General features: G+C 42.0%; 1 protein-coding gene across 1 annotated transcript; it reads left to right on the forward strand.

Moving 5' to 3' along the window:
* Positions 1-23,910: 23,910 nt before the first annotated feature.
* Positions 23,911-53,880, forward strand: LPL (lipoprotein lipase). The gene is made up of 10 exons (XM_007664483.2): positions 23,911-24,198; positions 34,752-34,918; positions 37,466-37,645; positions 38,380-38,491; positions 39,621-39,854; positions 41,340-41,582; positions 44,616-44,736; positions 45,999-46,181; positions 48,065-48,187; positions 51,934-53,880. Coding segments are annotated over exons 1-10 (1,449 nt in total). The 5' UTR covers positions 23,911-24,113; the 3' UTR covers positions 51,935-53,880.
* The last annotated feature ends 18,209 nt before the right edge of the window (positions 53,881-72,089 follow it).

Genomic DNA, 72,089 nt, shown 5'->3' on the forward strand with positions numbered 1-72,089 from the left:
TCTGGGCTCTGCCATGGTGGATTATCTCACCTTCCTCCAACACCTTAGCCCTTCTGGGTAACCAGACTACTGGGTAGAGGCAAAGGAAGGAGAATCCTGGCAGTTTGGTCCTGAATGATCTGTGGCCTTTCCACTGGGCTCTAAGGTTGCTCCACTAAAAAACAAACATGTATTAAGGTTAGTTCCCCCATCCCAGTTTTCAACAAAGCAAGAGCCAGCCTACTCTTAATGAAACACTCTTTCTTATGGTATTTGTTAAGCGCTTACCATTTGCCAGGCACTATACTCTGGGGTAGATATAAGCCAATTAGCTTGGACCCAGTCCATATCTCACAGGACACTCACGATTTTAATCCCCATTTTACAGATGACTTAACTGAGGCACAAATAAGCTAAGTGACTTGCCCAAGGTCTTGCAGAAGAGAAGTGGCAGAGCTGGGATTAGAACTCAAGTCCTTCTGACTCCCAGGGCCATGCTCTTTCCACTAGGCCATGCTGCTTCTATTTGAGAATCTTTTGGATTTGTGCCATGATTATGTTCAACTCCATTCCCTTTTAAAATTGAGATCAAGTTATTTTTCAATCAAGCATCCCACTACTGTAGTTATTTATGACTAAGCAGCATGGCCTAGTTGAAAGAACATAGGCCTAAGAGTAAGAGGACCTGGTTTCTAAACCCAGCTCTGCCACTTACCTGCTGGGTGACCTTGAACAAGTCATTTAATTTCTCTGTGCCTCAGTTTCTTTATATGCAAAATGGGGGTGGAGCCCTGTTGTAGAACTTAATTATCTTGTATTTATCCCAGCACTTAGTACAGTGCTTAGCACAAAGTAAGTGTTTACAATACAATGCAATTATTACCTTTAAATGAAGACAAATAATGATTTAGGGCAATTTAAAGACAAAGCTAATACCTACCTATTAGAGCTGAAAGCATTATGTTCTTATGGTAAATCTTTCAGCAAGTGCTCATCTACTCTTTTAGTGAGAGGAACCAGTCAGCCATCAATCAATCAATTCATAGTGGTATTTATTGAGCACTTACCATGTGCAGAGCACTGTACTAAGAGCTTGGGAGAGTTCAAAACAACAGAGTAAGAAGACACATTCCCTGCCCACATGAACTTACAGTCTAGAGAGGGAGACAGATATTAATATAAATTATGTATATCTAATAGGTAGATAGGTACATAGGGATAATTAGACATGGAAAGAAGTTGTGGTGTGACTTTCTAAGAATGAGTTTCCCTGCTTTATTCTCTAGCTGGGGTTGTTCTCAGAATATAGGTTTTAGGTTATCATCTATACACCATCAACAATTATTTACTGCATGAGTGTGCACAGGGTGCATAGTGTTGTACTAGGCACTAGGTCTATTTTCTGTTTGTTTGGAACAGAACCAAGAAAAGGGGCAGAGAAGCCGCTCTGGGACCATCACAGCTGGTCCTGACCTGTGGTCCCCCTGCCTCACTGTAACCCTGAAATAGAGGTCAGCCCATGGAGCGTCACCTCTCACTCCGATCCAGACCATCACACTTCAGTAGAAGGACTCGCGAAGGGTAAAGGCAAAGAGTTCAACAGCCCCTGGATCCAACAGCCATGCTGTCAAGGGCTTACCCAGTGCTGCAAGATAGTCAAAGCATACTGCTTCCCCTTTCACCAATCCCTTTTCTTTCTCCTACCATATTCCAATCATGTTTGTTGCTCCCCTCCAGGTGAAGCTTCAAATGCTAGGAGGAGGAGAGTTGTCCAGAAGTTCAATAATGCTAAGTATTTTGCTGATAACTCTCACAACTCCAAAACTTTCCCTCTCATGGTAGTCTTTCCTGTCTCAAGTCTACCATTAGATTGTCAGCTTCCCCTTGCGGACAAGGATTGTGTCTACCAATTCTACTGTAGCGTCCTATGCACTTAGTATAGTGCTCTGCACAGAGTAGGAATTCAGTAAATTGACCTGCCAAATCTCATCCCTCCCTCCTTTCAAAGTAAAAAGTTACTTCCTTCAAGTGGCATTCACTGATTTATCCCTCTCCTTCCTTGTAAGGCCACTAAATCAGCCACCTTACTATTTTTATATGTATCGGGTTTTTTTTAATCCCTGTTGCTCATCTATATCCTCTTGCCCCTTCCATTTGACTGCAATCTCCTTGAAGGCAAAACATATCTTTCACTTCACACAGTGCTGTATATAGAATATTTTCTGTTTTCCCATATTGAGTGTTTTCACTGAATGGCTTGGATAGAATGCTTCTGGGGACTCAGGGAAAGTTCTTCTGACAATGCAAGTCTATCTGGATAGAGCACATTATTATTTAGCTAATTGTGGTATTTATTAACAGCTCACCAGTCACTGTGCTTAGGCGTTGGAGTAAATGCAAGATGAACAATTCAGAAACAAAACTGGTCCCACATGGGACTCTCAAGAAATATCTGTGCACATACATGCAGTGTTGGTGTGCCTACCACACAAAAGATTTCCTTAGTGCAGGATTAGTCAATAATGAAATTCTGAACTATCAGAAAACTGTCATGTTTAACAAATGTTGTTGATGGTTATGATGAAAGCAAGTAACAAGGAGTAAGGAGGATTTTAAAGTAAACTAAAATGTAAAAATTTGTGGATGATATACTTTTCATTCATTCATTTGTATTTATTGAGTGCTTACTGTGTGGAGACCACCATAGTAAGTGCTTGGGAGAGTACAATATGACAATAAACAGACACATTCCCTGCCCACAGTGAGCTTATAGACTTAGAGGGGGAAACAGATTAATATAAATAAATTACAGATATATACGTAAGTGTTGTGGGGATGGGAGGGGGAATGAATAAAGGAAGCAAGTCAGGGCAATGCATAAGGGAATGGGAGAAGAGGAAAGGAGGGTTTTGTCAGGGAAGGCCTCTTGGAGGAGATGTGCCTTCAATGAGCCTTTGAATTTGCAGCAGGATTTGTTAAAAAAAATCTTATGGCAACAAGTACATTATGGTAAAACACAGTTAAATTTTCAAGTATACAGTTCTGACTTTGGGAATAGTCAAAAAAAAATCTTATCAGAGAATAAAAATGTGATCTTACAGAAATATTGTTGGGCCTATGGCCTTCCAGAGAGAATTAAAGGTAAATCATGAATTCACACACTGCTGCCTAAACATCCTTGTTTTCCCCATATTTCCCTGAGCAAATCCCTGAGGCTTCTTACTCCAAAGCCATTTTCTGGTGCAAGTCCCAGAACGATGACTATTCACTGATGGAATTCTGAGGATAAGGAAAGAATCCTAAGAGTTGCCATAGAACAATCTGTGAGCAACTGCAATTCAGCTCATGTCTCTTTCAGACGTCAGCACAGAATTTTAGGAACACCACCATGTGAGAAATGAAACAAACTGTGACTGCACTTGGCTAGGAATGGGTGTTCTGTATTTGGAAATAGCTTTGTGAATATTAGTCTTCACTTTCTACTATGACTTTAAGAATTGATATCTTAAATTAATGTTGTCACATATTTCCCCTATCTTTAATTTATTTTAATGTCTGTCTCGTTCTGTAGATTGTAAAATCCTTGTGGGAAGGGAATGTGTCTACCAGGTCTATTTTATAGTACTTTGCAAAGTGCTTAGTACAGTGCTCTGTAAATAGTAAATGCTCAGTAAATACCCTGGTTGATTGATCAATTTTATGACAAGGGGGTTTTGTCAAACAAATGGTAATGAAGACAAGTTTCACCAAATTATTCAGATTGAAAAGAAACCAATCCAAAGGACTGGGAGTCAAAAGGACCTGGCTTCTAATTTTGGCTCCCCCACTTGTCTGCTGTGTTACCTTGGGGAAGTCACTTAATTTCTCTGGGCCTAAGTTCCCTTAAGTGTAAAATGGGGATGAAGATTATGTGGGACATAGACTGCGTCTGATATACTGCTTAGGTTGTGTCTACCCCAGTGCTTAGTACAGTGTCTGGCACATAGTAAGCACTTTATAAATACCATTTTAAAAAAAGTTTTACTATCATAATTGCTATATTATTCATACTTAAGTTGTTATTCCAATGGCTATCATAATTAATTATGTGCATCTTGAAAATATGGTATTTAATCTTAGACATGCTAAGAGTGGGATGGGCATCACACTCAAAATGTTCTTACTACTGAACTAGAGGAAAGACGACCGGATTTGGATCAGTTGATCAATTAGTCAATCAACACAATCATTGAATGGTTCCTATGTAAGAGGCCTGAACTAAGTGCTTGGAAAAGTACAATGCAACACAGCTGGTAGATGTAATCCTGGCCCAAAAGGAGCTAACACTCTACAGGGGGAGACAAATAATAAAATAAATTGTGGATAGGGGAACTGTGCAATAACATTAATTTAAGCTGCCAATCCATAAAGACACAGTCAATCTCTAGGACTTCAATATTTATGAAGCTATTTCCAAACACAGAACTTCCTAGTTGGAGGCAGAGAAAGTGAGTACTAACCACGACTCAACTCCTTACTCTTTATGAACCACTGGGCAAAATTTTTAAACTCTTATCCCTCTACTTCTGTGAACCTAAGAGATAGATAATACCTGCCCTTATTCATTATGGAAAACATAATGATTATTGAAAACAAATTGAATTGGACTGAAACATATTTTAAAGGGCTCATAAAATCAGGCTCATAACGTTGTGGGGGGTAAAGTGGATAGAACATACATGTGTTCTTTCAATACCTTTGGCAGATGTAATATCACAGAGATGAATTTAAAATCCTAACCAAATATGGGAGAAGCAAACTGGGGTATAATAAATGAACTGGGTGTACAATTGAATGTTATATACACAGAGAAAAGTATACCCAAAAAGGGAGTTCAAAGATTAAGGGACATGAGATGTGGAGGAAATTTAGGGGAATTGGAGTTAAGATATAATTTGTCCAATGTGAGGAACTACTGGAAAGTGAAAATTCAAAGGTTCAAGGGAAGGAAGGGAAAGGGGGTGGATTTTCCCCATGTCACATGTGGAAAGAAAATGGAGTTGTAGAAACACCCAAGCAAAAGCAAGAGCTTTTGAGGAACAGCTTGTGTGGGGTCTAGGAATCACAGAATTAGGTGAGGAATTCCTTCTGGAAAAGAAAAGTTAAAATTAATTAGGAAGACAGGTCTGGACTGACTGCATGTGAGCAGTGTGACAGTAATTGAATCAGGAGACAGCTATAACAGTAAATGTTGGAAGAGCAAGAGAGACACTATAAAAAAGCTATCGGGGAACTCAAAGTATAGGTTATGTTATTAAACTGGACAAGTGGATAGAGTGCCTATTTAGGTAAAAGTACTCAGTTGTATATAAGCATGATGATAGACAATATAATTTTCTAAAGTGCCTAATTTGGCAGTAAAGGAGATTCTGGCTCATTAATTATAATTCTGCAAAAGATTGTTACATGAGGGAAGTGGTAATTATTTCTCTCCAGACATATATTCTAAGCATTGAAGTTCTCTCTTCTTTAATCACCTCCCTAGTAATAAAAAGATATTTTTATAATGCTGCAAGCTTTATTTTAGTCAAGTTCCACAAAGGACACTATTAAAAGAACTATTTAATTCACCATACACTCAGTGGTTTAACCAAGTCAGAAAAGATCAAACTCCTGTTTTAAAGTATTTCGTGTTAACATCCCAATACTTTATTCTCTTTTCCTTTTATAGATCTGGGTTTCATTCTCTCTATAAGATTTTGAAAAGAGAAGCAGATTGAGTCAAACTGCCATAAGGCTTTCTTAATAATTATGGTATTTGGTAAGTGTTCATTATGTGTCAAGTATTGTTCTAGGTGCTGAGGTAGATGCAAGTTAATCAAGTCAGAGACAGTTCCTTTCCCATATTGGACTTCACAGTGTAAGTAAGAGGGAGAAAAGGTATTAAATCAAGTAGAGAAGCAGTGTGGCTTGATGGACAGAGCATGGACCTGAGAGTAAGAGGACCTGGGTTCTAATTCTGCCTGCTGTGTGACTTTGGACAAGCCCTTTCACTTCTCTATACTTCACTTTCCTCAACTGTAAAAGGAAGGTTCAACACCTGTTCTCCCTCTTACGTAGACTGTGAGACCCATGTGGGACAGGGAGTATGTCCAACCTTACTAATTTATACCTATCTCAGCACTTAGAATGTTGCTTGGCATGTAGTAAGCACTTTAAAAATAACATAGAAAAAAATCACCCTTTTACAGTTAAGGAAACTGAAGCCGAGAGAAATTAAATGACTTGCCCAAGGTCACAAATCATGCAAGTGAAAGAGCTGGGATTAGAACCAACTCCTTGCTCTTTCCATTAGGTTACACTGCTCCTTCTTGCCTTGGATTTGAAAAAATATATCCACCACAATTGTAGACTCTCCCTCCGTCTTGTCAGTGGTCAAGAATTAATAACGAGACTTACTTCCCAAATGTTTGTTATTGTAGGTTAACAGTTGCTAAATGCCAATGCTGATTCTGAGCTTAGGATGTGACTTTACATGGAAAATTAGGGGATTTCACAAATAATAATAATAGTAATAGTAATTATGTTATTTGTTAAGCACTTACTGTTTGCCAGGCACCTTACTAAGCGCTGGGGTACTAAGCCCTACTTAAAAAAAAAATCACATCTCTTTCAAGAAGCCTTCTCAGGCTAATCATCTCTTATCTCCCCACCTTATGTCCATCCCTACTGCACTTTAGTGCTCTCTCTCTAAGCACTTAGGTATTCACCCTCTCCCCTCTTCCCATAGCACTTATGAACAAATCTTTAAGACTGTGAACCCCTTGTGGGATATGGACTGTGTCCAACCTGATTGTATTATATCTACCCCAGGGCTTAGTACAGTGCTTGGCACATTGTAAGCACTTAATAAATACCATTATGAAAGTCTCTAACTGCATTCAGGAATAGTAGTTGTAGTCGTTAATTAATGAATCAATTAATCAATTAAGTTAATTAATGAATGAAATTTATGAGCACTTGCTGTGGGCAGAGCTTTGTACTAAATGCTTAGAAGAATACAACAGAATTGGTAGATGTTTCCTGTCCACAATGAGTAGTAGTGGTATTCATTCATTCAATAGTATTTATTAAGTGTTTACTGTGTGCAGAGCACTTTACTAAACACTTGGGAAAGAACAATATAACAATAAATGGCAACAATCCCTGCCCACAATGAGCTCACTGTCTAGACAAGGGGAGGCAGACATCAATAAATAAAATTACAGATATATACATAAGTACTGTAGGGTTGGGAGGGGCAGGCAAGAGCAAAGGGAGCAAGTCAGGGCAATACAGAAGGGAGTGGGAGATGAGGAAAAGTGGGGCTTAGTCTGGGAAGGCCTCTTGGAGCAGGTGTGCTTTTATGGGGCTTAGTCTGGGAAGGCCTCTTGGAGCAGGTGTGCTTTTAGTAAGGCTTTGAAGGGAGGGAGAGTAATTGTTGGAGTAGCAATGAGGTAGTAGAAATACTAGGATAGTAGTAGTAGAAGCACACACAGTACAATGAGCAACCAGCATCGCTTCCCTTTGTGGTTGTGGGAATAACTTTACAAATCAATTCTTGGCTCTTGCATCTGCCACATAAAATAAATGCACATGTATGCTGGTCTTCTGTTGCTGCCCAGTATCTCTGACTAAAAGATGTGCTTGCCTTTATCTTGGTCTGTCTTTTTGTCTTGAGAATTTTTTTTTGCTTCCATTCATCCACATCAAATGATTAGGAGGTTTTGAATTGGTCTACTCAAATTTTACTTCTCATTAATGTGCCCCAGATCGCTTCAGCTATTATGTCTTTCATTTTGCTAGTGGGGTACTCCTGCTAAGACATCAAATCTTTTTCAGTATTCAAAGCAAGAACAATTACTTGAAGGGAAAACCATCCAAATGGAAGAAAAGTCAGGTCACGATTAGTGAAGGCAATTGAAAAACCCCGTTATTTGGAAGAGAATGTAATTTAAGCCCAATTTAAAAACAAATAGGTGATGAAAGGAGTAAGTATGAAGTATCAGCAAGGTTTCTGGAGACCTGCTAAGGGAATGACTAATAAAGGCAAAAGGAAGGTCTCCTCTGAAAATAATAATTGTGGTATTTGTTAAATGCTTACTATGTATCAATCACTGTAGTAAGCAGTGGGGTGGATAGAAGCAAATCAGGTTGGAGACAGTACCTGTCCCACATGGGCTTCACAGTCTCAATCTCCATAATAATAATGTTGGTATTTGTTAAGCGCTTACTATGTGCAGAGCACTGTTCTAAGCGCTGGGGTAGATACAGGGTATTCAGGTTGTCCCACATGAGGCTCACAGTTAATCCCCATTTGACAGATGGGGTAACTGAGGCACAGAGAAGTGAAGTTACTTGCCCAAGGTCACACAGCAGACATGTTGAGGAGCTGTGAATACAACCTATGACCTTCTGACTCCAAGGTCTGTGTTCTATCCATTACTCCATGCTGCTTCTCGGTTCGAAATGCTATTGATCCAAGTGGAAATCCCAAAATAGCTTGTTTCCAAGAGTTTGGTCTAATTTTTTTCTATTCTTTATGGTTGAATTGTGACAAAAGCACTAGTATTACACACCTAAAGATGTGCTAATAAATCATCATTGCATTTGACACAGGTGAAGTTTGAAGGAGTTTTTTGTTTGTTTGTTTTCTGTTATCTGTGAGTTTAGTGCTGTGCAGCATGGTCTGGCAAAAAGAAAAGGGGGAAAAAATGATTGACTGTAGTGCACTCAGGCAATATCTGATGATATAATGACATGATTCTATGTTCAACAAGGTTTCCGTAAGCTTCTTTCTGGTTAGGTCTAATGGATTTTTGATCCTCCTCAGCCGCTCAGCTGCCTCCCTCACTGTTGACCATTTCTTTCTCCTGCAAACTATCTCTAGCTTTTAAAGACACAGTAGTATCCTACGTTCTCTTCCCAACTCTTGGACCCCACTTTCTCAATATTCTTTGCTGGCTCTTTTTCCTCTCCTTACCTTCTTCCTTTGGGGGTCTTGAAAGGCTCTTCTGTGGCTCCTTTGCTCTTCCAACTCTATACTTTTCCTCTTAGAAAGCTTATTTACTCACATCATTTAAACTATAATCCCTAGAATGGCAATTACCAAATCTACACCCTCAGTCCTGTGCTTTCACCTACTCTATAATCTTGTATCTCCTTCTGCTTTGAGACATATCCACATAAATGATTCACCAGCACCAAAAATTCAATATGTCACACTGAACTCATCTTCCCTTCTAAGTCTTTTCTTCTTCCTAGCTTTTCCATCACTACTGATACCACCACCAGGCTCCCTGACCCAGAAATAAGCACATTTTCTGTCACCTTTGGCTCCTACTATTCATTTATTTCCTACATTCAATCTCTGACTAAATCTTCTGATCCTCTTAAGGCTTCACAGATCCATTTACTCTTCACTTTTTAAGCATAGCCCCGGTTTTCAACGTCCTCAATCATTTCCTGATTCAAAAACCTCCTTAACTGGTCTTCTTCCTTTAGACCTCTTCAGTCTATCCTATATACAGCCGCATGGATCATCTTCCTGTAATGCCATCAGAACACAACACTCCTCTTCTGAAACACCTTCACTGATTTGCCATTTCTCTTTAAATAAAATAAAGCTCTTAAGCATTAGCTTTTAGGCTGTCCACCAACTGCCTTGATCTTTCCTGTCAATATTCTTCTCCTGCTACCACCCAGATAACACTTTTCATTCTCCTCAATTACTCTTCTATAACTACAATTCATCTGTGACTCATTTCTCATGCTTTTGATACTGCTATCCACATCTTCCTAGAAACCACTGTTTTGACTTTAATGACAGAAGTACATGCCTATTTCTCTTCTTATCTCTCTGACCTTTCCTCAATTTCCTTTGCCGGTTTTTCTTACTCTCCTCAGCATAGAATTCTCTCACCACTAAAATCCAAGGTACTTGCCTCTCACCCTTCCTATCCTTCCTAAAGAGCCATCTTTTCCAAAAGGTATTCCTTGATGGATTGTTATGTTCTCGGTCACATCACCTCCTTAGTCATCTTAACATTAATATACATATTTGTTGGACATCTCTCTTACACCTCAAATTTAGCATGTCCAAAACTTCTTCCCATCCAAACTCTGTCCGCCATCTGACTTTCCCATCATGGTAGATAGCACCACCATCCTCCTGTCTTATAAGCCCATAACCTTGGCACGACGCTCAATTCATCTCTCTCATTCAACCTGCATATTCAATTTATCACCAAATCCTATCAGTTCAACTTTCACAACATTGCTAAAATCCAGCTTTTCCTCTCCATCCAACCTGCTTCTTTGATGCTCTAAGCACTTATCCTTCCTGACCTTGACTACTCCATCAGCACCCTTGCTGACCTCCCTGCCTCCTGTCTGTTGCCACTCCAGTCCTTACTTCACTATGCTGCCTGTATCATTTTTCTAAAAAACGTTTGGTTCATGCTTCTCCACTCCTCAAAACCCACCAGTGGTTGCTCATCCACCTCAACATCAAACAGAAACTATCTGCTTTAAAGCACTCAATCAGTTCGCCCTCTCTGATCTTACCTTGCTGATTTCCTACTACAGCCCAGGCTGTACAACTTTGCTTCTCTAACACCAGCCTACTCACTGTACCACAGTCTCATCTGTCTCACCACTGACCCTTTGCGAAATCATGCCTCTGGCCTGGAATTCCCTCCCCCTTCATATCTGACAGACCGCCACTCTCCCCATCTTCAAAGCCTTATTTAGATCACATCTCCTTCAAACAATCTTCCCGTATCCCTCTCCCTTCTGATTCGCCTATGCACTTGGATCTGTATCCTTTAATTTGATATTCACCCCACCCTCAGCTCTACAACCCTTATGTACCTATCTATTACTCATTTTAATGACTGTCTCCCACTCTAGACTGTAAGATCCTGGTGGTCTTTCCCAAGAACTTAGTACATTAGCCCATAGTAAGCACTCAATAAATACCAATGATCGATTGATATAACTTCTTTGACTGAATATAAATATATTAATGTAACTATATTATTCATCTAAAATTCTTTAACTATGCAGTATTGAGTAATTCGGTAAAAATTGAATATCCAATCTTGATTCGGAAAACTATCCCTGTTATTCCTGTGAGAAAATTTGTTCTGACTACAGTATTTCCCTTGAAGACACATTTTTCAGAAACCAACTGGGTCATGAGTTTGAGGAAAGTCTGAATGGGACTTTGTATCTAGTAGGTATTCCATGAACATGGGGATGACGATGGCATGTCCTACTGGCATGAACATTCTTCTAATTTAGAATTAATTATCAGACCTCTGCATACTGAAGTCTAAGATTAATTCAAGAAATAGGGAAATTGCACTATAATAATCAAATGCCTTCCCCAATTACTTAAAATCATTTCTATTAGCAACAATTTTTTAGCAGAGAATTAAATATTTTTTGCAGCTGCTAAAGATTCATGTTAAACTATTATTCCTACTGGTGGAATGGGTGGAGCTTCCATATTAACCTTCAGAAAACAGTTGATTTTCCAGTCCCACTAGACCACTCCTGTGCTACTGGGGCTGAGCACTGCAGTCCTTTGCACTGTCAGAAATGCTATCTGCTCTTAGGGGAGCAGCGTTGCCTAGTGGAAAGAGCATGAGCTTAAGAGTCTTGTTTTTTTTTTTCTAATGGCATTTTTAAAGGCTTAGTATGTGCCAGGAACTGTACTAATTGCTTGGGTAGATATAAGCTAATCAGGTCGGACCCAGTCCATATCTTACATGGGGCTCACAGCATTAATCCCCATTTTTACAGATAAGGTGACTGAGGCACAGAAAAGTGAAGTGACTTACCCAAGATCGGACAGCAGACAAGTATCCAAGCTGGGATTAGAATGCAAGTCTTTCTGACTCCTAGGCCCATGGTCTCTATCCACTAGGTCATGCTGCTTCTTCTTCCTAGTTCTGCCACTTGCCTTTTATGTGACCTTGGGCAAATCCCTTAACTTCTCTGGGCCTCAGTTTCCATCACTGTAAAATGGGAATTCAATACCTGTTCTCACTCCTTCTTAGACTATGAGCCCCATGTGGGACAGTCCTTGTCCCCCTGGAACTCAGTAGTAATGGTGATGGATCCAAACACCGTCTTATGATGACAACCATCTTTCAGCTCCACACACAAAAAAAGTATCCTGTATACATCTGTGATCCAAACATTGGCATCTTAACTGATTAGATCACAGATGGATCTCAAAGGTGCATGGATCTCAGAAGCCATGTGGGCTCACAGTCTTAATCCCCATTTTACAGGTGTGGGAACTGAAGCACAGAGAAGTTAAGTTACTTGCCCAAAGTCACACAGCTGGCAAGTGACAGAGCTGGGATTCAAACACACAACCTCTGACTCCCAAGCTCGTGCTCTTTTCACTAAGCTGGGCTATTTTTTCTTTATTTTATATTGATAATGGACAGGAAATTCACTCCCAGATTCACAGTATAGGCAACAGATGGCATTTCTCTAGACATTTTAAACCAAGACATTGGTCCAGATTTTTGACATGGCCAAGCAAAAACACCAAGATTGATGTGAAGCAAATGCCTCTGTCTACTTGCAATCAAGTATCTACTGCATTACCAGCATCTCAGGTTACCCCTGGAGTTAGACATGAGTGAGGTTCCTAGAAACCTGTTGCTATATGCAATTTATGTTAAGGAACATCAATCAGTCAGTGCTATTTATTGAGTACTTACTGTGTACAGAGCACTGTACTCTGCATCGAGAAATGGTGTGGCCTAGTGGATAGAATGATGGGATGGAGAGTTGAAAGAGCTGGGTTCTAATTCCGGCTCCACCACTTGTCTGCTGTATGATTTGGGCAAATCACTTAACTTCTGCACCTCAGTTCCCTCATCTGCACAATGGGAATTAAGACTGTGAACCCCAGGTGGGACATGGACTGCCTCTAATTTGATTACCTTGTATCTACCCCAACACTTAGTACCAAGCCTGGCACATAGTTAGCATTTAACAAATACCATAAAAAAGGCCCTTGGGTGAGTAAAATACAACAGAGCTGGTAGATATTATCTCTACCCATAAGGAGCTTACATGTACACTAGGTGGTGCCAAAGCAGGAGAGATGCAGCGCTAAAGAGATCACCTTGAAACCAAGAATTTCTCCACATCATTAATGACATATCAATCAATTTTTATTTATTGAGCACTTACTATGTGCAGAGCACAGTACTAAGTGCTTGGTAAAGTGCAATACAACAGAATTAGCAGATATGTTCCCTGCCCATAACAAGTTGACATTATATGGCTCTGTAACATCTGAAAACTTAAAACAGCTCCAGACTTATAATAATAATACTGGTATTTGTTAAGTGCTTACTATGTGCAGAGCACTATTCTAAGTGCTGGGGGAGATACAGGGTAATCAGGTCATCCCACGTGAGGCTCACAGTTAATCCCCATTTTACAGATGAGGTAACTGAGGCACAGAGAAGTTAAGTGACTTGCCCACAGTCACACAGCTGATAAGTGGCAGAGCTGGGAGTCGAACCCATGCCCTCTGACTCCGAAGCCCAGGCTCTTTCCACTGAGCCACGCTGCTTCCCCTAATGAGGGAATCCTTGAAGGGATGGCAAGAACATTTCAACATTTTCCTCAGTACACCATATTCTGCTGAAGAGGCGGCCCTTCAAAACATATAAAACCTACCAACATATGAAGACACGTCCCAGATATTGGAGAAGTCACTACAGCTGAGTCTTGAAAAACAGCATCACACCTGAACCTGATGGCATCTCTTGAAATTCACAAGCAGGAAGAGGGTCCAAAGTAAGCTTCAGACAATGTTGCACCTCGGATGAAAGCTAGGATCCACTTGTTGGAGGTAGACCAGCCAGACGTACTGCAGTCAGGAAAAGAGCAGCAGCTCTGGGGAAGTTGTGGAATGGCATTGGGAGCCAGTGTGAAGGGAAGATGTAAAGCAATGGCCTAGTAGAAAGAGCATGGGCCTGGGCATCAGAGGACTTGGATTCTAATCCCAGGTCTGCCACTTGTCTGCTGTGAGACCATGGACAAGTCACTTAACTTCTTGGTGCCTGTTACCTCATCTGCAAAATGGGGAGTCAATACCTGTTCCCCTTCGTACTTAGACTGTGAGCCTCATGTGGGACCTGATGATCTTATATCTACCCCAGTGCTTAGTACAGTTACTAAGTTACTTAACTTCTCTGTACCTCGGTTTCCTCATTTGAAAAATGGAGACTAAATTCTACTCCCTCCTATTTAGATTATAAGCCTCATGTGGGACAGGGACTGAATCCAACCTGAATTCTTGTAACTAACCCAGTACTTAGTTAAGTGCTTGGCTCATAGTAAGCACTTAACAAGTACCATTAAAAAAATGCCTCTATTTGCCTCTATTCTATTTCTTGGTGCTGACTGTTGCAGAGATGGGGCTCCCTTCAACAGATCCCTATTAAACTCCCGCCTTCTCCAACAAGTTTTCCCCAATTAATTTCCCAGAACCCTAAGCCACATCATCCATTCAGTCAACTCTAGGACTTGCAAATTTAGTTATATCCTCTTTAGCACTCATGTATATAGTTCTGTTCATTCATTTTTTTGACCTCTATAGTGTATATAGTTTATAGTTTATATTTGCCTCTCCTGTTAGAGTTTAAGCTCCTTGTGGGCAAGAGGCATGTCACTTCATAATTCTGTATTTCTCAGCAACTAGTACAGTGCCATGCATCAATTGGGTGCTCAATAAATTTTACTACTACTCCTCCCATCACTGCCAGTCAGTCAGTCAATCATATTTACTCAGTGCTTATTGTGTGCAGAGCACTCTATTAAGCCCTTGGAAGAGTACACTATAAAAATGGACAGACAAATTATCTGCCCACAACACCAATGCCACCCTAAGCAAAATCTCTTCCTCTGAATTCCAGCCTCTCCAGCACTTTCCTCCAGAGGTTTTCCAGCCCCTCCAATCAATCAATCAATCAATGGTATTTATTGAGCACTTACTTTGTGCAGAGCACTGTACTAAATGCTGGGGAGAGGACAATACAGTTGGTAGGAACATTTTCTATTCTCAAGGACCTTACAGCCTAATGGAGAGACAGACATTAAAATAAATTACAGGTAAAGAAAGCGATTGATTAAGTAAAAGGATATGGGTATAGGGCTAGGAGGTAGAGATGCTTAATGGGTTGGATTTAGGCACGAAAGAGATGCAGTAGAGAGGGAAATTATGGATTGAGGATGAGCACTTACTCTGGGAAGGCTTCCTGGAGGAGATATGATTTCAATAGGGCTTTGAAGATGGGGAGAGTGTTGGTCTTTCAGATATGTAGGGTGGAAGGAGTTCCAGGCAGAAAGGAGGGCAAAAGCAAAAGGTTGATATCCACTGATGTGGGAGACAGGAGCTGTAAGTGGATTGGCATTAGTGGACAAAAGTGTGTGTGCTGGATTGGACTGGGAGAGGAGCCAGGATAATTAATCACCCAATCATATTTATGTGCCAAGCACTATATGAGCACTTGGGAGAATACAGTACAATAAAGATGATAGACATCATCTCTGCTCACAAGGAACATGTTCTAGTGGAAAGAGCGTGAGCCTGGGAGTGAGGAGACCTGGGTTGTAACCCCAGCTTCACCACGTGTCAGCTGCATGACCTTGGACAAGTCACTCCACTTCTCTGTGGCTCAGTTACCTCATCTGTAAAAATGGGGATTAAGACTGTGAGTCCCATGTGGGGCAGGAACTGTGTCCAATCTGATTTAGCTTTTATCTACCCTAGAGCTTAATACAGTGCCTAGCCCTGTCATTTGGTACAGAGCCTACCAAATGTCATTAAAAAAAGAGCTTACAGTCTAGGGGGTTATAAGTAAGGGGGCCAGAGATCACTGAGTGCCCACCCTCAGGACTTCTATAACAGAAACACTGTAGAGCACTACAGGGTTTCTCCCTATCTTTTACCCTTTACCCTCAGCTCATCTCTTTGCAGGGGGCTCCCATGAGAATTATAGAAGTTTCCCCAGTTCTAGTGGTCTTCCTTGGGAACACCCCAGCAGTCTGCAAAACTTTCCAGGCAAGGCCTTTCTTCCCAGAGACACCTGGAGTAATTAAATCTTGACAGTTCCTGGAGAACCCTGAGTTTTATGGCATTATCAGGCTGACTTCAAATTATCTCCTAACAAAAGAGAGTTTCCAGCATTGTGACTTGTCAGCTTTCCCCAGCATACAGGAATGGAGCAGCGTTTAGTTGACACCACTCTTCGTCATCTATTCTTCCTAGCAGAAATATCTTAGGAGGTGAGATGAGGTGGTTCCTCATCCTTATTAAGAACTCTTCACCTTACAGGGTCATTTGGTACTGGCTTTTCTCCTACGCTGCCAAATATTTCTGTGACATTCCAGGGACTGTTAGAGACATTATGGTGTTAGACAACTTCCAGTGCCAGACTCTAAGCTTCTTTTTCCATCAACTCATTGTGGACTCTCAGCTGTCAAAGAACTGGCAGATATTTTTGTTGGTAATGACAGGAGATTGGCCAGCTTGTTGATCACAGGAAACATTTTTAGGAGCTGATACGCTGGCTGCAAATGGCCCTGTATCTATGCCCAGTTACCTGGGTAGGTGGATTCGATGATACCCATGAAAGAGGTGACCCTGGATAGGCAGTTCTATTCACTCTGCCCCAGTGTATCTTTTGAACTTCAGATGAGATTGAAATATGGTTACTCTCCCAAGTGCTTAGTACAGTGCTCCACACACACTAAAAGCTTAGTAAATATGATTGATTCACTTGTTAAGATATTATTATGTGTTGGCTACTGCATTAAGCGCAGCGGTAGATACAAGTTAAATCAGGTTAGACACAGTCCATATTCCACCCAGGGTTCATAGTCTTAATTCCCATTTTACAGATGAGGCAGCTGAGGCACTGAGGAATGAAATGACTTTCTTAAGGTCACACAGCAGACAAGTAACAGAGCCAGGATTAGAACCTGGGTCCTCTGGCTCCCAGGCCCGTGCTCTTTCCACTAGAGCACGTATGTCACTTTCCTCTCAATTGTAGTCTTGGCTGTAACCATTCGTTCTTTCAGCACCTCCTAACTCCCCTAGTAAGGTTTGCTTCCCTTGAAACTTGACCTCAAGTAGCAACAGCTGCAGCATGTGATGGAAACTCCTCCCTAATGCAGGAGGGAGCAAGACACCGAGGCAGACGTCTCTCAGACGTCTCTCCTCGTGGATCATAATTTGAGGCCAAGGTTCTGACGGCAATATCCTTCCTCTTGCTTCTGCTTTAGGTTTGCCAAGTCACCTGGGCTCATTCCCAGGGTAACAGCCCTCTTAATGACTCCTCTGGTTCAATGTGTTGTGATTTTGTAAATTATCCATTGGGTAGGCACCTTGTTTTCTTCCCATAATTTAGTATTTAAAAATACAATTTTAGTCAAGAAGATCAAATAATCTGACAGACTAGATGTGTCAGTGCAGAGGTACAGTGGGTTAAATTTTGAATATTATCAGTCCAGTTGTTTTCCCTTTATCCTCTCCCCTATCTTTAGGGGTATCCAGAGTACTATGAGGTTTTTCCTATCCTGCCACCTACAATGTTTCCCTCTGGATATACTTCTTGGCTTAGTTCAGTGCTCTGCACAGGGTAATTGCTCAGTAAATACCATTGATTTATTGATTGGTTGAATGGCAAATGGGATCTCTTGTTCCCTCATCCACAGAGTAGGGTGTTGAATTGGAGCACTGATTTGACAATATTCATTGATTCATTCAATTATATTTATTGAGTGCTTACTGGGTGCAAAGCACTGCACTAAGTGCTTCAGAGAGTGCACTGTAAAAATAAACTGATACATTCCCCACCCACATCAAGCTTACATTCTAGAGGGGGAACAGACATTAATAAATAAGTTCCAGATATGTACTCCAGTGTTGTGGGGCTGAAAGGGGGGTGTTGAATGAAGGGAGCAAGTCAGGGCAAAGCAGAAGGGAGTGGAAAAAGAGGAAAGGAAGGTTTAATCAGGGAAGGCCTCTTGGAGGAGATGTGCCTTCAGTAAGTCTTTAGGAGGGCTGAGGGGAGTAACTGTCTGTTGGAGAGGAGGAAGGAGGGCATTCCAGGCCAGAGGCAGGACATGGGTGAGGGATCAGTGGCAAGATAGATGAGATTGAGGTTCAGTGAGAAGGTTAGCATTAAAGGAGTAAAGTGTGGAGGCTGGATTGTAGTAGGAGAGTAGCAAGGTGAGGTAAGAAGAGGCAAGGTGATTGAGTGCTTTAAAGGCAATGGTGAGGAATTTTTGTTTGATGTGGAGGTGGTTGGGCAATCACTGGAGGTTCTTGAAGAGTGGAGAAATGTGGCCTGAACGTTTTTGTAGAAAAAGATCTGGACAGCAGAGTGAAACAGAGGGAAAACATCCCTCTGGTTGAGAAGCAGGAGAGGAGGGGAACCACTGAGCACTCTGGAGAATCCTGGAAACAGACCACTAAAATAGAGAGACGGGAAATGAGAGCAGCTCTCACAGGGGGTGTGGGGAGTACTGGGGGTGGTGAGCCCACTGGGACCAGGGGAGCCCTCAAAGAGGAGCACTAAGTGCAAAAGTTTGGGATATCCTGTAGCATTCTAAGGTGTTCCCAGATAGAAGCTTGAGGATACAGGAGAGTCAAGGAACCCCCTGGAGGAGAATGCTGGGGGCAGGGAGGTGGGGGCAGGGAGGGGCTAGAAGCAGGGAAATCATTAGGTGTTGGGCTGGGAAATCCCCAGGGCACTGAAAATCCACCATGTGTTCTTCCTTGTGAGGTTCAAAATCCCAGATATGATCAGATTTATGGACTGGGGTAGAGGGTGCTGACTCCAGTGAGTTGATCCTTCCATGAATAGTGCAGCTTGTTAAGACACTGTTTACATCAATCAGTCAGTCAGTCATTGGTATTTAATGAGTGCTTACAAAGTGCAGAGCACTGTACTACGAGCTTGGGAGAGTACACTAAAATAGGGCTCGCAGGTATGTTCTCTGACCACAATGAACTTTTAATCTAGTTTAGTCCTCTGGTGGATGCTCAACAAATGGTTAAGTACTGTAAGCATATCCAGGCACTATCGTACACTGGATATACATTGTGGGCAGGAAATGTGTCTGTTTATTGTTATATTATTCTTTCCTATGCACTTAGTATGACGCTCTGCACACAGTAAGAGCTCAATAAATATGATTGAATGAATGAATACCCTGGATATTTTACATTAGTGGGAGCCAAGGAGATGATCATTTTGATTCAAGACATGTCTTTAAGCAAATTGTTTTAGGTCTGTTTCCTCAGGTATTAAACAAATATAATAACCCTTCTCTTTTCCCCAAGATGTTCTCATTTAATCAGTCACTTAATCAGTGATATTTATTGAGCACTTACTGTGTGCAGAGCACTTTTCTTAGCACTTAGGAGAGTGTAATACAACAGAGTTGACTGATATGTTCCCTGCCCACAAGGAGCTTAGAGTTTAGAAGGTTTACAGTTCTATCTGTGCAGGATTTTGATATTATTTCAAGAGTGCTGATTTTAGAGAATAGGCATGGGAAACAGTATTGCTTGGTGGAAGCAGCGAGGCTCTTTAAAAGCTCTCATGTTTGTATTTATCTTCGCATATCCGAGGCCCCTCTGACGTTGACAGTTACTGTGCACCTGCTGTTTGTGTCCTTATCTGCTCCTCAAGTACTAGAGCTACCTATATTTCCTATAGAAAATGTTCTAATTATAAATATTGTAACACTACCTTCTCTTTTATGGTCAATTCATGACCACAGATTCAAATGATTCTATTTTAGTGAATATTCACTTTTTCAATTTAAAATTTTCCCTAGGATGATACATTAGACATTCTAAACAAAACAAAAACTCCCTTCAATTCTGCAAGTCTACCACTTTTGCCTTTTGCATTCTATTCATTCCTTTAACCATTTTATAATCATACCCCTTCCCTGGCCCCCTTTTAACCTTGGAAAAACCTCATCGTTCTTAGTACTTGGAGGGTAAGAATTATTTTTGTAATACCATTATCCCCTTATTTGGCTCGCCAGTAATTCTTTTGAGTTGTCAAAAAGAAGCCAGTAGGGGGCACATCTTCCATAGTCACTGGATTAGAGGTTATAGTGTGGTCATTTTTGGTGTACAGACAAATCAGATAAGAGATGCATTTATTGGCTTTTTCAAGATCTCATTTACACGCTTCCAACAATAGCCCTGGTTTTTTTTTCTTTTCCTCTTTCCACCACTCTATGCTGTGGAATGAGACTTTGGGAAGAGAAAATAACTTCATGGTCAGATCAAGGATGGGAAGAAACTTGAAGTGGCCGTCAGATGGGGTTTGTGGGGAGAATGATGGTGTTTGTCACTCTTTCTGGTTTGCTACAGAATGCAAAATCAAATATTTTGCTTTTTGTTTTTTTATTCCCTAGATGGTAGAAAATTGCTCCTTCTCCCACCACATGACTTTACTGTAATTCCTGGGTGGCCACATTTATCTCTCTAGCATATCCTGCCGAAAAACAATGATGGTTGGGAATCTAGTCTAGTATAAAAATATGTTGTTGTGGCTCACGGTTGTGTTTTTCATTCTCACTATTTTCAATTTATTTTTTATTTTACAATTCTATTTTCTTTGTTCAGCCTTCAGATCCTACATATCAGTCAAAAGAACTGTCTTGCCAAGCACTTAAGAGTACTCCTACCATCACATAAGTGTAATAAAAAAAACTCTGTTAAGAATTTGTGTGGATTATCCACATACCATTCTTAAAATTCTCCCACTCTTTCACCATTTGAACCAACCCCCAAAAACTCTCCCAGATCTGCTTACCCAAGCATTTTCATAGGGCATTTTGGTTAGTTCCACTGTTTATTTTCAATACTGTCCCCAGTTAAACCGAAGAACCCAACTACATCTATGTTTCCCTGACTGAAAATGCAATCTTCACATAACTAAGTTTTTTTTCTTTTCTTTTCTTTTCTTTATAGATGAGCTCCTTATGAACCTTAAACTCCTGTGCAGGGGGAAAATGAGTAAAGAAGGGGATCTAAGTAACAGTCCTCTCTATTCATCAACATTCCATCTGGGCAGCGTCAATCTCACGCACCAATAGACAAGGTGTAATTGCAGCTTGTTCTGAAGTCAACCCAGGGCTACTGACCTTTACACTTTTCTACAAAATGACTGTCCACCCTCAGATTAAGCATGCATTTCTAATTTTCCATAGTTTATTCCCTGAAAAAAAATCTTCTTAAAATACCTTTTGGTTTATTGAAGTTGCCCTGAAATCAACAGGAATAATGAACATTTTGCTCTTTGACATTGCAAAAACCAGGCTTTGGTTACTTCCATTTAGTATCAATCATCTTTATTGAGCACCTACTGTGTGCAGAGCACTGGTATAAGCCCTTAGAAGAGTAAAATATAATAGAGGTGGAAAACATGTCCCCTGCCCCAAAGGAGCTTTCCCATGAAAGAACTGTTTTTGCAAAAGACATTTTCATTTTTTTTCTTTCCTATTCTGCTCATTCATACACATTTCATTTTCTTACCATACCTATACTTTCTACTTAGCTTATATCTTGGCTGATGTCTTGTGATGTTTTCAAGTTCTGCATTATTTTTAACACTATCACAACACTCAGGAGGTATGGATATATGTGAATTGATTGTCCATTTTCTATTGGCCTTGAAATTAGAATCGCAACAGAGTTAAAATTAAATACAACATTCAATATTTTCTTTCTTCCACATCTATGTGAGGGTTTTACAAAAGCTTCTCCACATCTACAGCTTTACTACTCCGGAGCTATCACTAGGTGCTCAAATTTCAATTTGTCTGTACTGTGGAAATAAAGACTGGGCATTAGTGTAGGGTTGAAATAATGCTTTAGTTAGGGGAAGGAAAGGACAAGAGGGTGAATACATTCTCCACTTTGGAATGTAAAATACAAATAGCTCCGGCCTTTTTATTATCATCATTATTATTATTTAATCTAAAGATTTCCCTAGTGTGTGGCAGAACAGTGCTACAAAAAAAAAATCCGTTGTCCAGAAAATACCAAACAACTTTTGCTGTCTGCTTCTAAGTTTACATAACGTTGCAAAAGTTTAAAACAGCCACATCTTGAACGCACTACAGGCATAACCTAAAAATCATGTGAGCTACAGCTTGCGTGTTTAAGCACCTGATCACCATAGGCAGAACAGCCAATGAGAAAGAAGATTGAGCCTCCACACCCACCGCCCACCACTTGCCCCCTGGAGGGAAGGGAGCCAGCAATGTTTAAGTCACTGCCAAAGTGGACTGGGAGTTAAGTTTTATGAATTGTATACCTTGATTCACACGCTATGTAGAAAATCACAGTCCATTCCATAAAAGGATTTAATTTATTTAAATAAAATCACGGTGTAGTTTTTTTTCAAGCTTTGTTGTTGGTTTTTTTTTTTAATAGAGTAACGAAAGAGCATTTTGACAACTGCCCAGAGAGGCAGTGAAACGCTATTAACATCATTCAGTACTTGGACATTTTCGGGGATTTCATTGGTGTTCTTGGAATTGTACAGAAAAAAATATAATTAATCGGATTCTATTGAAGACCATGTTTTGCTGGACTTGGGACAGTACTATTCAAGAAGGATAAATTTTCACAAAAATGCAAGATGCTGGGAATCTGTGTTCTTCATTAACTTCACATTTTTCTTCCTTTTAAAATGCCACCCTCTTTCCCCTTCCTGATGGGAAATTTTATGATTTTAAGATGCATGTACAAAGCATAAATGAATGTTTTTATACTTTACCCAAGAAAATATGAAATCATTGACCTATGGGGGGTGGTCTGCAGTACGCATGGCCAGATGGGTTGACAATTTAAAATGTAAACTTTAAAAGGTAATGGGCTGGCACTTACTGTATCACATACTACACAGTGAGTGGGGTCTAAGGAAGAAGGAAGCGTCAAAGTGCTTAGACAACTGATAATAATCATTTAATCCCTTGATTCCTTCTCTTTTTCCACCTGTGAAATGGGAAAATGTGGAGTACCCCTCCATAGGTAATAATTAAGTGAAACTACCCTAAGAAACTTTAAGACTTCAGGGTGATGAATACATTTGAAACCATTTTTAGCTCTTTTGAAGAAGAGCAATAAATTCAAGGTGGCGTGATTTTATTGCTTCCCCTCCGAACCTTAATATCAAGTCATGTGACAACAGGATTGTGGCTCTGATTATCCGTGCTTATGTGGAAAACTTGCTCAATTCTCCCAGAGTCCGTATGACTCTTGAGAAGAAAAGATGGGAAACAGGTTTCCCGGGTTACAACGTGCAGCACTGCAAAAGTGTCTGAATCTCGGTTGAGAAATGCATTTTCACAACTCGTACGGCGCTATGTCCGCATGGCAAGAAGAGAAGTCACTTCTTTCGCCGAAAATTGAAAAAGAAAAAGAAAAAAAAATAGGCGCACGAGTTGAAGTTGGGGCTTGGTCAGAAACTTGCCTCAGACCGGATAAAAATATTGACCCACTATATCTCGAACAGAGGTTTATTCACGAACCCGTAGGAAGCCCCCGGGTGATTTTTACCGCCCCTCATTAATGTCCATACTTGTGCAAGCCCCTCGGGAGCCACCTGAGGGAACGCGAGGCAAACTTGCACAAAAAAGCAAGTTTTCCTTCCTGCCCTTTCCCCCTCTTCTTGCACTAAGAAGCTGGCAGAGCCGATCGGCCTAACAGTTTGCTCAAATATTTGGAAGCGAATTTAGGGCCCTCCCCCCAACTTATGATTTTATAGCCAATAGGTGATGAGGTTTATTTGCATATTTCCAGTCACATAAGCAGCCCTGGAGTAGAAACAGTGTCAGTCTCGGATTCCTCTGAGCTCAGAGGAAACCTGCCCTTTTGGGAATCTCCAGCCTTTCCACCCCGAGGAGGCTGCTGACCCAAGCCGGCCTGCACAGTCCTTCCCGGGCCGTGCCTGCGGAGGAGGAGGAGAAGGAGGAGGAGGAGGAGGAAAAGAAGGAAGAGGAGAAAGAGGAGGAGGGAGAGGAAGCCTCCAGCGATGAAGGGCAAAGCTCTGCGGTTGGTGGTGCTGGGCGCCTGGCTACTGGGCCTGGCGGCGACCCGGGGAGCAGCCGCTTCGGACAGTAAGTTTCTCAGCTCGCCCATCTGCACCGGACACTTCTCCGGAGGCTCGGGGGAGGACAGGGAAGATAAGGAGGAGGAAGAGAGAGACCAAAAAAAAAAAGTGGAGAAGGGCAAGGGAGGAGTGGGAGAGAGAAAAAAAAGTGGAGGACAGGGAGGAGGAGGGCTCGTTCATTCATTCAGTAGTATTTATTGAGCGCTTACTATGTGCAGAGCGCTGTACTAAGAGCTTGGAATGTAGAATTCGACAACAGATGAGACAATCCCTGCCCCAAAACGAGCTCACAGTCTAAACGGCTCCCTCCTCAGCACCTACTAAGAGCTTAGTACAGCGTTCTGCACAGAGTGGGCTCTCTCTCGGTCAATAGGATTTGAATGCATGAGGGCTGCGGGGAATGGAGTGAGCGATGCGCATCAGGACCTGTCCGGGCTAGGGGAGAGACGGGTCCGGGTCCGACAGGGATTTGAGCCCGTTATTGGGCGGGGATGGTTTCTATCTGCTGCTGCTGAATTGTAGATTCCAAGCGCTTAGTCCAGTGCTCAGCACATAGTAAGCGCTCCATAAATACTATTGAAGGAATTTCCCCTCCCTTTAGGGGGGCGGAAGGGATCAGGGATTGGAGGCTGGGGGGGCTCCTCTCCTTCCACACCCCCAGCAGACTCCCACCCCAGGATCTCAGTCGCGGGGCGGGGATGGATGGAGCGGGGCGGGGCGGGGGCAGGGCCCCGCATGGCGATGACCGGCAGTAACCCCGCCGCCCGGGGCCTGGCAGGGAGGGACGTCAGCCAAGGTGACCCGGGCGGGCAGGGGGCAGGGGCAGTGGCCGGAGGGGATTGCCCCCTCCCCCCGGTCCGCAGGCCCTCGTTGGTTGGCACGGGCCGCGCCTGGCCCGGGATGGTGACCGCACGTGGGTGGGACGGGGATGGCAAAGGGCCCCTGCCCCGACTCTCCCGGGAACAAGTAGGAGCGCTTCCCGGAGGTTCTGCAGCGCCCCCAGCCCTCGCACCTCCTCCAGGAGGCCTTCCCAGACTCAGCCCCCTTTTCCTCAGCTCCCCCTCCCTTCCGCGTCCCTTTGCTGTCCCCGCCCCACGGCACTTACGTATATATGTCCATATTTATAATTCTGTTTATTTATATGGATGTCCGTTTACTTGTTTTGATGTCTGTCTCCCCGCCCCCTCGCCCCTTCTAGACCGTGAGCCCGGTGAGGGCAGGGATTGTCTGTCTTTATTGCTCTGTTGTACTTTCCAAGCGCTTAGTACAGTGCTCTGCACACAGTAAGCGCTCAATGGAATGCGATTAAATGAATGAATGCGCGCCCCCAGCCCTTCCCTGCACCCCGAGACCTTCTGTGCGCTCCAGCCCTTCTGTGCGCCCCTTGCCCTCCCTGCACCCCCAGCCCTGCCGTGCGCCCCCAGCCCTCCCTGTACCCCCTGCCCTTCTGTGCGCCCCCTTCACTCCCCTTCACCCCGAGTCCTACATTGCACCCCCTGCCCTCCCCTGCACCCCTAGACCTGCCATGCGCCCCCAGCCCTTCCCTGCACCCCCAGCCCTTCTGTGAGCCCCCTGCCTCCCCTGTACTCTCAGACCTGTGTGCCCCTAGCCCTCCCCTACACCCTGAGACCTGCCACGCACCCCCAGCCCTCCCCTGAACTCTTGCACCTGTGCACCCCCAGCCCTCCCCTGCGCCCTCAGCCCTCCCTTGCACCCCCAGCCCTTTCTTGCTCCCCCAGACCTGTGCGCCCAACAGCCCTTCTGTGCGCCCCCAGTCCTGCCATGTGCCCCCCAGCCCTCCCCTGCGCCCCCAGTCCTGCCATGTTCCCCCAGCCCTCACCTGTACCCCCAGCCCTTCTGTGCCCCAACCCTCCCTTGCGCCCCTAGTCCTGCCATGTGCCCCCAGCCCTTCTGTCGTCCCCTGCTCTCCCCTGTGCCCTCAGCTCTCTCTTACACCCCCAGCCCTTTCCCGCGCCCCCAGACCTGTGCGCCCCCAACCCTCTCCTGCGCCCTAGCCCTTCTGTGAGCCCCCAGCCCTCCCCTGCACCCCCTGCCGTCCCCTGTAGCCTCAGCCCTCCCTTGCACCCCCAGCCCTTTCCTGCTCCGCCAGACCTGTGCGCCCCCAGCCCTCTCCTACACCCCGAGACCTGCCATGCGCCCCCAGCTCTGCCGTGTGCCCCCAGCCCTTCTGTGCGTCCCCAGCTCTCCGGTCCTCCTCCAGCCCCGCCCGTGGAGACCGAGCCTCCATTTCTTCCCCTTGGGAGAGCAGAGGGATCGAGGCCGAGCCCGGGCCACCGGCCCGCCCAGCAGCTCGCCCGCCACGTGGACTTTCGGCCGGCTCGGGGAGGCCAGTTTGGGAGCCCCCTAGGAGCTCGGCGAAGCCGCGGCCCCTCGCCCTGCTCCCTCCCGCCATTCCTAGAAAGCGTCGAGATGGCAAGATAAGCAGGTCGGGGCTGGAAAGCCAGTCCCCTGGCTGCCGCTCCAACGGGAATTCTGGAGTTGACCCAGCTCCGAATCTGCACCCCGGGATTGGGAAACTGGAGCACTTGAACAAAGAGCCAAAAAGCCGGCAGCAGCAGGTAACGACGGAGGACAATCGTTGCCCTGTCAGTCGCTGTCTGTCCCGCCTGCTGGGAGATAGAGGCTGGGACATCATTCCTCCCGGCCCCTTGGCAGATATGCATCCTCCGTAAGCAGCATCCAGCCTTGTAATTACGGCGTTATTAGTAGCTTTTTCAACAACTTCCAAGTCGTAGTGAAAGTCTGAAATCGCCTCCTTTTGATCGGAAGCTTTTTACGTCTGAGGAATCGCTCGGGCTTTTTAAAAGAATATCCAGGAAGACTTTTTAAGCCTGAATTAAATGAGGCGTACATTTTTCTCAGGGAAGAAGGACGTCATCCCTTGTTTTTTTTGAAACATACTTTTTTTTTCTATTAGTGAAATTGTTCATAATTGGAAAGTGATAAATCAACTTCCGTATAAAGTTGGAGCCCATCATCATGTAAACATTGCTATTATTGTTGATTGTTTAATTTATATGAAGACCAAATCCTCAAATTACAGAGATTCATTCATTCAGTCGTATTTATTGAGCAATTACTATGTGCAGAGCAGTGTACTAAGCAGAGATGCCTTTTAGTGCACTGCCAAGGCAACACATTTAAGGGCAAAAAGTCCATAAGAGCACATGTACTATTTGGGCTTTTCCATATGGTGTTACTGACCTTTGTATTCCCTGTTTATTTAATATATCATCAGCAGGTTAACCTGACTTCAGAGGGCTAAACTTTGTTAAGCAAACAGAAGAACTGGGGAAGGTGACGAAACTGTCGGTGCTTTAACGTCCAATTTGAGGAGCTAATGAGCGTTTCTGTCCAATTTCAGGAGCTAATGAGCGTTTTTGAGCTAAAACATGCAATATGTGGTAAGGGGAAGAGAGTTATAGTAGTAGTTCACTCACCTTACATGGTCAGAGTTTGTGAAGCAGGACGCCAGGATCTGTTTTGTTCCTGTCTTTCTGTGTTTCTCTCTTTTTCTTCTCTCCCTTCCATCCTTTCCTTTTTTTTCCTCTCTCTCTATTTCCCTTTCTCTCTCTCTCTCTCCCTCCCTATCTCAAAAGGAAATGGGCCAATTTTACCCTCATCTGACCCAGAAAACTGAGTAAGGAGGGTTCAACGTTCAAATCTTTTGAAGATTTTTTTTTAATCTTCCAGTTTCTAAATAGCTGTTGCTCTAGAGTTACAGTCCTGTTAAAGAAGATCAAGAGATTAACAAGTTAAACTCAGTCACAGAATCAGTTGCACTTACTTTGCCACTTACACTGCCTCTGGGTTCACTTGGAAAATGTGATTTTTATTGGGTCAATAAAGGAATTAGAGCAGTTCAGTTCAGCAGTAAAGGGCAACAGTAAACAGATGATTTACATATTTAACAGTAAAACAAATACTCCAGGTGCAATAATCACTTTGGAATTCCTCCTCTCTGTGTACAATTTGGGATATTTGAATAATTCATTTTCATATTCAAAATACAAGTGAATCCTTTTATTTAAACGAGACATTTCAGTATGCAAGGTACAATTTTTATTGCAAGAGCCCATTACCACCGTGCGGGAGTTAATTCTCTTGTGCAATGTGCATTGAGGCTGTGCTTCCTTTTCCCATGTAGGAGGCACATTCTGGAAGTCTGTCAAGTAGAACTATAAAGGGTGCCCACTCATAGAGTGAATTTAAATCGGTGCATTGAATGATCTACCTTGAGCCTTACTTTGAACCATCTTGTGTTTGTTAGCTCGTTTGTTTATTTGTACAGTGCTGCCCAACAATGCTGTCCAGTAACCAGTTTTAAAGGGAGTCGCTATTGCTTGGGGTTAAGGAGGAACACCCATAATTTTGAAAGCTCCCCTAGAGGAGTCATGGAAATTTTCCATACTCCAACATAAGCATAATAATCCAGGCATGTGATGGATACTTCTCCACAGTGATAGGCTTTGCGAGGATGCTCACATGGTTTTTGTGGAAGCAATGGAATGAATGCCTAACCCTAAAGGAACATTCTTAACAGTTCATAGGTTGGGGTCAATACTACCGGGAATTTCTTCATTTCATCATCCCTTGGTAATATTTTAATAAAATTCCTTTCTTTTTCATTCATTCATTCAATCATATTTAAGCACCTGCTATGTGCAGAGCACTATACTAAGCACTTGGGACATTGCCTTTCAGATGTATATAGAGGAAAAAAAGACTGAATGTGCATCTATTTTAGCAAGTGGGAATAGCAGGATTCAGGCCCCAAATCATTTGTCTGTGATGGATAGGTTACAGGAGCAGGATGCATTACAGTAGCATTTTGGTTCTCCAGTGAGGAGCTAAATCCTGTCAAGCACTCTGGATCTGGGCATTTTCAAAACCAGCAAATCTACTTGCAACATCCAAGTCAATATCCAGCCACTAAAAAGCCTGTCTAAACAGAGCTGTTTGCTTAGATGAAGAAGTTTGCTCTGTATACACGACATTGACCTTGTGTAAAAACAGCATCATGGAGACATACTTTATTGGGCTAGAATTCAGGCATCCACATGTTTTCATCTGTTACTTTTCATTTTTGGTATCATTGATTCTTCAGATTATTCATGTTCCTTTTGGTTATTCCAGTTTCTTTCATTGATTCAAGTCAAAAGTGATCTGATTCACCAGTACAGATTAATAATCACATATCTCTGTGTAATTTCTTTACATTTCTTCTTAACCTTTAAGAATGCAGTTTAGCTGTAGAAAGTCACCAGAAATTTTAACCTGACCAGGATTCAGGTGCTGAAGCCCAGACTTTACCTTTTTCTACTGAATCTGTAGAACTACCTCTTTTTTTTCCCATTAGGAAAAGCTAAGACCACTAGAAGAAAAATTACTATTCATGGGTGTTTCAAAAGCATCATTTGAAAAATGCATCCTTGAACAATTATGAATTTAGATCCTAAGGGATAAAATAATTTATTATTTTTAAGGCTCTTCAACATCCCAGATGGGTGGTAGAATCCTAAGAAAGAACTGGCAATAGAATTGACCCTTGTACTTAAAATGTACATATGAATGGTATCTTATCACTGTAAGTGACTCTTTGAACCTCTTTTATAGCAACAGAATAGGCTATAAGACTAGGAGGTTTCCAGTCTTTCTAGTTTTTTGTAACATGACTTTTTCCTTTTAAACAGCAGTAGAATCAGCTTTTTCCTCCTCCAGCTTTCTTGGTCCCTTTCTAGGCACTTTATTGGCCCTCAAAAATCCTGTGTTTGGATTTCCTTTTCTCTACTTCCTACTCCTGAATCATCAACAGTAGCAGCATTGACCTGAGCATCTTGCCTTTTAGAAAAATCCTCAGGCATTTATTGATGAAATAACTAGTGGACATTCACGCTAAGTACAGAGATTTCATATTTTTCACAAAAATCTGGATTTTTCACTGAGCCTAAGGCAGAGAGTTAATTATTATAATTATGGAATTTATTAAGGACTGAGTTTGTGTTAAGTGCTGGGATAGATACAGGGCTATCAGATCAGATACAGTCCTTGTCACACAAGGGGCTCAGAATCTGGAATCTGTTTTACCCTCATTTTACAGAGGAGGAATTGAGGTACAGAGAGGTGAAATGACTTGTCCAGAGTCACACAGCAGGTCAGTGGCAGAGGTGGGACTTGCATTTGGAATTTCTGACTCTTACTTCTGTGTTGTTTCCACTAAGTCATGCTGCTTGCAATTATTTTTCCTTGCTACTAGGGGAGCTTGGTTGAGCTGTACTTTAATTCAAAAGTACTGCTTCTGATGATGACATATGTTCATGAGTGTGACTCTCACAGGGAGAACTGCATGCATACTTGCTTATTGTGCCTATGGAAATATAGGAGTGCACTTTTCGTGGTCCCTTGACATTTGGGAGTACATTCCTAAGCCACCAAGGTAGTAGTGAGTCTTGCCCAAGCTAATCTCCTAGGGGTCTGAGCAGAGGAACTGTATCCCTCTAGGAGCCTGTTTTAGGAGTCCTGGGAAGAACAGAAACTAAAGATCTGGTAAAGGCATTGATGAAAGAGTGTAACTTTCACAAACAAGCTTAAAACAGGGAAGAGTTACTATACAGGAACATGGAACAAATAAAGCACCCATCTTAAATTCAAGTAGAATAATGATATCTATGGGGAATCTGAGAAGTTTCTCAGTAAAAGGGCCTCTTGATTTTCTGTAACTTTCCGTGGAACAGTGATTTAGTCGACACAGAACTTTATTGACATTGCAATGTAGAAAGTTAAAAAGTTCATGGACATTCAAAATCACTTAGTCATCAGGGCTTTTCTGTTAAAAGAGGAAGTGAATTAGGGTAAGGATTTATTTCAGTCTTTGGGAAAAGGATCAGAAACCCAAGAAAATGCCAGTGATGGGAATTGGTAGTTCTGAATGGGTTGGACATTCAAATATACACAAGTACTTCATTCATTCATTCAATAGTATTTATTGAGCGCTTACTATGTGCAGAACACTGTACTAAGCACTTGGAATGTACAAATCGGTAACAGATAGAGACAGTCCCTGCCCTTTGACAGGCTTACAGTCTAATCGAGGGAGACAGACAGACAAGAACAATGGCAGTAAATAGAATCAAGGGGAAGAACATCTCATTAAAGCAATAGCTAATAAATAGAATAGCTAATAAATAGAATCAGGGTGACGTACATCTCATTAACAAAATAAATAGGATGATGAAGATATATACAGTTGAGCGGACGAGTATAGTGCTAAGGGGATGGGAAGGGAGGGGGGAGGAGCAGAGAGAAGGGGGGGAGAAGAGGGTTTAGCGCGGAGAGGTGAAGGGGGGGTGGAGGGAGAAGAGGGAAAAGGGGAGCTCAGTCTGGGAAGGCCTCTTGGAGGAGGTGAGCTTTAAGTAGGGTTTTGAAGAGGGGAAGAGAATTAGTTTGGCGGACGTGAGGAGGGAGGGCATTCCAGGACTGCGGGAGGCCGTGGCCCAGGGGTCCAAGGCGAGAAGATAGTGATTTATTCCTGGGAAAGCATGGGCCAGTTTTTGCCATTTCACAATCCATCCCCCATGTGGTCTTAAGGAAATTATTCTATGACCAGTGTTTCTAAGTCAGATAAACTGTGTCTGAAGGTGGTTGTTTTTTCTTGCAAAGACAGTCCTGAATGAGGTTTTTAAAAATGTTAAAATCTAATCTATAGGTTTTTGGGGTTTTTTTTAATGTAATGGGTGCTTTTACTACCTATCTTCTCCATCCTCCATTCCTCCCTACTCAAAGTTGGTCTGTGAGCAGGATTTCCATAGACATGACACTCATATACTTAGGACTTGTAGGTTCCTTCTCTTGATTCCAATGGTCATTCTGAAAGCTACTCCGTCCCTTAGTGGTGATGTTGAGGTCATTGGGCAAAGAATAAACAAAGGCATATTGACTGATGCTGCAGGATGAACTGGAAAAATCCAATTTTATGATACATGTAAAAGGACCAAAGGAACCGGCAACAAGTTTGCAAGCTTCTCAGTGGTTTTAGAGCAGTGAAGGAAACTGGATTACAAAGCCTTCCTAACTACACATATGGAAGGAAGGTAGAATTAGCTAAAGCGAGAGCTTTTTTTTAAATGGTATTTGTTAAGTGCTTACTATGGGCCAGGCATTGTTCTAAGCGCTGGGATAGATACAAGGTAATCTGGTTGGGTAACAGTCCCTGTCCCACATGGGGCTCACCATCTTAATCCCTATTTTACGTATGAGTAACTGAGATACAGAGAAGTTAAGCGATTTGCCCAAGGACACAGAGCAGATAAGTGGCAGAGCCAGGATTAGAACCCAGGTCCTTTTTGTCTCCCAGGCCACACCACAAAGCCACACTGCTTCTCAGCTTAGAATCCCTTCTACCATCAGATCAGTGATAGAAAGAATTATCCTTGCATGCAGGGCACAGTAGTGCTTGAGAAATATTGTTGTAAGATCTCACGTGCCACTTATTCTAATATGCTATTTCGGGTGTACAAATTTTTGTTTGTTTGGAGGGAAAAAAGCCTAAAGGGTCTGTCCTTGGAAAGATGGACAGACACTCAATCTGTTTGCACAAATGACTTTGGAAGAAATGGTCATATAGTGTGGGGATCTGGAACAAAATTCATATCTGTGTGCTCAGCTTAAGTCCAGAGAATGTCTTTTCACCCCCTTCAAGTACTGTTTTTGTCGTCAGGTGAGAACAGAAGTGACCTTTGTGCCTCTAATGAATTACTGAGGAATCACAGTGCTGCTTTAAGGGATTTTTCTCTAAAAAATTATTATGGGTTAAAAACCCCATAGGCATTAGTTAGATGATTATGAATTAAGCTTGGTCAGATGTCTCATCAGAGTCATTATTATTGCTATTTTCCCCCATATAATAAGTAATTTCTAAATGCATATTCAAAATATAGGGATAGAAAACTTCAATAAATGCAGATTAATTCTACACCATAAGAATCCCAAAGTCAATTTCCAGTTGAATCTTGGAAAGAAATGCCAAAGCACTTATTGTAGTGTTCTGCACACATTTTTTCTACTCATTCTGAATATATTTTGCCTTTCATTGGCAGAGGGTCCAAAGTGTTTTGAGGTTTTTAAAGAAAAAGTCCAAGATATAATATTTTCCAACAGTCAACCATTTATTCAGTGGCTGTTGTGTGTGGATTGCCCTGCTAGATTCTAAGTAACAGTGAAATCATAAACAATATAGTTACTGCCCTCATCTACTATCCAGTTTAAGAAGAGATAGCACTTTAAGAGAAAAGTAGTTTAGAAAAACAATAAAACATGAAAAAGCCACATCCCTAATAAATATTATCAAAGCTCATCTCTTCAAGAATCCCAAGATCAAGGTTATGAACCTCACTGATAAAGTGTCCTGAAATGTAAACAATCTCTGATTATAATCATGTTGGTATTTGTTAAGCACTTATTATGTGTAGAGCACTGTTCATTCATTCAATAGTATTTATTGAGTGCTTACTATGTGCAGATAGTTTGACGGGCTTACAGTCTAATCGGGGGAGACAGACAGACAAGAACAATGGCAATAAATAGAGTCAAGGGGAAGAACATCTGGTAAAAACAATGGCAACTAAATAGAATCAAGGCAATGTACAATTCATTAACAAAACACTGTTCTAAGTGCTGGGGTAGATACAGGTTAATCAGGTTGTCCCACGTGAGGCTCACAGTCTTAATCCCCATTTTGCAAATGAGGTAACTGAGGCCCAGAGAAGTTAAGTGACTTGCCCAGTCACACAGCTGACAAGTGGCAGAGCCAGAATTCAAACCCATGACCTCTGACTCCCAAGCCCGAGCTTTTAGAGTTCTAAAATGTGGTTGGCCTTTAATTATAATATTAAATTCTGGGTCCACTTTTCAAATAAAATAATCTTCCAAAATACCTGGATCATTCAGACGTAGCATGGCTCAGTGGAAAGAGCACTGGCGTAGGAGTCAGAGGTCATGGGTTCTAATCCTGGCTCTGCCACCTGTCAGCTGTGTGACTTTGGGCAAGTCACTTGACTTCTTGGTGCCTCAGTTACCTCATCTGTAAAATGGGAATTAAGACTGTGAGCCTCAAGTGGGACAACCTGATTACCCTGTATCTACCCCAGTGCTTACAACAGTGCTTGGCACATAGTAAGTGCTTAACAAATACCAACATTACATATTTTTTTAAATTCATTAAATTATTGAGGTAATTTTCATGTTTTTCCCAGCTTCTGAGTCAGGTTTCAGAAAAATCGTAAACCAAAACTTGGGAACAGGTACTTCCTTGTGGAGTTTTCACCACTGCCTACAACACAGAAGTGAGGTGATCAGAGTCACAGAGCCACTTCTCCGTAACATTAGATGGTGTCAGAGCCCCCTCAGAAATCGTTGTTTTTTCCTGAAACTCTGAAATAAATTTAGCATACTGAGGGTACAATTCTATACCCCAAAAAAAGAGAAAAATGTTTTCTTTCATAATGAGAAAAAATGTAATTTACAATATTCTCCTCATTGCAGGGGACAGCAGAACCAATTTTGAAGATATTGAAAGCAGGTTTTCTCTGAGGACTCCCGAGGTACCTGATGATGACACCTGTTACCTTGTCCCTGGCGACAGAGATTCTGTTGCGGAGTGCCATTTCAACCACACCAGTAAAACCTTTGTGGTGATCCATGGATGGACGGTAAGATGACAAAACTGTGAAAGGGGTTTCCTGGGCTCAAAGTGACACCAAAGTAGCCCCTCTGGAAAGAGGGGTTCCAGCTAAAGAACCCTAACAAGAACATGTGCCCCTTGAACTATGTACCCAGGACTTAAGCCTGGCAGAATGAATGTCCTAGTGAAACAGACCTGATCATCCTTTTTTATGCCTTGAAGGGGTTGGGGAATGAGGGATTACATGGTCGGGGGAATCAAGGATTTCATACCTTTTTGAAGGGGATGGGAACGGAAAGAGCAATAAAGCCATGACTAAGTTCATTTGAGATGCAATTTTTCAAATGCAAGTTTGGAGTACTTAGTATTCAGTTGACTTAAAGGAGTTCTTGCTTTTGAATTGCTAACCATGAACCAGGCACAAAAAGTACAAGCTATTTCTACCTGGGGTACTGGAGGTTTTCTGGGAAACGCTGTAACTTGGGTCAAAAGCAAAGAACATTTTCTTGCCTTTTATTCCATGGGTTTAGAAAAGAAATGAGGCTGTGGATTAGTGAGCTTTTAGTTGGAGCCTGGGGCAAGAACCAAAGGGAACTGAAAGGATAACTTACCAGTGTGTCCTGGGTACACCAAAAAAATGTATAGTGAGCAGCCTGCAAATAGTCAAACCTATAGCCTGATTGAGGAGCAGCTGTTTTGGAGTTTTGCCACTTGCCTGGATTTCACTTGACAAGCTCATAAGCACAGGGACCTCATTGTAAAGAAAGTCTTCATCCCTGGTTGAAATGAGAAGTGATTAACAGTGAATTCTGGAGATATGACATCATCTCATCCTGAATGGCAGCTGCAGAGGGCAAAAGCACATCTCAGAGTTCTTCCCAGACCCCAAGTTGAGTTAGGCCAGGTTTAGGTATAAGCTTCTGGGCAGGAATGTGCTTTTCCCAGTGGTTCTCCCTTTTCCCTTCTCCCCACCTCAAAAATAAAAAAAATCTGTCCAAGAATGGACAAATCAAGTAAAACAATACATTAAGAGGGGGTGATATTAGGCATATATCAAGTCAAAATGCAAGTCATCAAGTCATTTCTTTTATTTGGAAATTGTCCCATTGTTCTTCATCATTCTCACTCTGAGGAACAAAACTGTCCCAATGCAGTTCTTCTTTATGGCAGTGTTACCTCACTGGCTTTTTCCCTCTGTCCTTATCTAGAAAGGCCAGTAACTGCTATGTGACCTTGGGCAAGTCACATAACTTCTCTATGCCTCAGTTACCTCATCTGCAAAATGGGGATTAAGACTGTGAGCCCCATATGGGATTTGAAATGTGACCAACTTGATTAGCTTGTATATTCCCCAGCATTTACTACAGTGCCTGGCACATATAAATGCCTAACAAATGCCATTAAAAAAATAGATTAACCTTGGTTCAGAATGACACACTCTATGACAATTGCTTTTTGAAAGACAGAAAATACTTGTTAAGAATCATAAAAATGAATAAAACCAGCCGATGTGTTTGTGGCAACTTGTTAACAAATTGAAACATTTTAGGAAGGTAACTTGGTACTCTTTAAGAATGCTAGGGATATTTTTAATATTGCAACTCTGCTAAACTACCTAAAATTGCTTTGTTCTTGAGGCAGTGTAGTCAGCATGACACTGCTGTTCTGAAAGTCCACAGCAAAACTCACATGTAAATAGAATAATCATTCAGAGGATCCAAGAATAGCAACTTTAGCTTGCTAAAACTTTAGTTTGCTAAAATCTTCGTTGACAGTAATCTCTCAAACAGTTTTCAGTTAGCAGGAGTATTAATAGTGGTAATAGTATTTATTTAGTATTTACTGTTTGTGGAGCACTGTATTAACCTCTGGGAGAGAATACACAAGTGGGAATTAGACATAGTCCCTGTCCCCTGGGGGTGTTCCCATTATTCTGATCTGTCCAACTGAATAAAATGAACTCTTTGAGAAACCTAGTATTTATTGAACACCTATACATATTGACGTTGGGTGTTTCAGAGATGGCAGTTTGGGAATTAAATCAGAATATGATCTAATTTGCCTTTCAAGTAGAATGTATTGCTACTAGAGAAGCAGTGTTGTCTAGTGGGTAGAGCACAGGCCTGGAAGTCAGAAGGACCTGGATTCCAATCCCAGCTCTGCCACTTCTTTCTGCATGACTTTGGCCAAGTCATTTAACTTCTCTGTGTCTCAGTTTCCTCATCTGTAAAAGTGGTTTAAGACTGTAATCCCTATATGGGACAGGGACTGTATCCAATCTAATTAACCTGTTTCTACCTCAGTGCTTAGTACAGTGCCTGGCATATAGTAAGCACTTAACAAATACTTTAATTTTTTTTTTAATGTATGGTCTGAAGAAACTGTTGGGGCAATTTTTATCAGTGGGACTACCTTGTCCTTCACCCTCTGCTGCTTTTTCTCTGAAAACAGATGCCATAATTGTTATTATTGTTATTCTTAACTAACCTAAGCATTGTTCAAGGTACCATTTTCACAGCCTGTTGCAAGTTGAAGAAAAATCCATGTCATTAAGGGATTTTGATCTCTTTCTCAGGTGACAGGAATGTATGAGAGCTGGGTGCCAAAGCTTGTGGATGCGCTATATAAGAGGGAACCAGATTCCAATGTCATTGTGGTAGACTGGCTTATACGTGCCCAACAACACTATCCAGTATCTGCTGGCTACACTAAACTGGTAGGAGGAGATGTAGCCAGGTTTATCGACTGGATGGAGGTAAGCATTTGTGAAGAAGTCTAGTTCTCATGAAACACATCAGTTGGCCATAGCTAGTGACTCACAGCACTGCCCAAGGGCTTGCTTTGATTTTCATTTCAGGTGTCCATTTCCCTGTAGTGTACTTGAGAACTTCTAAAATTCAGTGGTCTGTCATCTTTCAACTGTCTGTTACAAGGAAAGGCATAGTGCTTGACTCTGCAGAGTCTGTCTCTCAGTATTGCTTTCTGTCCTGGGCACTTTGAGGCTTAAAGCATGCCAGCATGCTGGGGATAGATAAAAAGGAGCTTTGGTAGTTTGATTTATGAAGATAGAAAAAAACTGAATTTGAATTAATGCATTGGCTAAAATGACGGCAAATAGAAAAGGACACAAGCCCAGAGTTTAGAGTATAATGGACAAAGCAAGGAGCAGTTGGTTTACATGAAGAAAGAAAATTCAAGCTGGATATCGGTTATGTCTTTCTAGAGTTGAGAACAGCAAGGCTTTGATACCTCCTTCCCTCAGTGTCTTACAAAAGCTTCTGCTAAGGGGTGTAAAGAAAGAATTAAGCTCCAGTTGATAAAAGTACATTTCTTATCTCTTTATTGCCTTAGAGGAATTGGAATTTGTTTTGATTATTTCAAGTTATTTTCTCAAGTTATCCCTTGCTGCTCATTGTATGTTTCCTTAACATTTATAATTTGCCAAAAAATTCAGAAAATTAAGTCATCTTTTCCTTTCATCTTCCATAGGAGCAATTTAACTACCCCCTGGACAATGTTCATATCTTGGGGTATAGCCTTGGTGCCCATGCGGCTGGCATTGCAGGAAGTCGGACTAACAAAAAAGTGAACAGAATCACCGGTAAGAGCAATACTATTTGTTCTCAACTAAAGGACAGAAAAATCATTCTGCCTCATAATCTGGAGTGATATTTATTTAGTATTCACATGTGCATGCAGCTGTTAGTCAGTGGTCAGAAATACTGTAATATAGCAGAGCTGTGAAGAAAGCTATAGTTTGGTACCTAATCCCTACTCACAAGAAACTTTAGTAAAAAACAGAAAACACTGACATGGATAAGTGTGGTGTGTGATATTTAGCCAGGCAAAGAAGATACCAATAAATAGCACATAATATTGTGGTATTCTTAAGTGCTTACTATTTGCCAGGCACTGTACTAAGTGCTGGGGTAGACACACGCAAATTGGGTTGGACACAGTCCATGACCCACATGAGGCTCACAGTCTTAATCCCCATTTTACAGGTAAGGTAATTGAGGCCCAGAGAAGTGAAATGACTTGCTCAAGGCCACACAGCAGACAAGCGACACAATCAAGATTAGAATCCATGACCTTCCGACTTCCAGACCCATGCTCTATTCAATACACCATGCAGCTAGGCCCAGTCAAATGAAGAGGGCGGAAGTTGGAGAGCATTAACCACAGGGAGTGACAGAGGAGGGTTGGCCAGAGAGCTATCTCAGAGGAGGCCGGGTGAGGAGAACGTAGCAGGCCTGCTTACAGACCCGGCTGTGGGGAGGCTGCTGACTTCTCCCTGGCTTGCATTAAAATCTTTTAGAAAATGTTTGATTCTTACTTCAGATAATGGCCATCTATAACTGTTGTTCTATGGAAAATGTTGATAGAATCCCCCCAGGCCTATGGTTTGGAAATAAGGATTGCGGGGATCTGTCCTTGCACAATTTGTCAGTAAGATATGTAGTAATGGTGGGGACTTGGATTCCTTCTCCCTGAGTCCAAATTGCCAAATAAATGCAAGTCACTTTGCTGGAGTCATAAATAAAGGTTTTTGAAACTGGCAGCATTGAACTCTTTTTTCTCAATGGGAATTCCAGTCAAATTGTTTCTGATGAGAATCTGGGCTACAGGATGAGTAGATAGTAGAAGAATTTTAAGTCTGCCCAGGATAATCCTTGGAGTGAAATAGATTGTCAGTGAATATTGTATATTTGCTTCTCTCTCTCACTAAGGCCTAGATCCCGCTGGACCTACCTTTGAATATGCTGAAGCTCCAAGCCGCCTCTCTCCTGATGATGCCGATTTTGTAGATGTACTGCACACCTTTACTAGAGGCTCCCCAGACCGCAGTATCGGAATCCAGAAGCCCGTGGGACACGTTGACATTTACCCCAATGGTGGAGGTTTCCAGCCAGGATGTAACATAGGAGAAGCGATTCGCTTGATTGCAGAAAAGGGCTTTGGAGGTAAATTTTAGATGGGAAGCCAATTAGGAAAGGATCTGTGCATTACTTTAATGTCTCTAGTGCCTCTTTAGCATTCACATCCCATCTAGATGGATTCTTGAGGCTTTCCATACCTTCTATTCTGCTACATGCAGTGTTGATTCGGTGTGGGTACTTTAGATTACTATTACCATGCCTCTGTCTTATCAAGTTGGGCCAGTTTTTTGGGGGTTTTTTTAATAGTATATGTTAAGCACCTAGGTGCTTACTATGTCCCAGGCACTGTTTTAAGCGCTGGGATGAAAGAGAACTTATCAGGTTGGACACAGCCCATGTCCCACATGGGGCTCACAGTATCAATCCCCATTTTACAGATGAGGTAATTGAGGCACAGAAAAGTGACGTGACTTACACAAGGTTCAACAACAGACAAGTGGCAGAGCTGGAACTAAAACCTAGGTCCTCTTGACTCCTGGCCCTAGCTCTCTTCAGTAGGTATCCTTTCCCTAATTGTGATTCTTCTAGCTCTCGTAAGTTGATGCAGTCTTTATGGAAAGAGCTCTGAAATTCATCACAGACTGTAATATCCATCTTGGATTAGGGATTTCTTCACGATATTGTTCTTCTGTCTGCTGTGTCAGCCACCAGGATGCTATTGCTTTGCCCTGGCTGGGTTAGGCAGCGAGAACCTTTCCCAACCAAGTGCTCATCACTGTAACATGAGACTACTCCCCTCAAGCATGCTGAGAACAGTGGCTGTCCAAACTAGAATTTAAGGGCCTGGATACATAGCTTGATTCTTTTAACATTGGCGTTTTCTATGGCACTCTTTTTGCTGACCCAATCATTATTGTCTCACACTTCACCTTTGACATGTATATGAAAGAAACTCAAAATTGAGAAGCAGGTTTCTCAAATGTAGATGCTACAGGTTTTGTAATTCTGCCCAAGCCCTGTCACTGATGCTGAATGTTTGCACTTGGTTACATGTTCCATTTTTTGTTTAAAACCCTAGGTGGATGCTCGGATATGTGTGTGTGTATGTGTAAATATATATTGTATGTATATATATATTTTTTTAATATATATTAATAATGATGATGATGTTAGTGGTATTTGTTAAGCGCTGGGATGGAATCAAGCCAATCAAGTTGGACACAGTCCCTGTCCCATATGAGGCTCACAGTCTCAATCCCCATTTTACAGATAAGAGGTAACTAAGGCACAGAGAAGTGAAATGACTTGCTCAAGGTCACCCATGACCTTCTGACTCCCAGGCCTGTTTTTTTGTTTTGGGAGAAAATGAGGCAGAGCTGTTTTCAAAGATCTAAAAACACAAAGCTGTTCTCCCTATATAGAAGCTGGACTGGAACTGGAAAGTACTTTGATAGAACATTCAGTCCACCCCCGTGCTTCCGGAAAGCCAAAATTTAAAAGAATCACAACCGGCAAAATGGATTAATTTAAGAAAGTCTGATTTTCTTTCTCATGCCTTTTCCTCCCAAGATGTGGACCAGCTGGTGAAATGCTCTCATGAACGTTCCATTCATCTCTTCATTGACTCCCTGTTGAATGAAGAAAAGCCAATCATGGCCTATCGTTGCAACTCCAAGGAAGCTTTTGAAAAGGGGCTTTGTCTGAACTGCCGGAAGAATCGCTGCAACAATCTGGGCTATGAGGTCAATAAAGTGAGAGCCAAGAGAAGCAGCAAAATGTACCTGAAAACCCGCTCTCAGATGCCCTACAAAGGTATGGGGGCGGTTTTTCTATGATTGTGGTTGCTTTATGCTCAAACCCTCTGGCACATCTAGTAGTTTAGTATTTGACTTGAGCTTTTTCAGGAGAGACTATAAGCTCTTTGTGGGCACAGATTGTATCTACCGACTCTGTTGCATTGTACTCTCCCAGGCTCTTAGTACAGTGGTCTGCACCCAGAAAGTCCTAATTAATACCATTGTTGATGATGATGATGAGAGGGTGATAGATGCCGATCCTGGTTACGTTTAAAAGCCAGGACAGAAAAACCACTGAGTTTCTCAAGATGCCAGCCATCATGAACAAATCCAAAACTAGAGAGGATTAAGATGAAACTTAACCTTAAAGGCTGAGGTAGGGATTAATAAAACAAGTACTTTATATCTTATTTGTACCCTTTCTAAGTCCGGAAGTTTGAGTGCTAACCTCTTGGAAGGGATTCCAAATGGAAAAGCCCCAATGTAGCTTTTTGGAGGATTCTTACTTTGTCTGGATTTTGAATCCCTTTCTACAGTCAATGGAAAATTTAAAATAAAAGTGTGTATAATAATGATGGCATTTGTTAAGTGCTTACTATGTGCCAAGCACTGTTCTAAGTGCTGGGATAGATACAAGGTAATCAGGTTGTCCCACGTGTTGCTCACAGTCTCAACTCCCATTTTACAGATGAGGTAATTAAAGCACAGAGAAGTTAAGTGACTTGCCCAAAGTCACACAGCTAAGTGGCGGAGTCGGGATTAGAACCCTCAAGCTCTGACTCCCAAACCTGTGCTCTTTCCACTAAGCCACGCTGCTTCTTTAAAGCTGCTTCACTGTGTATGACAGTGGCCAGTCAGCAAGGCTTAAACTTATTTAGTTGAAAACACTTTTTAAGAATCCACATTTTTTTTAAGAACCGTAATTGCATCTCACACTTTTGAGAGCTAATGTTTAGAAGTCTTTACATTTTTGGTTAATTTCTGCATGGTTTATAAAAAGCATTGGGTTCAGCTAGTGTAGACAGCATGATTTTGTCAGGAGTTTGTGTCTGGGGAGTGCCTCATATTTGACCCAGAATTATGGTTGATTGATAGCTACAGCCTGGGAGTGCTGTTTCATGCTGATTATTCTGCTATGCTTCTGAAGATCCTCCAGGGTAAAAACTGGGTAGGGACTGAGGAGTGGGAAAAACCTGACAGTTCTATTTTAGTCAAGAAATGCTGATTAATGTCAAAATTCACTGTGCAGCTTTGGAGTGGATGTGAAGTTCCAAAGGTGATAGCATTTGATTTTAGTAATGATACAATTTTTATGTAGCACCATTTTTGTACAAATTGTAGTTGAAGAAGGGGAAAAGATTTCTGCCTTTGAGGAACTAACTGTTGGGACCCCATCTATTGGGAACTGGTTTTTCCCTTGATAATTTACTTTGCTGAAGCTCAGCAGTGGGCTGCTCTTCCAAATGAATTTTCCTGTGGAAAATTTTCTTCAGCAAACCTGCCTGTGGTCCTGACCTTAGACTCCAAGCACCAGGTCTTTTCTGTTACTTTTGTCCAAGCCAACCCCTATTCTTTTCCCCTGTCATTCAACCACAATGCCCACCTCCCTAACCTCCAAATATTTCTGCAGTCTACTTTCCTTCCCTAAGGGAATTAAGCTACACTTTACCACGTCGTTGAACTTTTTTCTGTTTCTATCTCCCCACTGCTCCACCTGGTCAGTTTTCCATAGTTCCACTTATCCCATGAAATTTGGAGTCATAAGCAAAGTGAATGAACGAATTCCCAATGTCAGCATTAGTCATTAAGGGTCAATAATAAAGTTACTGAAATGAGCACCCATTGAAGTATTCCACTTTCTGTGTCCCACAAGGCTGGCATGGAACTCTGAGCCTGAATGAACAAACTGCCTCATTGAAGGTCTGCATTTGGTACTGTTCTCTGAGCATGTTTTAGCTGGCCTTTCAGTCTTTGCACTGATGAATTAAATATGGTTTACTATGAAGTCAGCCTAAGCCCTTTTGATGAACTCACTGAGTATCTTTATATTAGAGCTTAGAGATTGCTGATATTGCAAGGTAGGAAAAATCGCCATCATGTCTCAGTGCTTTACTAAGTGATTATTAATAAGAAAACAGAGCTTCTTGTGTTTGGAATCATAGGGAACCTTATTAAGGGTGATTAGGAAATCCGTAAATCTTCAAAGAACTTTTGATGACCATGGTGTCCACTGAAGGCAAAAATACCAGTCTTTTCAACATGCCTATACTTACATACATTTCTCTTGATACATGGTGTAATATGGGTCAGGTTGTATGATGATGATGATAATATTTTAAGCACTTACTATGTCCCAAGCACTGTATTGGGAACTGGGGTAGATACAAGAAAATTAGATCAGACATAGTCCCTATCCCAAACAGGGCTCACAGTCTACGTAGGAGGAGAAAGAAATTTTCCCAGGCTTGTACTCTTTCTGCTTGGCCCTGCTGCTTCAGGTGCACCATTTTGTGGAAGTCCATCTGAGGCCAACTGAATCTAGAGTGTTTCTCCAGAGGTGTCCTTGACCCTCCCCCATGCTTGCTCTAGAGGCCTTGCATTCCCATCATAAAAGCACCATGTCTGAGTCATGGAACTTGGAGCTAGGAGCCAAGGCAGAAGGAGACTGGGTGCTTAAAATAAAAATCCTGACTATAAAGGCATCATACCAGCTAGGGGACAGACTAGCCAATCACTACCTTGTCTGGTTTAAAACCAGAAGAAGGACCATCCTGTTGGTAACTCTGATAGATTTTGTCTTTTAATCTGATAAAATTGATTCCATCTGGCTAGTGTGGGAGTATTCCTGAGGTCTGAATCCACCCTGAGAGGTGACTTGAAGAAATCACTCCGAGCCAGACAGAAATGATATACAAATTCCCATGAATATCCCAACAAAAGTCCTCTGTCTCAATCTTAGTACATGGGGAGCAAAAATGGTGGGTGTTTGTTTTTTCCTGAAAGTTCTTCAGAGTTCGTCAGTAACTGTTTCTGTTTTCCTCCCTTACAGTTTTCCATTATCAAGTCAAGATACATTTCCTTGGGACTGAAAGTATTACTCAGACCAATCAACCATTCCTGATCTCCTTGTATGGCACAGTTGATGAGAGTGAGAACATTCCTTTTGTCCTGTGAGTAATTACCCCTAGGAGGTCCCATATGTATATCCATAGCTACAAAATACCACTTGTTACAGATGTAAACAGATTGCTCACTGAAGGAAACATCTGAAACTCACTTGTAGCTAGGTCCCTGATGCTTCCATCCTCTCACTGGCCCCTCACCGATCCACCTAGACAGCTCCTGATCCCAGACCACCTCCACCCGTGGACTCATCTCAGACCAGAGGTGACAGCCACAGGCCCAAGCAACCCTAGCCTGTCCTTCCCCATACCCTGTCCACTGGGCACATCAGCCTCCAGAAGAGTTGCCATACTAACCAATCAGTCAGTCCATCAGCGGTATTTATTGAGCACTTACTGTGTTCAGAGCACTGTGCTAAGCACTTTGGAGAGTACACTATAACAGAGATGTTAGACATGTTCCCTGCCCACAAGAAGCTTACAGTCAAGAGTCTAATCCATCTTGACATTGCCAAAAATGGTACCAGTTCTCTATATTAACTACTGAGCTCGCTATTTTCAATTGTTGATCGTTTGAGAACTGTTTATCTAGTTTGACCTTAAAAGAACTTAAAAGATTAATATGAATCTAAAACATGGCCAGAAATATAATAAATGTACACCCAGTTCTTTTCTAACATGTATTTTTAATACATATTGGAGAATTGGTGGACATCCAACAACATCCATTTATGTGATTTGAATGGGAAGAAACAGCATGCATGTGTGTGACAATTGGTCAAAGTGAGGTACTTAATATGGAGTTCATTAAGAGGAAAACTCCCACATTATTGAGAATTGAGTGGTTTAGGATTAAAGCTTTTAACAGGACTCATTTTCAAGCCTGTAAAATATTTGATCACCCTTCTACCCACCTGCAAAGCCTTATTAAAATCATATCTCCTTCACGAGACCTTCGCTATCTAACTCATTCTTTCTCCACCCCATTGCCCTTCCCTCTGCACTGCCTATGCACTTACTCAGGTCTGTGTTCATAAGCCCCTTAATACTCACCCCACCCCAGCACCACAGCACAGAGTAGAAACATCTACCTTTTCCCTTATATGTAATTTATCATAATGTCTGTCTCCCTGGATAGTTTGAAAGCTCCTTGAGGGCAGGGATCCTATCTACCAACTCTGTTGTATTTTACTCTCCCAAGTGCATAGTACAGTGCTGTGCACACAGTATGCATTAGTAAATACTTTAGGTTGCTTGCTTGATTGAATAGTTTTAAATCTAAACCCAGTCTTTTAAATGTTTATTTACAGGCCTGAAATTTCCACCAACAAGACCTATTCCTTCCTCGTTTACACTGAGGTAGATATTGGAGAGCTGCTTATGTTGAAGCTGCAGTGGGAAAAGGATTCAATCTTCAGCTGGTCTGGCTGGTGGAGCAGTGCTGCCTTTGATATCGAGAAAGTCAGAGTGAAAGCTGGAGAAACACAGAAAAAGTAATTTGATTCAGTTTCTTCTTTTATAAAATTCATTTTTTTCCTAAGGTACTTGTTAAAGCACTTACTATGTGCCAGGCATTGTACCAAGCACTGGGGGAGATACAGGATAATCAGATTGGACCCAGTCCCTGTCCCACATGGGGCACACAGTCTAGGAAAGAGGGAGGAGGATTTGATGCCCATTTTATAGATGAGGTAACTTAGGTACAGAGAAGTTTAAGTGATGTGTCCAAGGTCACACAGCAGACAAGTGTCTAAGCCTTAAGTGGCCTTGAGCCTCAAGTGGCTACTGCAATTCATAGCCTTAAAATCTCATTTCATAGATGGAGATGACAGTTACCCCATTGTGGTTGTGAAGAACAATTAATGAAAATTATGACTAAAATGCTATAGAGACTTGGTGCCTTAGCAGCTGAGGAGAAATGTCAGAGAATCCAATTTAACCCATGAACCAATGAAAGATAACATATATTATCAATTGATCATAGTTACTGAGTGCTTACTGTATGCAGAACACTGTACTAAGGGCTTGAGAGAGTACAATGTAAGAGGATAATCCACAAGCTAATAAAGAATGGCAAATGATAGTGGCTATTAGAGAAGCAACATGAAGTAATGGATAGAACACAGGCCTGCGAGTTAGAAGGTCATGGGTGCTAATCCCAGGTCTGTCACTAGCCTGCTGTGTGACCTTCAGCAAGTCACTTTACTTCTCTGTGCCTCATTTACCTCATCTGTAAAATAAGGATTGAGACTGTGAGCTGTAATTGGGACAGGGACTGTGTCCAATCTGATTTGCTCATATCCACCCCAGTGCTCAGTACAGTCCTGGCATATAGTAAGAGCTTAGCAAATGCCACTAATATTATTCTTATTATTATAATCCAGGATTAGAACCCATATCCTTTGACTCCCAGGCCCATGCTCTTTCCACTTGGTAAGGGTGCTTCTCTAATAGTTCTAATAGCTACTATTTGCCATCCTTTATTAGTATGTGGGTTATTCTCTTACAGTGTAATCTCTCAAACCCTTAGTAGTGTTCTGCACACAGTAAGTGCTTAATTAATATGATTGATTAATTGATCATGTGTGTCATTTTTCACTGGTACATGGGTTAAATTGGATTCTCTGACATTTGCTTCTCAGCTGCCAAGGAACCATGTCTCTGTAGTATTTTAGTCATAATTTTCATTAATTGTCCTTCACAACCACATTGGGGAAACAGCCTCATCTCCATCTCTGAAATGAGATTTTAAGGCCAAGAGTTGCAGTAGGCAGTTGGTGGCAGAGCTTCAATGAGAAATCACAAACCCTTATTTGAGCTCGCTCTTCCAAATACAGAGCCTTTGCGCAACAGTGTCAGAGATTGCGTTCTGACACTGTAAATAGGAGAGCCTAGTCTGGTCTGGAAGAATCAGATTCCAAGGCACTCTGCACCTCTGCTCCACTTGCAAGGGTGTGGAGAAGATACAGCCCTCAGTCCTTGGTCAGAATTGGACAGAGAAGTTGAAACTTTTGTAGGAGCTCAATTTACTTAATAAAAAAATAAGAAAGCTGGCTGTGTTTGTTGGGTGACTTTATTATTAATAGACATGCCCTTCAAATTCCATTTCAAGTTTTATTTTGTCATGGCTTTAATTGAAAAAATAAAAAAAGAGAAAATGCCATTCTCCCTGTATCCCCTGCCTCTTAATGACGCCATTCCCAACAGCTCATAGATAAGGACAACGAAAGTATGTTATGCAGCCTTTTTTCCTCATCTCCAACTAAACATGACTCCAGATCCCATCTCTCTAACTGGTCAATAAGTAATGAAAATTTGAAGATTTTATGGCCTTCATAATGTTGTGGTGCGTGCTAATTTCATTTTTCTTCAACAGGGTAGTTTTCTGCTCTCGAGACAAAGTCTCAGCACTGAAGAAAGGGAAAGCGCCAATGATTTTTGTAAAATGCCATGACAAGTCCCTTAAGTCCCCTAAGTTCCTAAAGAAGAAGACTGTCTGGTAAGAGCCATACAATATGCCTCTCTCAACTTCCCAAACTCCTGAGCTACATCCTGTGTCACCTACAATCCCCACTTAGCCAAATCTGTGCATCTGATTGAGCTGGTTTTGAAAACCAAACCCGCTGAAGAGTCAATCAGTCAATCAACAGGATGTATTGGATTCTCAGCACTGTACTAAGCACTTGGGAGGCATAGAGGTATAATAATAGAGGTAGTAGGCATGATCCCTGCCCACAAGGAGCTTACAGTCTTCAGGGGGAGACAGACATTAAAATACACAGACATTAAAATACATTATTATTAGTATTTGTTAAGGGTTTATTATATGTCGAGCACTATTCTGAGTACTAAGTACATATACCTTATATATGTATGTATACATAAGTGTTCTGGGGTTGAGGGAGGGGTGAATATCGTGTGCTTAAGGGGTATAGATTCTGGCCCTTTTTAATATGGTATTGGTTAAGCACTTACTGTGTGCCAGGCACTGTACGAAGCATAGGGGTAGATACAAGATAATCAGATTAGACACAGCCTGGGTCTCACATGGGATTTACAGTCATTCATTCATTCATTCAGTCATATTTATTGAGCACTTACTATGTGCAGAGCACTGTACTAAGTGCTTGGACAGTACAATTCAGCAATAAAGAGAGACAGTCCCTGCCCACACCGGGTTTACAGTCTTAATCACTTTACAGTGAGGTAACTGAGGCACAGAGGAGTTAACGGGACATGCCCAAGGTCACAAAACAGACAAGTGGTGGAGCTGGGATTAGAACTCTGACTCCCAGGACCATGCTCTTTCCACTACGGCATGCTGTTTCCCACTACGGCATGCTGTTTCCCACTACGGCATGCTGCTTCCCACAGCTGATCTGTTTACCACTTGATCCCCAGTCATAGCACAAATGAGTGTGGGTTACAGGACCCAAGCCAGCTCTCAACCTCCCAGTAAAGCATTCGCTGACAGTGGGAAATGGTAAATGAAAGCATCAGCAACATTGTTAGAGGGTAAGCTCTTTGTTTGAGTGTAAACTCCTTGTGGGCAGAGACTGTGTCACTTCTTTGTTTTGAACTTCCCAAGTGTCCGATACAGTGCATCACACCAATTAGACACTCGATAAATACTACCATTATTTGGCACAGAAGACATTCAGTAACCCCTGCTACCCTCCAGATTCATAGCCTCTTTCTTACATGCATTGTCTCTATCTTTTGCTCTCAGAAACCACCTAACATTTCAGTTCAGAAAGACAGAAGCAGGATGGGACTTCTGTGTTGTCCTCAGGGTATTTCTGCCCACACAGATTTCAGACATTCCAGGAAATTTAGTCATAAAGCCTAATCTCAGGAGATTCCAAGAGTGGTTTGCAGACCACTGAAAGTTGGTTAAATTGAATTTATGAAGTCATTTATGCATTTGAACTTTAATTAGGAAGCACTTGAACTGACTGACAAACTTTTGGGGTCTGTCCCATCCATATAAACTACTGGCAGATTCTCATTTGAGCATGTCCTATCTCCTCTTCCCTTGGTCCCCTTAGCAACTGCATTAGATTGCAGATGTATCAGATCAGGCTAATTAGTCATAATGACATACAAAGGCCCTGATCCTATAAATGGGCCATATAAATCTGTGTAGGCTGGATTAGAGGGGCAAGGGAAAAGGAGGGAGAATTTGGGAGTCATCCTTCACTCAGATACTATAATGGTAATATTGCAGTGTTTGGCAAGTGCTTTTCAATGCTGAGCACTGTATTAAGCGCTGGGGTAGATCCAAGACAATCAGGATGGACACAGTCCCTGTCCCATATAGGGTTACAGTCTGAGTAGAAGGGAGAAAAGGTAATGAGCCCCTATTTTGCAGATGAGGAAACTGAAGCTCAGGGAAGTTAAGGGACTTGTCCCAGGTCATACAGCTGGCAGGTGGCAGAGCTGGGAAGGTGTGGCTCTGGCCACCTACTGAGCTTTTTGGAGCTGGGAAGCGACCAAACATCCTGGCTGCCATGCAATAGTATCCCTCATTTATGCTCCAGATGCCCTAGGCCTCCAAGTGCCGTCTCTAAGCTTCAGACACCACTCTGGGGGAGTTGGGCAGAGATGGTTTAGGAAATCCTCATCTGGCATGGATGGTTTTGAAGAACCACCCCAAGTACCCCATAGAGTAACTGAACTGAGAATCACCCTGAACATAAACTTCCCTCTGATCTCTCAGGGTCTCCTGGACTGGGGTACTCCTCATTATGATACTTGTTAAGTGCTTACTATGTGCCAAGCACTCTTCTAAGCCCTAGGGTGGTTACAAGTTAATCAGATTGGACACAGTCCTTGGTTCACACTCTTAATCCCCATTTTACAGATGAGATAACTGAGGCCCAGAGAAGTGAAGTGACTTGCCCAAGGTCATACAGCAGACATGTGGCAGAGCTGGAATTAGAACCTAGGTCCTTCTGACTTCCAGATCTGTGCCCTATCCACTAAGCCGTGCTGCTTCTCATTGAGTCCTTGTGGTGACAGTAAATCTATGGACCACATACAGTCAGCTAAACACAGCATCAATTAGTGGTATTTATTGAGTGTTTACTCTGTGGAATCCGTGAACTGTGTCCAACCCAATTTTCTTGTGTCCACCCCAGTGTTTAATAAAGTGCATGGCACATAGGAAGCACTTAACAAATACCACTCATTATGGAGAGCACTGTACTAAGCACTTGGGAGAGTAAAATATAAGAGGTGGTAGGCACTTTCCCTAGACCCAAGCAGTATGAAACAGAAGAGAGCCAGAGGGTGAAGGGAGACTGCGTAAGCCTGGAGAGATTGTAGCTGAGCCCCTGGGCAAGTAGGGATGAGCTGTTTAAGGGACAGTAGTAACAACTCCATTGACTGTATTTCTTTTGGAAATCAGTAGAACAGTCCTCTAACACTGAGTTCTATCTGAAGGAGCTTGACTGAATCAATACTAATGACCCATTTCATACATAACCTCCTCCCTGCCTCCTGTCTCTCCCCATTCCACTTCTTATTTTATTCTGTTGCCCAGATCATTTTTCTAAAAAAGTTCAGTTCACATCTCCCCATTCCTCAGAAACCTCCAGTAGTTACCAATTCATCTCCTTGTCAAACATAAACTCCTTACCATTGACATTAGCACTTAGTCAGTTTGACCCCTCCTATCTTAGTTTGCTGATTTCTTACTACATCCCTCATGACTTTGTTTCTCCATGCCAACCTAATCACTGTTCATTGATCTCATATGTTTTGCATTAGCTCCTTGCCCCCATCCACCCCCGTCCTCCCTTGGACATGGAATTCCTTCCCCATTCACCTGTGACAGACCACCTCTCTCCCCACTTCAAAGACATATTAAAATCACATCTCCAAGAGGCTTTCCCCAAATAAGCCCATCTTTCCCCTACTTCTCCTTTTTGTAATGCCTATACATTTGGATCCTTACCCTTTAAGCCCTTGATATTTACCCAGACTTCAGCCCCACAGCACTTATGTGCATATGCATAGTCTATTTTAATGTCTTTTTTCTCCTCTGGAACCTAATCTCCCTGTGGGCAGGGAATGTGTCTATCAGCTCTGTTGTGATGTACTCCCCCAAATTTGTAGTCCAGTTTCTGTGCATACCGTTAGTGCTCAATTGATAACACCCTCTCTAATTCCAGAGTGGCAGCACTATTATATGCAAACATCAAGCCTCTATAAAATTACAAAGTGCTTCTTTTCCTTTTTTAGAAACGCCAAGTCTCCAGGTGGCTAAGAAACATTTGAATTCCGTGAAAAATGTACCAGATGAAGAAACTGTAATTTGAAAGTGAGCCCCAGTGTTTTGGGCATTTGCAAGAGGGTCTGTTCAAATGTTTATCCCAGCTGAATTAACATTAGCCATTTTTCTTTGTTAGCTACTATAGGGGATAGTCTCAGAAAACAAAATTAAAAACGGTCAGTTAAACATGAGGAACAAAATGGTCAAAAAGCACATATTCCTGGAATAAAATCCCTAGTGAAAGGCATTGGAAAGAATAAGAACCTCAGTTACTTATGGTTCATCTTTAGAACTAAACTCTCCCTTATGATCTACCTAGCAGTTTCTTAATATTTATTGGAAAATATAATTGTCAGGAGTCTGTTTTTTTTTGGGGGGGGGGGTGATTCCTTAGAAGATTTTCAAAAATTCAGTAAAGTATTTGCTGCCCTCTCCATTCTTCTGCTCACCACAAACTGGTCCAATTAGGGAAGGGGTGTCTCTGATTTTCACACATTGGGAAGGTTGTTGCTTTGGAGTGGTTCAGGAAAGAATGGACATGGAGAAAAGAATGATCGAGAATGTGGTTGATGAAGCACTGTACGTGGTAATCCTCCATGCTAGACAGTTTGCTCCCTGTCTTGGTTATAAATCAAAAACAGTGAGTCTGTTCTTCTGTATTGTGCTATCTAATTTATTATACAATAAAGTTTTTACCTTGTCCCAATCAGAAATTTTAACATTACATTGATATTGCACTAAGAGCTAAGGACAAAAAAAATTCCTTGCAGGGTAATTATGTTGCCTTCTTCATATATATATATATATTAATTGATGTGATATTGAAATTTCTGTTCTTGACTTTTCTGACCTCAGACAGATAAAGCACAGCCAGCCTAGAGCTGAGTTACTTTCCAGACAGAACATTTACCACTATAGGGCTTACCTTGCTTTTTGGAAAAAAACATGTGGCAGATCGTGACTCTACTTGTCAAAGTCACAGATTAGCCAAGTGGTCTGAATTCACACAAATTTTAGGAAAGTACGATTTTTCTTTAATTGAGAAGACAGACTCCATGCAACATATAGTAAGTAGTGTATAACTGATTTAACTATTCTGAAGTGCTAAGACCACATAAAAGTACAACTAATGGTTTTTGTAAATGATCAATGAAAAGTTAGTTTGCAAATATTTATAAACTGAATAATCATAGTATATTTTCAAAATGCTTTCATAGTTTAGAAACAGAAAAGACTAGTTAAAAAGACAAAGCCAAACAGTATCCAAACTATCAGCAGTAATGTATTTTTATGTATGTCTGCTTATCAACCCCACAGTTTGTCAGGTAAACACATAACTATTGTATTGCAGTATATTAGAATGGAACTCCTTTACAGGTTGCTAGAATATGAGTACTTAGCCTAAGAAAGTAGGCTGGGCTGCTAGATTAAAGTAGGTCTAATTGTTGAAATTGATATGAATTGGTGTCAAATGAGATCTTTACAAATGATAAATAAAGTGATATATGACCTCCAGTTGACATTGCCCTTCCTTGTGTTTACTAATTTTACTAATTTGCTGGTTAACTTTAGAATGAAGGCTTGTACATTTAAGATTGGATCCCACAAATCAACTCAAAGCACTTGAATTCTAATTTCTAAAGACTTCTTTATGTGCAAACTATGATTTAGCTTTAAATGTTATTTATTAGCTGTAAATATGTGTGCGTGTGAAGGTAGTTTGTATATGTTGATAAGATTATCAAGGCCATCTTCATTTATATAACTGTGGTGCTAACTTTGTAAATATCTTTTAATAGTGATATTTTCTCACTGAATTCATTACTTCTCTGAAACAATGCAGTGTAATAGGCTTTTCTTTAAACTTCTTAACTCTGTGAAGTAAATGTGCTTTTAATAAAATTGACAAAAGTATATAATACAGCGTTAATCATTATTTTAAATCGTTCCTATTTTAAATCATTCCAACTCTGCCTTAAAGAATAAATTCGTCCATTTGGTCGATTCCCTAAGGGGTCAAAATCACTAACATTTCCCATAGGTTTATTCCCAGAGCTCATATGCACAGCACTTTATAATATACACCCCATAAGTAAGGTATAGATTTTTTCAGATTAAGGAAGAATCAATCAATATTTATTGAGCACTTTCTGTGAGCAGAGCACTGTACTAAGTGCTTAGGAGAGTACAGTACAACAGAGTTGGTAAACACATTCCCTGCACACAACAAACCCAGTTATTTGAGAATAATTACCAGTTTTTATTTTTAACATATGGGTAAATGGTATACTTTTTTAATTTTCAGGATTTATTTTTTCCCCAGGCCCAGGAGGTTTCCGCAAAGGGAGTGAGGGGAGGAGTGGGGGGGCACAAATGCCACTTACCCAGAGGAGGTGCTGATAGTGGGGACATTGGGAGTGGTAGGAGCTGCAGCAGCTCAAACACTCCCACAAACCAGAACCCTGCTTGGGCGGCTGGAGGAGAGACAAAGAGCAGGAGGCTCTGCTGGCAGTCCTAGCTTTCTTTTGCCTCACCAATGCACCAGTATTCATACCCCCTAGAACTTCAATATTCAGCCCATTTTCAGAGCGCTTATGTCCTCATCTATATACTTTGTCCCTTTCCCTATCTGTAATATATTTTAATGTCTATCTCCTCAACTGTCTCCTTGTGGGCAGGGATCAGTCTCTTTGCCAATGTGTTGTATCTCCAAGTTCCTAGTACCACTATCTACACATAGTAATCCCTCAATAAATACCATCAATTAATTGCAATAATTACACCATCAGAGCCATCTTCTTCCTCTGGCTTCCTGTCCCTGGGCCCTGTCCCTATTAACTTCTAAGGTGGAAATGCTCCCAAGATGGAGGGGATGCAAAGGGAGAGAGTGAAAAGTAGAGGAAAATAGGAGTGCCATGAGGAGGAAGAAGAAGGGGAAGGAATAAGCAGTAAGCAACAGATAGAGCAGAAAAATAAGGGAGCATTTTGCCTTGCCCTTCATTATTGGGTACAATATTTTTAGCCTACTTGACTTTAACTGTAATTTTTTATGGTATTTAAGTGTTTACAATGTGCCAGGCACTGTATAGGTGGTGGTGTAAATACATGCTAATCAGGTGAACACAGTCCATGTTCCACATGGGGCCCACAGAATTAATTCCCATTTTACAGATGAGATAATTGAGGCACAGAAAAGAGCAGTGATTTGCCCAAGATCACACACCAGACAAGTGTTAGAACTGGAATTAGAACCCCTCCTTTCTGACCTCCCAACCTCCTGTCTCTCCCCATTTCAGTCCATTCTTCATTCTGCTGCCCAGATTATCTTTCTACAGAAACGTTCTGGGCGTGTCACCTCCCTCCTCAAATATGTCCAGTGGTTGCCTATCAAACTCCATATGAAACAAAAATTCCTCACTATTGGCTTCAAAGCTCTCCATCACCTTGCCCCTTCCTACCCCACCTCCCTTCTCTCCTTCTGCAGTCCACCCCGTACACCCTGTTCCTCTAGTGCTAATCTCTCTGGGCCTCATTCTCGCCTGTTCCGCTGTCGACCCCTGGCCCATGTCCTACCTCTGGCCTGGAATGTCCTCCCTCCTCAAATCCACCAAACAATCACACTTTTCCTCTTCAAAGCCCTACTGAAGGCTCACCTCCTCCAAGAGTCCTTCCCAGATTAAGCCCCCCATTTCCTTACCTTCCCCTCCCCTCCACATTGCCCCGATTCACTCCCTTTGCTCTACCCTCACTCCCCAACCCACAGCACTTATGTATACAAGTACATATCTATGACTATTTATATTGATGTCTGTTTACTTGATTTGATGTCTGTCTCCCCCTTCTAGACTGTAAGCCTCCTGTGGGCAGAGATTGTCTCTTTCTTGCTGAATTTTACTTTCCAAGTCCCTAGTACAGTGCTCTGCACACAGTAAGTGCTCAATAAATATGATTGAATGAATGAATCCAGGCCTTCTTTACTTCTATGTCCTTGCTCTATCCACTAGGCAATGCTGCTTCTTTATTCTACAGCTTTCTCTAATACATAAACTCAATAAAAACAGAAGACTAATCCAGTGGTCAAAGACTTTCATCATACCACAACAAAAGCAAAAAGACATGCTTTTGGTTAGAGTTAACTTGAATTACAAAAATAAATAAATAAATTGGAGGCATCAGAACAGGTAAAATTGAGCAAAGTCCACATAATCCATTCCCTACCCATAAACCCTGTTATGTAAAAACCTGCATCTAAAATGCTTCCTTAAAATATCTTGGAATTTTCTTAAAAAAATGCTATGTGACATTTTTCCTGTATAAATCCTATGGATCCTCAAAAAAGGGCTATTAACAACAAAGCCTGATGTATATGGAATAAAGCCTGCCTGGCCTCCCTCACCCAAAATTTTTCCTAAAGAAAATCACCTCCTCACTATTGGCAACCAACAGGGCTTCCAGGAGAGGCTTTTTGCCAAATGACATTACTTAGAAACAGTGTTGCCTAGTGGATAGACCACAGGCCTGGGAGTCAGCAGGACCTGGATTCTAATCCCAGCTCTAGACACTTGTATGCTGTGTGACTTTGGGCAACCCACTTAACTTCTCTGTGCCTCAGTTACCTCATCTGTAAAATGGAGATTAAGACTGTGAGTCTTATATGGGACAGAAACTGAATCCAATCTAATTATCCTGTAATTGCCCCATGCTTAATACAGTGCCTGGTGCATAAATAAGTGCTTAACAAATACCATAAAAAAACACACAAAGTTCCTGCTGGAATTCCCAAAGAAAGTGATGAATGTGGCCCAGAGCAAGCCACTGCAGGACTCAACTGCATTCATTCAGGTCCTCTGCTCACTGGGATCCAGGCTTTTTAAGGGACCATAGAGTATGTAATTATATGTCCCTCAATAAGCAAAGCAGCCTAAAATTTCAGAGTTTCCTCCCACCACCTGAAAGGACTTTAGTCAGGTTCATTAGTAACTGCTTTCAGCTGGGGCAGAGGCCAGAGACCTACAAGGGCTAGCACAGAATGAGCTTAGGAAGAGGGAAGTTGAGGAGAAACAGGAGGTAAGATTTTTTGAGCCTGTCTTTGTTGTGGTTGAAAAGTTTAGGGAAAGCATTTGGTTCAGTTGAGATGATCAGTTTTTAGCTTGAGGAGGGAGTGGTTCTTTTATGAAGACTGTTATTGATGAGATGAGACTTGTGTTTCCTGCTCCCCTCTCTGCAGAGAGAAAAGGTGGGTTCTTGAGTGTTTTGAAGGAGACTTTGCTGTTTCCTGAGGTTCTTTTCCTTTCTCTTAACTTTCTAGTTTAGGAAGGACTTGGCATAAGGTGGGATCAAGTGAAATGCTATAGTAAGGAGTCAAATCATTTCACTGCTCTTTTTTTAGTGACCACAGCTTTGATGAGTAAAATGCTTTATTTTCCCAGTTGAAACAATATAAAATGTTCCCAACTCTTTTTTGCTGTTTTTCTTCTTTCAAAATGGTATTTAAGTGTTCAGTATGTGCCAGGCACTATACTAAGTGCTGGCATAAATACAAGCTAATTAGTTGGATATAGTCCTTGTTTCATGTAGAACTCACAGTTCAATCCCCTTTTTATAGCTGAAGAAACTGAAGCATAGAGAAATTTAGTGACTTTCCCAAGATCACATAGTAGATAAGTGGTGGACCTGGAATTAGAATTCAGGTCCTTCTGACTCACAGGCCTGTACTTCATTTTCTGGATATAAGATTTTAACTTCATTATCCAGAACAGAGAACTACACTCCAGTTTGATCCTAATGAATAACTGCACCAAACACAGAAGACTAATCCAGTGCTCAAAGGCTTTTAACATACCAAACAATATTTTTGCAGGTTCTTGTTAAACAATATGTATTTCCTCATCACTCAACTGCAGTGCTTTCCTATTCAAGATTTATGGTTATGTCAAATCCACTCCCTTTGGGGCTTGGGTTTCCTTTTCCCTAAGGAGGGGTATTAAAAGAGTCTGGAAACAGAACAAGGTAGCTTGCATTTGGTAGGTTACTCTTATCAGAGTGTCTGTTCCCTGCCTAATTCCATTTTACTGGCATTCATGCAGTCAACTGTATTGGAGTGTTGACTATGTGCAGAGCACTGGCCTAAGTGCTTGTTCAGTTCCCTGGAATCTTTGGCATTCTGATCCTTTATTGACCTAAAAAAACAAACAAAAAAGGGATCTCCTTTAATTATTTAGGACTGATAGTGCCACCTCATTCAATATATCTCTTCCAACTGGTAAACTTGTCAGTTTGTGGCTGTTTGCTTTGTCCTCCTGAAGGTTTTTGAAGAAAATTTCCTGTCATAACTCATAGATACCTATCCTTGATAGATAATCATATTAGCTAAAATAAGTAGCAGAGTTCAAGATGCTCACTGAAACTGCCTGGCTGTATAGCAATAGAACAGTATCAGCTTTCATTCTATTCTTTATTGAGCACTTACTGTGTGCAAAACAATGTACTGAGCAATTGGGATAGTATGATATAACAATAGACACATTCCCCATACACAATTAGTTTACAATCTAGAGGAGTTTACAGTCAGTAGATTTGACTCTTCCTTTTTAAGTACTAGAAATGTGTTCAAGGTATAAAGAAGTTTTCATATGCACTTTTTGTGAAGGGTTTTGTGGGGATGTTTGTTGTTGTTGTTTTTATGCTTTTTTGGAAACTCTACGTAACCTTGAAAATGGGTGCAAAGATATCTGAAATTGACTTGCAGGCTTAAATGATTGAGGTATGATAGGGTGGCTAGGTGACCAGTTTTATACCAAAAAGTCTGGTTTTCATCTGGTCTATAGCCTTTCTGGTATGGGCAAAGTGCTAGATGCCTTTATATCCAGTATTTTATTTTAAAGCCCAGCCTCTGTACTGCTTAATGCCTTAGCCTGGAAGAACCACCCAGATTCCCAAGGACTTTTGAGGGGAAATGTTAGTCAATTTAGTGCAGACTGTGTGCAGAGCCCTCTACTAAGCACTTGGGAGATAGTTTAACAATGTGACAGCTCTGGAGCAAGAGAAGGGTTAGGATTTCCTTGAGGGAAACGTACTAAACCTCTATAACATTTAGGCATATGTGCCATTTTATCCCTTGTGTTGGTGTAAACACATGTAACATCATGTGTTTTTGTGACCTGTACAGTGGACAATTCATAGAGGGATACAATATCAGACTGAACAACTGCAGCCCTTTTTAAAAGATGGAGACTAGTTTTGATGAAATATGAGGGTCCTGGGAAAAACCTATCAACCCCTGCACAAAACAAAAACTTCTCACTCTAGGCTACAAGGCTGTCCATCACCTTGCCCCCTCCTTCCTCTCCTCCCTTCTCTCTTTCTACTGCCTTCCCCGCATGCTCCGCTCCTCTGCCGCCCACCTCCTCACTGTCCCCCGTTCTCGCCTATCCCGCCATCGACCCCTGGGCCACGTCCTCCTGCTGTCCTGGAATGCCCTCCTTCCTCACCTCTGCCAAACTAATTCTCTTCTCCTCTTCAAAGCCCTACTGAGAGCTCACCTCCTCCAAGAGGCCTTCCCAGAATGAGCTTCCCCTTTTCCCTCTGCTGCCTCTCTACCCCCCCTTCACCTCCCCTCAGCTAAGCCCCCTTTTCCCCCCCTTTCCCTCTGCTCCTTCCCCTCTCCTCAGCACTGTGCTCGTCTACTCATTTGTATATATTTTTATTACCTTATTTATTTTGTTAGAGATGTTCATCCCCTTGATTCTATTTATTGCTATTGCTTTTCTTTGTCTGTCTCCCCTGATTAGACTGTAAGCCCGTCAAAGGGCAGGGACTGTATCTGTTGCTGATTTGTACATTCCTAGAGCTTAGTACAGTGCTCTGCACATAGTAAGCGCTCAAATACTATTGAATGAATGAAATTTAGGGCATTAATACTATTAGGCCAACAGCAGCATGTTAATTTTTTTTTTCATCTACCTCGAGCAGTCTGGTTTCCCAACTCATCCAGTGCCTAGCAAAGTTGGGAACATGGAAGAAAACAGTGATCACCTCATAAGCTTTTATATCTACCCTAGTCTTAGAACAGTTCCTGGCACATAGTAAGCACTTAACAAAAAACAAGGAATGCTGATGGAGAGTGTGAGGCACTCTGAGGACATAGTGAAGGTCCAAGGTCATTTGATCCTTTCATTTGAGTGGACCCATTTGTCTTTTAATAATGTTGGTATTTGTTAAGCGCTTACTATGTGCCGAGCACTGTTCTAAGCGCTGGGGTAGACATAGGGGAATCAGGTTGTCCCACGTGGGGCTCACAGTCTTAATCCCCATTTTACAGATGAGGGAACTGAGGCCCAGAGAAGTTAAGTGACTTGCCCACAGTCACACAGCCGACAAGTGGCAGAGCTGGGATTTGAACTCATGAGCCCTGACTCCAAAGCCCGTGCTCTTTCCACTGAGCCACGCTGCTTCGGGAAGGACACTGGCTTTGGGGAAGATTATTTTTGGAAGGAAAAGCACAGGACATAAATGAAGTACCCTATGGTAATAATTATGGTATTAAGTACTTTCTATGTGTCAAGCACTGTTCGTTCTTAGAGCAGGGGTAAACACATAAATAACCAGGTCAGTCAGAGCCCCAGTCCCACTTGGGGCTCAGTCAAAGTAGCAAAGAGAACAAATGTTGAATCCCCATTTTATAGTTGAGGAAACTGAGGCACAGAAGTTGGATGACTTCCCCAAGGTCATACAGCAAGCAAGTGGATAGAACACAGGCCTGGGAGTCAGAAGGTCTCTAATCCTGGCTCTGCCACTTGTGTCTGTGTAACCTTGGGTAAATAACTTCTCTGTGCCTGTTATTTCATCTTTAAAATGGAGGTTAAGGCAGGGAGCCCCAGGTGGGACATGGAGTGTGTTCAACCTAACTTGTATGTATCTCAGTGCTTAAAACAATGCCTGGCCCACATAAGTGCTTAACAAATATCATTTAAAAAGGAAAAAGTGGAAGAGCCAGAATTAGAACACAGGTCTTTTGACTGCCAGACCCATGCTTTTTCCACTAAGCCATACTGCTTTCCCATCCTAAGGTATGTACAAACTGTTTTCTTTGTTTCTACCTTTGTTTGCAAATGTTCATTCATATCAGATTGAGGCTCATGGCTTAGTGAAAAAGAGCCTGGGCTTTGGAGTCAGAGGTCATGAGTTCGACTCCCGGATCTGCCACTTGTCAGCTGTGTGACTGTGGGCAAGTCACTTCACTTCTCTGTGCCTCAGTTCCCTCATCTGTAAAATGGGGATTAACTGTGAGCCTCACGTGGGACAACCTGATTACCCTGTATTTACCCCAGCGCTTAGAACAGTGCTCTGCACATAGTAAGCACTTAACAAATACTAACATTATTACTATCAAGTTTCTTAATTGCCAGTCAGTGAGTAAGGCCCTTACGTTAACCCCCCCCCTCCACCACTATGTAAGAAAACAATAGGAAGAATTGGGGAAAAAAAAATGTTTGAAGAGAGATGGTACAGTTCACCTTGGGCTCAACTGTGATTTCTTTCCAGAACTTCAGCTGAAGTGTTCCTTAGCTAGGACTTCAAAACACTGGGTTTGGATTCCTGTAACTGGGTGTACCTTAGGCTACCCTTAAAAGACCATGGGACAGACAGCTTCAGCTGGGGTGTTGCAGCTTAGTTTACCAGTTGTCATTGCAGGCATCATAGTACTCCAGTGCTCTGGAATCTGCTTCCAAGGACAATTCAAGGTATTGACGTTAGCTTATAAAGCCCTCTGTAGTTGGACCCTGGTTATCTTACAGATCTGGGTACTGCTGAAAATAGATTCCCAGAATTACAGTTTAGGGAACTGGAGGCAGGGCAGATTCCTCGGAAGTCCTTTTCCTCTATAATTCCCCTCCCAAGAATAAACCAGTTACTACATGCACCAATAGAGTCAAGCACATTGGATATAAAAACGCAGTTACTTTTAGCAAATGCATAAATTAGAGGCAAAGACATACTAATGTGTGGAATCAAATGAGGATTTTTATGTCTCATCATGTTACCAGCTAAATGACATTTCTGGTAGAAAGGGAAATTTTTGGGAAAACAAATTTGTTCCAGTCCAAGTGGTTAAACTCTTAGGGCTGTTTTGTCTGACCGAGGACAATCACTGGGTGGCCTACATGGCACAAAGGCTGTAGAGAGGTTGGCAATTGACCAGTGACTTAGACTGACTATTCGGTCCCATCTGCACAATTGAAATGACTCAGAACAACTCCTGAATTGTGTTTTTGGGTCTTGGGTTTGACTGCCAACCTGGCCCGTATCCACTAGATGACTTCCAAACCTCCACTTTTATTTTTTTACTGTATATCTCTGGCCTTAATCAACTCTATCTTTTGGGCCCCAGTGGGCAAGATAATAAGGATGGGTCCCTGCCCCACATAGGGCGCTCAGTCTTAATCCCCATTTTACAGATGAGATAATTGAGGCATATAGAAGTTGAGTGACTTGCCCAAGGTCACACAATAGAGAAGTGGAGGAGATGGGATTAGAGCCAAAGTCCTCAGGCTCCCAGTCCTATGCTCTTTCCACTAGGGTCATGCTGCTTCATTTGTCCTTACGAGAGATGTCATGTCCTTGAGGAATTGGGTAACAAAGCAGTTGCTCAAGAATCTCCTAAACAGAATATAATTAGATTTAGGATGAGGCTCTTCTCAAATGTCACTAGAAGAGCAAAAAGCAACAAAGATACTGGCCAAATTAGGCTACGGAAGAGGTAGGAGGGGGAAAATGAAAAATGAGGAGAAGAGAATAAACCTTAAAAGAGAAGTGAAACCATTGCATTAGTCTTCATCTCATTCTGGATTTGACATTTAATATTAAAATGAGTCTTCTTCCACCAGCAATCACCTTGGGGGGATTTTTCAGCTGGGATGTATTCTAGCTTGTTCCATTTGGCATTTCCAAATATGGTGAGATGCTGGAGAATGGGAAACATCCACTGCAGGGAAGTCATGGTAAGACACCATTGCCTAGGAAGCCTTATCATTTCAGGCTTTCTTCTTCAGACAATACCCACTATTTTGTAGATTTAGGTGAAGGCCCAAGTGAAAATATTAAAAAAAAAAAAAAAGAATGCCAGAAGAGAGAATCCCAGGAATTTCAGGGCCCACAAATTTTCAAATAATTTAGTGGAGTACAGATAATTTCAAATTCCATGTCTAGGGGTGGACAAACCCATTTTTTGTTGGTAACAGAGAAGCAGTGTGGTCTAGTGGATAAAGCATGGGTCTGGGAGTCAGGACCTGAATTCTAATGCTGACCACCATTTGCCTGCTGCATGACCTTGGGCAAGTCACTTAACTTCTCTGTTTGTTCATCTGTAAAATGGGGATTAGGACTATGATGGGGACATGGACTGTGTCCAACTGATTATTTCCTTGTATCTAGTACAGTGCCTGGGACATAGTAAGCGCTTAACAGCCATTTAAAAAAAAATCAACTGAGGTAAACTAATCATTCCATTTAAAAAAAAATTGTCATGTTGCAGCATGGCATAGTGGAAAGAGCAAGGGCTTAGGAGTCAGAATGTGGGTTCAAATCCCAGCTCTGCCACTTGTCTGCTGTATGACCTTGGGAAAGCCACTTAACTTCTCTGTGCCTTTTACCTCATCTGTAAAATGGGGATTGACTGTGAGCCCCATGTGGGACAACCTGATTACCTTGTATCTACCCCAGCGCTTAGAAATGCTTGGCACATAGTAAGCACTTACTAATTACCATCATTATTCTTTCTTGTCAACACCATTGTTGCACAGCTAATTTCCTCTTCCCTGTGCTGCCCAGAATTATCCTTTGGATTTGGCTGTACTCACTAAATTTATTCCCGTTCTCAAGATGCAAACCAAATCATTGCTCAATAGAGGACCATAGCAAATAGTCAGTATTTACATTCGCTGATTTGCACTGCTGAGGTCAGCTGGCTAATGAAACTAAGAGGTGAAAAGAAGTTGGTTCATTTTGAGCAGATAATAAACTGGTGAAACACAATGATGTGTTAATGTCTTTGGTAAACATTGGTCCAGGCAGTACAAAGGGTTGGAGGGAGAAAGCCTTTCTTTAGAAAGTTTCATTCAGTGAAGTTCCATTTAACATTGATTTTTATCAGAGACAATTATATTATCCATGTGAAAAATCACTACATCCAATGGTTACTTTGTGAATTGAAAAAATTCCTTTGAAGGGTTGTATTGATAACGCAGGAAATAGAGGATGCTAATTTGGGGGTAAGGAGACAGTTATTATTTTCTAAAATAGCCAGTAGCTACTAGAATCTACGGCACTAGGAAGCATGTGGCAGATTTTGCCAAGGACACTTTTACCTCAGTATCTTTCTGTTGGCATGTTAGCCGGATATGGTTTTAAACTTTAAATCCTTCTTTCATCTCTATTCTTGATTACACCTTTTGTGAGTCCTTCTTCCCTAGTCTCTCCTCTCAAGCAGTGTGGGTCAGTGGAAAAAGCCCAGGCTTGGGCGTTAGAGGTCATGGGTCGGAATCCCAGCTCTGCCACTTGTCAGCTGTGTGACTGTGGGCAAGTTACTTAACTTCTCTGTGCCTCAATTACCTCACCTGTAAAATGGGGATTAAGACTGTGAGCCTCATGTGGGACAACCTGATTACCCTGTATCTACCCCAGCGCTTAGAACAGTGCCCTGCACATAGTAAGCGCTTAACAAATACCAACATTATTATTAGTGAGAACCTGTGGAAAAACCATCACAAATTGTTTCTTCTGCCACAAGTCCATAAACACAGTGTGAACAGTTTTTCTAAAATGGAGGAACCATTAGATTCTTCATTTCAATTGGTATTTATTGAGCACTTCCTATGTGCAGAACACTGTCCTAAGCATTTGGGGGGAGTATTCATTCAATAGTATTTATTGAGCAATTACTATGTGCAGAGCACTGTACTAAGCACTTGGAATGTACAATTCGGCAACAGAGACAATCCCTGCCCAATGACGGGCTCACAGTCTAATCGGGATGGCAGAGCAAAACAGAATGAAACAAAAGCAAGAGAAGAATCACGATAAATAGAATCAAGGGGATGTACATCGCATTAACAAAAATAGGGTAATAAATACAAATAAGCACAGGGCTGAGGGAAGGGAGAGGGGGAGGAGCAGAGGGAAAGGGGGCTTAGTTGAGGGGAGGTGAACAGGGGAAGGGGGAGGAGCAGAGGGCAGAGGGGGAGCAGAGGGAAAAGGGATAGCTCAGTCTGGGAAGGCCACTTGGAGGAGGCGAGCTCTCAATAAAATACAACAAAATTAGCAGACACATTTCCTGCCCATAGTGAGCTTATAGTTTAGAGTAGACAGACATTAATATAGATATAATATATAATTTAAAATATGTACATAAGTCATGTGGATGAGCAGAAAATGTACAAAGGTCACAGATCCAAGTGCAGAGGTGAGAGAATGAGCCAGGGAAAATAGGTCTTAATCAGGGAAGGCACAAAGCTTTAAAGCCAATGGCAAGGAATCTGTTTGATACGGAGGTGAATGGGTAGAAATTGGAAGGTCTAGAGGAAGGAGGAGACATGAAGTGAACATTTTTGTTGAAAAATGATCTATGCAGCTGAGTGAATTATGGACTAGAGTGGGGAAAGACAGAAGGCAGGGACATCAGTGAGGAGGCAGATGCAGTAGTCAAGGTGAAATAGGATATGTGCTTAGATCAGCATGGTAGTAGTTTGGAAAGGAAAGGGTGGATTTTTAGCAATACCGTGAAGGTAGAACCAATGGTATTTGGTGGCAGAACATATGAGTAGAATGAGAGAGATGAGGACAACACCGAGTTTATGGGCTTGTGAGATAGGGAGATATTGATGATATCTACGGTGATGAGAAAGAGAGGGGAGAACAATAATAATACTTATTAAGTGCTTAATATGTGCCAAGCACTGTTCTAAGTGCTGAGATAGATACAAGGTAATCAGATTGTCCCACATGGGGCTCATAGTCTTCATCCTCATTTTACAGATTAGGTAACTGAGGCATAGAGAAGTTTAGTGACTTGCCTAAAGTCACACAATTGGCAAGTGGCAAAAATAGGATTAGAACCCATGATCTCTGATTCCCAAGCCCGTGCTCTTTCCACTAACCCATGCTGACATGGTTTAAGTGGTAAAATAAAATGTTCAGTTTTAGATATTAGTTTTGCGGTGTCGACAAGCCATCGAGTTGAGATGTTCTGAAGGCAGGAGGAGACTGCAGGGATGGGGAGAGGTCAGGGCTGGAGATGTCTGGAATAAGCCGTCTCTCCAGCATGGTCAGAAAGACATTTCTGCACATACTATGGGCTAGAGAATGAACAAGTAAATTTGTGCTATGGTATATCAAAATGTCTGATATGTAGAGTGCAAACTGATCTTTTTTTTTTTTTTAATCTTTCAGAAAAGCTGTTGGTCCCCACTTTGATTGTGAAACCTCTTGAGTTGCTAAAGGCCTTTGATTATGTTGGTTTTGGAGGGGAGGGCTGGGAGGTTCTGAAAAGCTGTTGGGTGGGGATAGGGACAAGGATAACTCTTCAAGTAATCTCCTCCCTCCACTTACTTTCTAACACCAATATCTGCTCTTCTGCTGTGTCTGTTAGCATTTATAGCTTTTCAATTCCCACTTACAAAAGCAAGGGAGATGGGAATTATAGGGAAACCAATCCTGAGGACAATGCAATGGAAATGGGTAGCCCTGAAACATCTGTATGTGGACAGGAAGGGCACAAACACTTAATTGGACTGAGGAAAGGGAGGAAGAAGCTGTTTCAACAAAATGGACACTCACTAAACACTTGAGTGAGAAGAGCAGGAAAGTCTCATCTTATGTTGTTGAGTCATCTCCGACCCATAGAGACCCCATGGACATAACGCTCCCAGAACACCCCACCTCTATCTGCAATCATTCTGGTAGTGTATCCATAGAGTTTTCTTGGTTAAAAATATGGAAGAGGTTTGCCATTACCTCATTCCGTGCAGTCAACTGAAGTCTCTGCTCTCGACTCTCTCCCCTGTTGCTGCTGTCCATCACGGATGAGTTTTGATTTGTAGTAGATTGCCTTCTACTTAACCATTGCCCAAGCTAATAATAATAATAATAATAATGGTATTTGTTAAGCACCGGGGTAAATACACTGTTACCACATTGTCCCACGTGGGGCTCACAGTCTTAATCCCCATTTCACAGATGAGGTAACTGAGGCACAGAGAAGTTAAATGACTTGCCCAAAGTCACACAGCTAACAAATGGTGGAGCCAGGATTAGAACGCACAACCTCTGACTCCCAAGCCCGTGAGAATGGATATGCTTCTGCTTGAGTCTCCCTCATGTAGTTGAAACTGGTAGAGGACTGGAAACTCTCCAACTGCTACCCTGAGAGGGGTTTGAGTGCTTGAGAGAATCAGGGAAGGGGAATCACAAAATAAAAGGTGACTGGGGGTGAAAAGTGGAAATAGATGGAGGACAGACATCAAGCAGAAACACTGAGGAAAAAGGAAAGTTAAAAGGGGTTAAAGGTGTATCACCACAAGCATAGAAACTAGCAGTGTGGTTCTTCCTCTAGAAATATTCTTGATTGTAATGCACTGTTCTAACCACTTGGGAAGTACAAAATAGTGACACATACCTTGCTCATAAAGAGTTTACACTCTGGGCTAGGGGAGCAGCAGACATAAAGATATTTACAAAAAGATCTGACAAGATAATTGAGTTTACAAAAGTGCTATGGGTGGCTATAAATATTTTTAAGGACTAGAGATGGCTGGATGGATTTATGTGGCAGAGTATTGGAAATTTTTCAGGGAAGGCTTGTTGGAGGTGGAATTTTAGCAGGGCTGTGAATATGGGGAGAGATGCTGCTGTTTGGAGTGGGGAGAGAAGGAGTTCTAAGCCAGGGGAACAGGGTGAGCAAGGTGACGGGCAGAAAAATTTAGAATGAGGCATTGCTGGTCCGCTTGGGAGAATTTAGAGACTAAGTGAAAGATAAGGTGGGAGCTGGTGGTTTTTAATGGTAAAGCACTCTTGTTTGACCCTAAGGGACATAGGAAGCCAGCAGTTTGTTGAAAGGTGTGGGTGGGCCAAGAGATGCTCTGTACAAGAGTACATAGTGTAGGCTGGAGGCAGGGCGACCCCCAAGGAGGATGGCACAATAAGCTGGGCCACTCTATGCCCAGAAATATCAAAGGTGGTACCTGCTTGGAAGGTGTGGATCTGGGTGGTTGTGTAGGAACAATGGGCAAGATTTGACAGAGGTTTAAGTGAGAAATGCAAGACAGTGAAGAGTTGAGGAGGACACAGCAGGTGCAAGTTTTTGTGGCTGGGAAGATGGTGATGTTATGAGCAAACATTGAAATGGAAAAAATGAAGCCAGGAGGAAGGGCGTCAAAACTCAAATTGGAAAATAAAAATGGAGGCATGTGAACTGGTAGAAAGCAATTTAGCCTAGTGAGGGAACGCAGGCCTGGGAGTCAGAAGGACCTGTATTTCTGTCCCTTTGTCTATGTGACCTTAGGGCTAGTCTTGTGACTCAGTTCCCTCAACTATAAAATGGAGATTGAGACTATGAACATCATGTGAGGAAGGTACTTTGTTCAACCTGATTGGTTTGTATATACCTTAGTAGTTAGTACAGTGCATGGCACATAGCAAGTAACGTATTTGAGTGCTTTCTATGTGCAAAGCACTATACCAAGTGCTTCAAAGAGTACAACATAATAAACACATTCCCTGCCCACAATGAGCTTGCATTCTAGAGGGGGAGACAGACATTAATATAAAATGTACACAAGTGCTGTGGGCCTAGTGAAGGGGATGAATAAAGGGAGCAAGTGAGGGTGATACAGAAGGGAATGGGAGAAGAGGAAAAGAGGGTTTAGGGAAGGTCTCTTGGAGGAGATATGCTTTCAATGAGGCTTTGAAAGAGGGGGAGAGTAATTTTCCCCCAGATAAGAGGAGGGAGGGCATTCCAGGCCAGAGGAAGGGTGTGGGCAAGAGGTTGGCAGTGAGGTCAACAAGGTTGAGGCACAGTGAGAAGGTTTGCATTAAAGGAGTGAAGGGTGTGGGTGGGGTTGTAGTAGGACAGTGGCAAGTGAAGTAGAAGGGGGCAAGGTGATTGAGTGCTTTAAAGCCAATGGTGTGGAGGGTTTTTTTTTTGTTTGAGGCACAGGTGGATAGGTGAGTAACCACTGAAGTTTCATGGAAAAAAAAGGGGGGGAGGGGAGAAGAGATGAGAAATTGAAGGGAGAGATACAAATGAGTTTTTTTTTTAAAAAAATACCAACATAGTTCTTCCACATTCCTTCAGAGGAAAAATGTATATAAATTGTTTCACACTGGAGGAGGAAATGCGTAAGTGAAGCAAGGATTTAGATGGAGCTCGGGATCAATTGAGATCGGAGGCTACTGAAAGCATTTTATGCTTAAGTGAAATTAAATGTTCTCTGCCAAAATCCATATAAGGTAGTTGAAGTCACTTGAAAAATATCAGACAACATAGGGTAGCACTAGGGGTGCTTCAGAGGAACTAGGACACTAGTTTTTATTTGACCTTACAAGTCTTCTTCTTGGAGGGGATTACAGATTTGATGTCTGTGTAGGGAGTTGGCTAATGTTATACCTCAAATGGTGATTCTTTTGGTCAGAAGAATGAAATGGAAGAAAAACATTTATGCTGAGAAATTGGATCTTCTGTGCCCAGAGCAAATATGTTCAGGAGAAGAGGTAGTTTTTACTTATACCTAAGAAACTGTCATGTTCCTGTATGCGTCAGGGACTGTGCCTAACCTGATTAACTTATATCTGCCCCGGTGCTTAATGTAGTGTGTGGCTCACAGTAAATATTTAATGCTACAATAATTTGTTGTACTATACTCTCCCAAGTGCTTAGTACAGTGCTCTGCACACAGCACTCAGTAAGCACTTAACAAATACTACAGTCATTATTCTTACAATGGGTTGGGGGTCAATCAGAGGAGAACATACAAGATAAAAAATATTTGGCCACTCTATGAAATAAAGTTGGGTTATAAGAGCCATGATAACTTGGAAGCCCAAACTCAAAAGGGTTCACAGAAAAGGCAGTGTGTGTCTCCATTCAGAAAAGTGTACAAACAGTATAATACCTGGCACACAGTACATAGCTCACAGTACATAGCTTAACAAGTGCCATTTTAAAAAAAATAAGACATGTCAGTGGAGTATGTTTGGAGGTTGACCTTGAAGATTTTCCTGTAACATCTTCGTCTGGAGCATGTTCAAATCTTCTTGGATATCTTTTTACCATTTATTCACAACCTATGGCTGCCCCATTGCAGCTGAACTCTGCTTGCCATCCTTCTATTCATTCAATCATATTTATTGAGCACTTACTGTGCTCAGAGCACTGCACTAGAGTGTAAGCCCCTCTAGACTATAAGCTTGTTGTGGACATATATAATAGCTCTGTATTGTACTTTCTCAAGTGCTTAGTATAGTGCTCTGCACACAGCACTCAGTAAATATGATTGATTCCCTCAGGGCCTGGGATTCCATAGTACTGAAGGATCTCATTGTTGAGACTGAGATCTTGCTGCTTTAGGCTAGTTATCAGCCTGAGACAGTGCAGATCCAGTTCCAAATAACTGCTTGGCAATAACGAACCACTTTGGGAATCAGAATTTTAATCCAACATCTGGGGGAAGGGACTTTTTTTTTAGAAATGATGAATGTTTGAAGCAATTGATCCACCTCTCTCCCCTTTGCTGGGATATTGCCTGGATGATGTGAATGTCCTCATAAAATGAGATGGATTTGGTTGCCTCATCAGATTGTTGCAACTATCCCCCAGGCTGCTGGATTGCAGAAACTGGCTGCTCCTCTGTGAATACAGAGTGAAATCTTTCCTTTGGAGTGGGAAGGTGTGGGTGGAGGAGGGTTTACAAGAGGTTGGGCCAGATATTTGGAGTCCAATTTTGCCAAACACTTGCATTCTTCAGGAGGTGCTTCCCTTCTGGCATTGAGGGGAAACTGTTGCTAGGTTCCTTCCCTCCCTTTTCTGCTCCAGCATCCAGTGATGCTGTGGAGTGGGCACTAGAAGCAAAATGATTAGTCCCAAACAGACTTCTTAGGTCCAGTGCCAGCTTGACGACGATCATTTGCTTTGGTAGCATGGCCCTGTGGAGAGACAGGGTAGTTTCTCAAATGTTTTTATGCCTAATAATAATTGTGGTATTTAAGCATTTTGGGCAGAGCACAGTACTAAGTGCTAGGATAGATACAATACAGGTAAATAAGACACAATCCCTGTCCCACATTGAGTTCACAGTCTAAATAGGGAGAACAGGGATTGAATCCCCATTTTATAGATATGGCACAGAGAAGTGACTTGTCCTAGGTCACACAGCAGACAAGTGTCAGACCAGGGATTAAAACCCAGGTCTTTCTGACTGCCAGGCCTTTGCCGTTTCCACCAGGTCATGATGCTGCCTATGTCTGAGTCACTCAGGATTCTTTCCCCTAGGGGATCAAATTCCCAATCACTCATCCTCAGAAATGTAACACCTCTCTAACTCTCTTGCTCTCTCCAACGTTTTTCAGTGGATCAATCAGTGACATTTATTAATAATTATGGTATTTGTTAAGCACTTACTATGTGCCAAACACTGTTCTAAGTGCTGGGGTAGTTATAGGTAATCAGGTTGTCCCTAGTGGGACTCACATTCTTAATCCCCATTTTCCAGATGAGGTAACTGAAGCACAGAAAAGTTAAGTGACTTGCCCAAGATCACACAGCAGACATGTGGTAGAGCTGGAATTGGAACCCAGGTCCTCTGACTCCTAGGCCTGTGCTCTATCGACTAAGCCATGCTGTTACTCAACAGGAGGAGGAGGAGTTGGTGGCATTTACTCCAGTGTTCCTTCCTCCTGTGCAGCTGTGAAGGGCTTGAGGTCAGGGGTGGGGGCCGAGTTGTAGAAAGCTGGCCCAAATCCAAAGAAGGACAGATTTCTTCTGAGCAATGGCTTAGTCATGTCAATCCATATGTAAAAGATCGAGAGGCTAAAGATGCTGAGTTCCCTCTAGACTGTAAACTCGCTGTGAGCATGG

The sequence above is a fragment of the Ornithorhynchus anatinus genome, chromosome 5, assembly GCF_004115215.2.
Source record: "Ornithorhynchus anatinus isolate Pmale09 chromosome 5, mOrnAna1.pri.v4, whole genome shotgun sequence".
In the NCBI taxonomy this organism is placed as follows: Eukaryota; Metazoa; Chordata; class Mammalia; order Monotremata; family Ornithorhynchidae; genus Ornithorhynchus; species Ornithorhynchus anatinus.

Excerpts from the sequence above, each read along its gene's own strand:
- LPL (XM_007664483.2), top strand. The coding sequence starts at position 24,114 with ATGAAGGGCAAAGCTCTGCGGTTGGTGGTGCTGGGCGCCTGGCTACTG. Across the intron at positions 24,199-34,751 it reads GGGAGCAGCCGCTTCGGACA|GGGACAGCAGAACCAATTTT; the intron begins GTAAGTTTCTCA and ends TCCTCATTGCAG. Across the intron at positions 39,855-41,339 it reads TGCAGAAAAGGGCTTTGGAG|ATGTGGACCAGCTGGTGAAA; the intron begins GTAAATTTTAGA and ends TTTCCTCCCAAG.